General features: G+C 43.0%; 1 protein-coding gene and 1 non-coding gene across 4 annotated transcripts; both read left to right on the top strand.

Annotated features, from left to right (window-relative positions):
• The first annotated feature begins 1,784 nt into the window (after nucleotides 1–1,784).
• On the top strand, nucleotides 1,785–10,130 carry MAGED2 (MAGE family member D2). 3 transcript variants are annotated; one of them, XM_032757012.2, is made up of 13 exons: nucleotides 1,785–1,888; nucleotides 3,390–3,463; nucleotides 3,808–4,299; nucleotides 4,910–5,218; nucleotides 5,339–5,402; nucleotides 5,663–5,742; nucleotides 6,241–6,335; nucleotides 7,027–7,106; nucleotides 7,205–7,247; nucleotides 7,575–7,637; nucleotides 8,778–8,892; nucleotides 9,366–9,808; nucleotides 9,999–10,130. In XM_032757012.2, the coding sequence occupies exons 2-12, from the start codon at nucleotides 3,419–3,421 to the stop codon at nucleotides 9,798–9,800; spliced, it is 1,821 nt and encodes a 606-aa protein (XP_032612903.1). In that variant the 5' UTR covers nucleotides 1,785–1,888; nucleotides 3,390–3,418; the 3' UTR covers nucleotides 9,801–9,808; nucleotides 9,999–10,130. The 3 variants fall into 3 exon arrangements, with proteins under 3 accessions (XP_032612903.1, XP_032612904.1, XP_032612905.1); XM_032757013.2 differs by lacking the exon at nucleotides 1,785–1,888 and adding an exon at nucleotides 2,432–2,519; XM_032757014.2 differs by lacking the exon at nucleotides 1,785–1,888 and adding an exon at nucleotides 3,167–3,310.
• On the top strand, nucleotides 8,465–8,595 carry LOC116812368 (small nucleolar RNA SNORA11). The gene has a single exon (XR_004370669.1). It is a non-coding gene; the product is annotated as a small nucleolar RNA SNORA11 (small nucleolar RNA).
• Nucleotides 10,131–60,016: the final 49,886 nt, after the last annotated feature.

Raw genomic sequence — 60,016 nt, forward strand, 5'->3', positions numbered from 1 at the left:
CACCACTCTAGGCCAAAGCACAATCATTGCTTACCTAGATGACTACAAAAGTCATAAGTACTCTTCCTGTTTCCAAGACAACACCTAATCCATACTCCATATAGCAGCTAGGTGTTCTTTCTAAAACACAAACCTATGCTGTATCCTTGCCTAGAATCCTTTAATAACTCCTGGGTGCTCTCAGGATCAACACCAAAGTCTTCATCTTGGCATTCAAAACTTGCCAACTTGCCATGATTTGGAAGGGGTGGGGAATTTGAGATGCCAGAAGTAGAAGAAAAGGAGGGGCTATGTCTAGTGTGGATGAGGGAGAAAATCTAGGAGGCAAGAACATGGTGAACTGGTATCACACACTTGGAGAAAGCAATAATTCAGAGAAAGAGAAAAGACAGGAAAACAGAAGCCTGCCTTGAATATGCAAGAAATTTGTGTGTTTGTCTATCTTGAATTATCCATGGAACATAGGGATTCATGATATGTTATTTGCATAGTAAAAGGTGACCACATAAAGCAGAAGACTTGTGTCCATTTGAATTACATTTATATGTGGAAAGGCACTGAATATTATTTCTGCAGCTAACAGTTGTGCTGAATTTTATTATGGTTTCTAATAACTTTTTAGTTGATGCTCTTGGGTTTTCCAGGTCTGCATTTATATATTCAGTAATTAATGATGATTTGTCTATTTCCTATTATTTTACATCTTATTTCGTTCTCTTGAATAGATCCAATTGCTTATGTGAATTTATTATGTGATAGTGGTGCCATTTCAAAGCAGAGAGGGAAAAGATGGATTAGTTTGCACATGATGTAGAGGTAAGAGACCATGATTTTGAAGAGTAATCAAGCTGAATCCGTATAGAAAATAAATTTTGAAATGATCAAACATCTGAATGTAAATAATAAAGCCACAAAAGTGCTTGAAAAAAAAAATGGGGTTTGTTATAGGAGTGTGAAAAGCATCTTTAAGCAAGCAGCAGAAATCCAGTTGTGATGAAGGAAAAATGGATATATTTGACTACATAATAATTAAACATTTTTGTTTGGCAAAAATTATCATAAATAACATGAAAAATATTTGTAATATGTGACACGTACACGAGAGACATTGCTGGTGGGAATGTTATTCCATGTACTTTTTAGGAGTAAGTTGACAAATTTTGCTTCAAAATGGAAGACTTTTTTGTAGCATTTGAGCTAGCAAAAAATACCATAAATAACAAAAAAAAAAAGTGCCCCAAACAATCTAAATGTACATGTGTACTGGACTGGTTCAATAAATTATGGGACATCTATGCAAGAAAAGATCATGCAGCTGTTTAGAAAAATGTGCACTAACGGAAAGATGTTTTATATATAACTGGAAAAAAACAGGTCGCAGAACAGAAGGTATGTATAGTGTACCATTTGTCGGAGAGAGAACCTGAATAATTAGTATACGAATAGAAAAAAAATCTGGATAGCAAAATGTTAATAGTGGTTATTTCGGGGAGATGAGTGGCCTTTCATTGGTGTGTTATATATTACTGCATTGTTTGAATTTTTACAACAACAACAACAACAAAACAACAACAACATATTACCTTTGTAATAAGAAAAAATGAAGATATAAAAATAAATTCAATGAATGACTTGCTTTCAGGGGGCGGTTTGGGTTGGAAGAGCTTCAGACTGAGTCTGGTACAGTGGCATAAACACGGGCTTTGGCGTCAGACAGCCCTGAGCGGGGCCCCATTGCCCCACCCCCGAGGAAGGCGAGGGGGGGTGGCAGGGGGCTGCGGAAAGGGGCTGGGCTGGGTTGGGCTGTCTGCAGCTCTAGTCCAGGAGGCTGAGACTTCGAGAGGGACTTAGAGAAGGCAGACGCATCCCGAACTCGCTGGAGGACAAGGTGAGGGGCGTTGAGATTGGGGTTTTATGGAGGTCAGACGGTGGTTCCAGACCCCTCGAACCCATAGCCAGGCAGATGAGCAATTCTTACTGGACCACTGCAGCTGAAGCAGAGGTGACCTGGAGTGGGGTGCAGGCAATGAGGACGACTGAGAAAGTAGTAGGCTGTACAGACTGGGAGCAGAGACTAGCGGAGGGAGGAGGGGAGAAAAACGGGGAACCAGGAATGTTGGGAGGGGGACGAGGAATACAAGGAGGGAGGGGAACACTGAGGGGGAGTGAAGATCCAGAGAAGGGAATCGGGGATGCAGAGAGGGGTTAAGGAATACTGAGAGGCAGGGTGTGCAAACGTAACACGGAGGAGGATGTAAGGAATGGGAAGAAGGAATTCTGGAGTAAATAGGAAATGTGAGGTAGGAATAGGGAGTAGGGAGCCAGGCTAAGGGAATACGGAGGGGGGCATAAGGAATGAGGAGCAGGGAGCGGGGGAGGGGCAGACAGGCTGGGACGGAGGCCCCCTAGGGAGGCGGAAAGGGGCGGGACCACTTCCGGCCTAGAGAGAGGAGGGCAGTCTCTGAGTTTCGGAGGGGCTTGGAGTGAGTGGACGCACTCGGGAATTGTAGGAGGACGAGGTGAGCAGCCGGGCCGGCTTTTGGATGAGAGCCCCGCTAGGGGTCGGCCCCACCCTCTGGGATCTGGAGAAAACCTGCCATAAGGACCGGATCGTACCGGATCCATCCGGCTGGGAAGGGAGGGGACTGGACCCGGTTTGGCCGGGCCCAAGATGGAATCACTAGCTCAATATTTATTTGAGGAGGGGGTGTAATAGGGAAGGGGCGGAACGAAGATGCGCCTGTTTGGAGGGGGGCGTGTTAGGAAGAAGGGCGGGGCCAAGAGACACTGGACTCGGTAGGGCGTGAGTAGGGGAGGGGCCGGGCCCACCAGACACTGCGACAATTTTGGAGGAAGGCTTGTTGGGCGGGGGGCGGGACCGAATGGTACTGCGGACCTGGAGAGGGGCGTGTGTCGGGGCAGAGTGCCAGACTGAGACCACGACCATTGCGCATGCGCACTATGTTTTCGCTAGAAAGGGGCGTGTTGAGAAGGGCCAGCACTGAGAAGAGCCAGCTGCTGAATGCGCATGTGCACGGTGGACATCAAAGAAAGGGCTCGTGCTGGGAAAGCGGGCGGGGCTGAGATCGGCCCTGCACCGAGGCGCATGCGCTCTATCGACTTGCGGCTGGGTGGGGGGGTGCACTGGGAAAAGGGGCGGGGTCCTCAGAGCTGCCGCGCTGGCACATCTTCCTGGAGAAGGGGAGGGTGCGGCTGCAGAGAATTGAGACTTAGAAGCTTTGAATTCCTGTATCTGAGAACGGAGTCGTTGAGGGTGGTGGAGGGGGTTGGAATTGGGGACCTACGGAAGGTGAGGATCAGCCTCCAGGCACAACAGGGGAGAGGACGTTCAGTGGGCTTCAACTTGACCCAGGCCTTCTCCCCTTCAGGCTCAGCTCTTGCCAGGCCAAACTGAGACATGTCTGACACAAGCGAGAGTGGTGCGGGTCTAACTCGCTTCCAGGTAAGGCCTCTTTCTGTCCTTTCCTCAGCTGCTTTTCCTCTCCAGCCCTTGTTGCTGCCCCAAGTCCCTTGGCTCTTCCCCTCTCATCCTTGTCCTTCTCCACCTACTTTCCTGCCTGGGTGTCCCCCTGCCCAGTGGAGGGAGGGAGAGAAGGTGGGCGGGCCCCTCTTCTGCCATCAGTTCTTACTCAGAGGAAAGGGAGGCCTTGTTGGGCTGAAGTGGTCAGAGCACACTGCAGGTAGGAGTCAGTACAGGTCAGAGAAGTGTGGCCTTGGAATTTTGGAGCCATTTGCTTAGTTGGCGGTGGGGAGAAGGTCTGTGAACTTCCTTGCTTCCTCTTGCAGGCTGAAGCTTCAGAAAAGGACAGTAGCTCGATGATGCAGACTCTATTGACAGTGACCCAGAATGTGGAGGTCCCAGAGACACCGAAGGCCTCAAAGGCACTGGAGGTCTCAGAGGATGTGAAGGTCTCAAAAGCCTCTGGGGTCTCAAAGGCCACAGAGGTCTCAAAGACCCCAGAGGCTCAGGAGGCACCTGCCACCCAGGCCTCATCTACTACTCAGCTGACTGATACCCAGGTTCTGGCAGCTGAAAACAAGAGTCTAGCAGCTGACACCAAGAAACAGAATGCTGACCCGCAGGCTGTGACAATGCCTGCCACTGAGACCAAAAAGGTCAGCCGTGTGGCTGATACGAAGGTCAATACAAAGGCCCAGGAGACTGAGGCTGCACCCTCTCAGGCCCCAGCAGATGAACCTGAGCCTGAGAGTGCAGCTGCCCCGTCTCAGGAGAATCAGGATACTCGGCCCAAGGTCAAAGCCAAGAAAGCCCGAAAGGTAAGACCTCTGCAGTCACCACCCTTGGTTTTCTACTCCTGTCCTCTCAGTTGGTTCATTTGTTCTACAAACATTTAGAAAGATCCCTGTGCTCATCAGGGCTGTGGGGGGCACTGAGAGTAATGTGATGTAATTCCTGTCTTCAGAGAGTTTGCAGACTGATGGGGAGGTGCAATCTGAATATAATGCAGTTTATGTTTACATAGTAGCTGCCCTGAATTAGGCCTTGAGCTAAGCACATTTATGCAGGTTATCTCATTAAATCTTGAAAGTAATTCTCATAGCCCCAATTTTATGGAGAAGGAAGCTGAGTTCCAGAGAGGTGAAGCGGCTTGTCTAGGATGGTTCAAGCAGAGCCAGTAGTGGGCACAGAAAGAGCAGAAGACTCAGCCTCCACCCACCCTTGGTTTGCTCCTGGCCTGCTAGGCAGATGAAACACCTGCTTGGAAGTCAGTGAGAGACAAACCGAGGGTTCAGCATGGCCAACATCTATTGAGTCAGGCTGTTACTACAGGGGTGGGATTAGCGGGTGCTTCCTGGAAGAGATAGGGAGAGGAAAAGGACCACTTGCTTCATCTGGTGATGTTGAGCTTCCTCTCTGTTGATGCAGGTGAAGCATCTGGATGGGGAAGAGGATGGCAGCAGTGATCAGAGTCAAGCTTCTGGAACCACAGGTGGCCGAAGGGTCTCAAAGGCCCTAATGGCCTCAATGGCCCGCAGGGCTTCAAGGGGTCCCATAGCCTTTTGGGCCCGCAGGGCATCAAGGACTCGGTTGGCTGCTTGGGCCCGGAGAGCCTTGCTCTCCCTGAGATCACCTAAAGCCCGTAGGGGCAAGGCTCGCCGTAGAGCTGCCAAGCTCCAGTCATCCCAAGAGCCTGAAGCACCACCACCTCGGGATGTGGCCCTTTTGCAAGGGAGGGTAAGAACTCTGTCGTTTTTACTCTGCCTTTTCTACTGCCTTGGCTGCCCTTTTCTTTGCTATCGTCTCAAGTTTTCTGCAAACTTGTTTTGGTCTCTCCATCTTTTTCTACTCTGCCAGGCAAATGATTTGGTGAAGTACCTTTTGGCTAAAGACCAGACGAAGATTCCCATCAAGCGCTCAGGTAAAGTCCTACCAATCCTGCCTCTGCGCTGAGCTCTGCCCTCCATTGCCCTTACACCATTGTGCTGGGGATATCCCCTGCTCTTATGCTTATATCTCTGTCCTCCCAAAGTTCTAATTTGGCAGTGCTAGCATCTCTGTTGACAAGCACAGAACCGGGTTATGCCACCCTTGGTGTGGTTGGCAAAGAGTCTTTAGCTTGGGCATCAGGGCCACCTGGCATCTCTTCAGTCGGGTGCTCACAACGCTCTCCCCTTGCAGACATGCTGAAGGACATCATCAAAGAATACACTGATGTGTACCCTGAAATCATTGAACGAGCAGGCTATTCCTTGGAGAAGGTGAAGGGGCAGCCCTGGGGGATGGGCACAGTGGGGAAGCCTTGAATTGAACAAAAATGTACAAGTCCCTTCTCGGGGGAACCAAAGAGACCTGCTAATCCAGCTCCATCACTATGCTGATGGGCAGACAGTGGCCTAGGGAGGGGTGTAGATTAGCGATGGGTCACACAGCAAGTCAATGGTAAAAGTACAGCTAGGACCCAAGACACCCAACTTAGTCCTGGCTTCTGTCCACAGCTCCTGCCATGTATTTGAGATTTCACCTCTCCCTTTCATTCCCCATTCTCTGTCTCCCTAGAGTCCTACTCATCACAAAGGTGATGATGACAGTAGTACATTTGCAGCGTGTTTACCGGGTGCCAGGCACTTAGCTATGTACTTTGTGTGCATTATCTCACTGATTTCTCACACATGCAAAACTCCTAGGTACATAGGGAGCTGCAGCATGCCCCGGAAGCTGAATTTTGTCATCTCACAAGCTGTTCTCCCCATCCACAGGTATTTGGGATTCAATTGAAGGAAATTGATAAGAATGACCACTTGTACATTCTTCTCAGCACCTTAGAGCCCACTGATGCAGGCATACTGGGAACGTAAGCTGGGAAAGGGCTGAGGTGTGGGGGCTTCTGCTTTGGCCATGTGCTGCTACCCTTTCTTTGTCCTACTTCCCCCATCCTCTCTAAGAGTCAGGAAAGACAGGGTCTCAAAAGCCCCATCCAAGTTCCCATGCATAGTTGGAGCCCTGCTCACAGTAGTGGCACCTGATTCTGATTGACTGAAGGGTGTAGGAGCCTGGGGTGGGACATTCCTGCTGTCAGGTTTGCTGTCTCTGTAGAACCTTCCCAGGAAAGCAGGTCTTTCGTTGCTTGCCTCTTCCTACTGGGTGCCTGGCCTGGCTTTGGCACAGTGGTTCTCAAGGAGGGCTTCCTGGTGTGGGTGGATCAGGATGCATGAAGCACAGGAGTGTCAGTGGGGCTGAAGGTTCTGGGAGAGAAAGAAGGGACTCACATTGACTGAGTGCTTGTGTTGTACCAGGTTGACAGCCATTCTTCCATCTTCTTGGAGACCCAGGGAAGGGAAAATAAGATTTTTCTATTTTACTGAAGAGTAGACTGAGGCTTGCAAGTCTAAGTGCCTTGCCAAGGGTGGCATAGAGCTGGAAGCAGAGACTGGGCAGAATTCTGTATCTGAGGAATCTGAGAGAGGCTAGCCTAGTGAGTTGGCTGGTGTGTCTATTGCAGATGGCTGCTGAACGTAAACCTCTCTGTCCTGTTATTTTTCTAGGACTAAGGACTCACCCAAGCTGGGTCTGCTCATGGTGCTTCTTAGCATCATCTTCATGAATGGAAATCGGTCCAGTGAGGGTGAGTGGTTGGGCTTGCAGCTGAATGGGTGGCTGTGGTCTGGATTCCATGTGTTCAATTTCTGTCCCTGTCTCCTCTTGCCTCCCCTCCCCTTGCAGCTGTCATCTGGGAGGTGCTGCGCAAGTTGGGGCTGCGCCCTGGGTATGATTGGGCTCTCTCAGCGCTTGCTGTCCGTGTTGTCCTTTGGCAAGAGAGGACGGTCCTAGGATTGCATCAGTCTGGTGGTCTGGTGGAGCGGGTGGGGTGCTGGACTGGGTAGAGGGCCCAGGGTTCTGACCTGGGTGGATGATGGGCGAATGGTCCTGAACTCTCTGCTCCCTCTCTCAGTGTCTCTTGGGCTTCTATGGAGCTTCCCTCTTGTGCTGGAAACCTCTTTTCCATCTTGGAAATGCCTCTGCCCACATCTGGGAAGTGCCACAGCCTTGAGTGAATTTTTTTGTTTGTTTATTTTTCTTTTTCTTCTCTCAGGATACATCATTCACTCTTTGGGGACGTGAAGAAGCTCATCACTGATGAGTTTGTGAAGCAGAAGTAAGTATCTCTGTCTGGTGTTCATGTGTTCCATGCATTTGGCCTATTTCAGAACTGAGTGATAAAGCCATGGCGCATGCATGCATGCATGTGTCTATGTGCGTATATATTTGCATATTTGCATGTATGCAGGTGGGATTATTGCTTGGGCGGTGATGGGAAACAGGAGCAGCACATGTTTCCTGATCTGTTACATATACCTCAACATTTGTCTTGAGACCAGTTCTATAAGGGAGGGATTATCATTACCGTCATTGTACGTATGCAGAAACTGAGGTTTGGAGAGGTGAAGTCATTTGGTCAGGGTTACACAGGTAGCAAGTAGAAGAGTTATGTTTAGAACTTGGCTCCAAAGTCTTAGTTCTTTTTACTCTGCTAACTAGAGCTTCATAGAAATTAATTTCCGTAAAGAAATGACATAGAATGGTAGCTTCAGGCAACCGGGTACCATGCTGGGGAGTTGACTTGTACATCTCATTTCATTTTCATAACTACCCTGCAGCTGTCATCCCATCCCCGTTTTACAGTTGAGGGACCTGGGGCTCCAAGAGGGGAGATCTGAGCATGGCCCACAGCTGGTATGGGGCTGGAGCCCAGTCCTGTTGAATTTCTGGCCAAGGCTCATCTATCCTTGGTCCTTGGAGGACATGCGAACACTCACACAGCCACACGCATGTGCACACAGAAACACACACACACAAAGGGTCAGGAATTCAGCATGTGTGAAGCATGCTGCTATTGGCTGTTCTTCCTCTGTAGTCTTTCTGGTCATTTTCTGTGGTGGACCTTTCCGGGCTTGGCCAGGCTGAGGCCAAGACACTTGCAGTGGGGTGTGCTCAGAGCAGGGGGCCCAAAGAATGGCTCCTCTGTTTACAACACACCCAACAGGAATCTGGGGTCATTGTGATGAGGGCCTCAAACTTGTGGCTTCCCTATGAACAAATGTCCCCCTACACCTCTATGTGGCTTCTGGGCAAGACCAGTGGGACAGGGCTCAATATTGGAAGAAAGACTGTAGTAATTAGTGGATAATGTTGCCATGGATAATGGCATTACATTAGTGGATAATGTTGTCCAGTCTATGCATGGGTAGGCCATGAATGGTCTTAGAAATAAAGGCTTCGAACTTCTCTTTCCAAGGTACCTGGACTATGCCAGAGTCCCCAATAGCAATCCCCCTGAATATGAGTTCTTCTGGGGCCTGCGCTCTTACTATGAGACCAGCAAGATGAAAGTCCTCAAGTTTGCCTGCAAGGTAATTGGAGAGCTGCCTGAGCTTGGCAAGTCAAGCGCATGGGGTGCCCCTGGCTGGGGCAGGCTGTGTGCAGAGCAGCCTGCAGTTCAAATCTGAATGTTTTGGTGCTTCTGTTAATTGTCAAAACACTGTAACAGGCACTTTATCTGAATCATTTAAGCCTTACAACCTGATATGTCATTGCCCTGTTACAGATGAGAAAACTGAGGCCCAGAGAGGTTGGTAGGTGACATGTCCAAAGTCATGGAGCTAGTAAGTGTCAGAGCAGGGATGGAATATTAGGTGCATAATTACTGGTAATACTGTATTATTACTATTATCTTTTTACACTAAGCATGTAGCATAGTGCCTAGCATAAAGAGTGGATGCTTAATCCTCTTATGCTCCTTCTGATGGTTATTTACATAGTAATACTGTATTATTACTATGGCTTAATCCCTCTGTGCTCCTTCTGATGGTTATTTTTGTTTCAGGTACAAAAGAAGGATCCCAAGGAATGGGCAGCTCAGTACCGAGAGGCGATGGAAGCAGATTTGAAGGCTGCAGCTGAGGCTGCAGCTGAAGCCAAGGCGAGGGCTGAGATTAGAGCTCGAATGGGTATTGGGCTCGGCTCGGAGAATGCTGCCGGGCCCTGCAACTGGGACGAAGCTGATATCGGACCCTGGGCCAAAGCCCGGATCCAGGCGGGAGCAGAAGCTAAAGCCAAAGCTCAAGAGAGTGGCAGTGCCAGCACTGGTGCCAGTACCGGTACCAATAACAGTGCCAGTGCCACTGCCAGCACCAGTGGTGGCTTCAGTGCTGGTGCCAGCCTGACCGCCACTCTCACATTTGGGCTCTTTGCTGGCCTTGGTGGAGCTGGTGCCAGCACCAGTGGCAGCTCTGGTGCCTGTGGTTTCTCCTACAAGTGAGATTTCAGGTATCTGCCTTGGTTTCAGTGGGGACATCTGGGGCTTATGGGGCTGGGATGAGGAGCTGGATGATTCTAGGAAGGCCTAAGTTGGAGAATGATGTGGAGAGTGTGCCAAGACACTGCTTTTGGCATTTTATTCCTTTCTGTTTGCTGGATGTCAATTGACCCTTTTATTTTCTCTTACTTGTGTTTTCAGATATTGTTAATCCTGCCAGTCTTTCTCTTCAAGCCAGGGTGCATCCTCAGAAACCTACTCAACACAGCACTCTAGGCAGCCACTATCAATCAATTGAAGTTGACACTCTGCATTAAATCTGTTTGCCATTTCTGAGTTTATTGCTTTTTTTGGCGGGCTGTCACATTTTGGTATCACATTTAAAAATCAGTGAGTTGGGAAAGTTTCCACCTCAGTCTGTGTTTAGTTTGAGGTGATATTGTTGGTTTCCTAGGAACGAGATTAACACACCTTTCTGGGATAGATTGGGCCTCACGTCTAGCCTTCAGGGTGGTGGGATTTTAGTGGGGTGGAGTTAAAGAGATTGTAGTTACAGAGGACACACTTTGAAGGAGAGGCTTGAGGTCGGCAAGTCTGGAGCAGAAAGCGTAAGTAGAGGAGACTGGACATCAAATATAGAATCTCTTTTTGAGAAATTTGAATGAGGAGAGAGAGGTACAGAGCTAAATGGAGGTACAGGAACAAGGGACCATTTTCTTGGGGAAGGAGAGAGAGGCTTGAGTAGGGAGGAGTTAATGGAGAGGGAGAAGTTGAATGTTGACTTCTGCAGCCCAGTCCTGGAGGAGGTGAGAGGAGTTGAGTTGTGGGAAGGCCTGGGAGAAGGGACTACTCGGATGGGACTCAGAGAGGGGGACTGTGAGAGGATGTTGAGCAGTAGGGAGGCCCCAGTAGAGGATGGAGCCCATGATTTTTGGGGGAACATAGCAAGGTGCTCAGTAATCTTGGTATAGGAACCATGAAGATGAGTGTTGGTTTATTCCAAAGTTTGGGTTCTGCTGTTTGGATCTGGAATAAGAACACAGGACCAGGGCAGTGACTGGATGAGTCTGTACCTTCACCACTGTGTCCATGGTACCTGACATGTAGTAGTTGTACACAGAGTGGTGGAAGAAATGGAACATGGGACCCAGGCAGGCTTGGGGAAGAGGGATGAGGAGAGTGTGTGATAGATTGGGGGACAGTGCAGGAGTCTGTGGATATCTCTGTGAGTGATGTGCATCTGACAGTGCAGAAGTCTCAGTGAAGTCCTCATTAGGAGTGCCTGCTATATGTCTGGCAGCATTCCAGGTATCTGGAAAGGGGTATTGAGAGAATAAGAAGTGTGATCTGGGGGACTAGTCAGACAGTGGGATGATTGTATTTAGGAAGTCACAGCACAGAGAGCTCTGGGTGATGGTGAGGTTCAAGGAATGGGTAGTCGAAGGGTAGAGATGCTTCCTGTGGATGTGGAGTCAGTGGTCTGGGAGGCCAGGGTATTGGTTGGGTTATCCATGTGGACAGTGAAATTACCCAGATGGTGGCAGGAGGTGGGAGAGAGGGGAGCATTATGAGCCAGGTGCCAAAGTGCCCACATGTGGTGTCCTCTCAGCTACACTGCTCACTAAAGGACAGGGCCCTCAGGCTATTAGAGATCCACCTCCCTGTTTTTGGGGGGTACTGCCCTGGACTACCTTTCTCCCCACGAAGCCCTCACCATCTCCAATCCCAACATTACTGGGCTTCTAATCACTGGGACGATCTTGTGGACAATGAGCCCCCGGTAATGGCCACCTCTCCTCTCCTGTAGAATCTATAAGCAATAAAGGAAGGATGTTTATTGCTTAGGGAACAGAATTTTAAAAAGAGAAACACAGCTCCATGTGCAGCAAGACAGCTCCTTACCTGTGGCTGTGAATTGAGACCTGCTGAAGTGATCTTCACTAGAAGCAGAGGCTCTTCCATTGAAGACTAGGATATGGTCTCCTCAGGGCCTGGGTAGTACCCAGGACAGGTAGACAAAATCACAGGCAGCTTTGGCCTCCTGGGAAGGACTCTCAGTGGGTACTGTGTCTAGGGCCCCCTCAGATTCTCTAGTGATGTCCATCTGAAAATGGAAGGGGTGGGCGATGATGAGGTGGTGAGGAACTCAGGGACTGTGATGCTAATAAAAATGAGTTCCAAGTGTTTGATAGAGTTAAGTGTGAAACATAGTCATGAAGAACTCTTCTTTCCTCTTGCCTTCCCTCCACAGGACACTGGGCTTGCAGGGCACCCATCTCTTCTTCCCTTCCCACAAAGCCTAGAATTTGACAGGAGAAAGGGTTGGCTCTTCCTCACTCCTCACTCCCCGCTCCTCAAGTGTCAGACTGAAGGCAGGTGGGACAGGGAAGGAGAGAGCAGGTCTGGTCCCAGGCAAGCCGGGGAGTGTTCCGAGGAGGGGGAGGGAGTGGCAGGGGAAATGAGGACAGACCCTTGTTCATGTTTTTGCCATCTTTATCAGCCTGGAGGCTGTTACTGTGATGAATGAACTCCCACAACTTTCAGTTTTTTTCTTCAGCATATTATTAAGTAAATTCCAAATAATTCTAGATTGTATCATGTATCTTCCCCTTGGCTAGTGGTGGCCAGAGCCCCTTTAGCAGCTGCTCCACCTATTTTTTTTTTTATTACCACCCTCTAAGAAGCCTTTTTAGACATTTTTATCCTAATTGTCCTTCCCCATGTAGTTTTATTTACACAGATATACTGTAGATATCTATTTAATAACTATGTATATTTGTGCTTTATACATAAAAAATAAACCTTACTCTCTTTATTCAATACAGGGTTAATAATGAATAAAATATATAAGTAAAAAGTTAAATGTGAAGGTAAATCAATGTTGAACTGGTACATAACATCCATCCCTTCTACTATGATAATTTTGCTCATTGGCTCATTGAACAAGCACTGGGTGTCTGGAGAAGAGGTTGACAGACTTCACAGGCTGGGTAATTATGCACCTTTTGGTGAGCACTCACATGGGACACAAATATCCCCACACAACCCATCCTGAGAGATCTGTCCACTTGCTCCTCATATATATGCAGGCAAAGCAATTAGAACTGTGCCTTGCACATAATGAGTACTCTAAGTATTTTATTACATGGTCATTATTGCTATCAATTCTCCAATCTTGTTTCTTCCCAGTCTCTATCTGGGAGATGCAATCTGTATTGATCAGTGCCCCTGGCCAGGTCGCTTTCTGGACAGAGACCAACCACATGCACGGCTGTTGAGTTTTGACTCCGAAGAGGATTTCCTTTTTTTACTTCCTGTCAGGGTCACACCTGAGTGCTGCTGTTGCACCACAGCTCAGCCTCCAGCTAGTTCCTGCTTATCATGTGTGTCATTTGCAAACCATGCTCCTGGGCTTTTTTCCTTATTTGGGAAGCTGGTTGTTGGGAACTCCGCACAAGGCCCTTGGTGTGAGCTGAGGGAGGGCAAGCAATGCGGCAGGAGAAGGTGTTACGGGGAGGGTGAGCCTCCTGTAACTCACTTGTGCCTGCAGGACCTGCTCCGGTCTGATCTCCTGTGACCACTGCCCTTTGGTGACGAAGCATTGTCATTGCCTGCCTGACTTTATGGTTTGGTGGATAAGATGGCACAGGCCCAGGGTGAGCAGCTCAGGTGCATGGTCACTTGGGGTCCCATGGTTAAGTGCTCATACTCTACCAGGAGCCAGTAGTTCAACCTTGTTGAAACAATCGTCAGGTGCCAAGTGCTGCTTCTCAGAAGGTGAGCGGTTATTTGATGAAGAGAGCATGGCTTTTGCTCCAAAATGCTAGAAGCTCGTGCTTTGATTCTCCAGATGGGGCTTGTCACAGGCTCCACACAGCATCCCAATCTGTCAGACATTTATTTGTTCCTTCAACTGCCATGTATAGTGACTGCAGGGTTCCATGTAGTGAGCACCCTGTGCTGGGTGCTGGGGTGTTCCTGTTCTCAAGACGGCCAATCCAGTGAGGGAAACACTGGCAGCACCGAGGGGAACCATAAAGGGCTGTGGGAGCCGAGAGGAGCTGGTGATTCGCTCCTCTGTGTATAGGTGTGTTGTTAACCGCTGATGGAATGTGTTAGGAACAACTGCACAGGTGCATAGGTCCAGGCACACATTTCTATATGCGGCTATAGACGTTACATGCATACATTTCATTATGGACATGAGTCAGCAGTCAGCGTGCTCTGGTGGAAGGAGCGCTTGACTGGTAGGAAGGAGCCGTAGGGTAAACTCCCCCAGCTCCCTTACATGGTCCCTTGTGCCCTCGGACACGTCCCTGCCCCTCTCTGGCCTCATATCCAAAGAGCATTGGCTCATCCGGCCTGCTCTCTGGGGGCCGCACTTTAGATGGTGGGTGGGGAGCACCCAGACCGTGGCCTGGTACACGGTGAGTGCCGCGCAAGTGAGAGCTACCTTGACGGGGAGGTGCTTTGTAAACTGGGCCTGGTCCTCTGTGATGAATGTGAACGTGGTGCTGGTTGTGTGCATGCACACACAGGTTTGTGTGCAGGGAGGCATGCCCTGTGGAGACGGCCACATGTCCATCTGGGTTACAAGCTGTGTTGGCAAGGCCGGGCTGGCTCCACCCAAGACGGCCCTGGCTGCAGGGGCTGCCGTGGGCCAGGGTCACGCCTCCAGCGGTCTCTGACTCTGCTCTGAGAAGTGGGCCATGAGGGAGTCACAGGTCAGAGTCTACCTTGAGGGGAGGCTGTCAGTCTAGAGAGAACAGAAAGGGAGCCACGAGGACGCAGCCATCCATCAGGGCAGCGACTTGCCTGGGGCACCCCCACCTCTCCAATGGCAGAGCTGAGGGCAAGCGGGTAGGCCGGCTTTCAGTCCTGGCTCTGTCTCATCCTGGCCGCCTGCCCTGGGGCTGCTCTCTGCTTCTTCATCCATAAACCAGTGGCAGGAATGCCCACCCCATAGACTCGTGGTGAAGATGAAATGAGCCACACATGCGGAAGCAGATGGCACCGTGACTGTGCATAGGTGTCCAATAAATGACAATTATGACAACTGTCCTTCCTGCACTCATTTTCCCACTTGTCCCACCCCCAACCAGTCCTGCCAGCAGGAACAATACCTAATGCTAAGAAGCCCAGGTGCAGGGGTAAATGCTGTGGAAATGGATCCCTTTATTCAGCCAGCACCCAGAGTGTGCAGGTCACTGTGCTGGGCTGGGGAGAAGAGACTCGGGCCAGGAAAGCCACACATGGGCCAGAACTTGGAGAACTGAAGCCCAGGGCACAGCAACCTGCCTGGGAGGGAGGAGAGGATGAGGAGGCTTCCTGTATCACACCATGGAGCCAGTGTTGGGCCTTGGAAGGGAGTGGGGAGGGCAAGAAGGACACAGTCATGGGTGGGGACAGGGCTGCCAGTGTGACACCTATGTTGGGGTGAGGAGGGGAGAAGAGTGGTTCAAGGGTGAGTGTCTCAGGGCAGCTGTCTGTGTGACCAGTGATGATCACCTGCTGACAGAGGGGACAGAGGAGGGCCGTCTAGGTGGGGGAGGTGCACCAGCAAAGGCACAGAGTTGTGAGAAAGATGAGGGGACCAGTCAGGCAGAGTCAAGGGGGTCACTGTCATGAAGCAGCTGGCTTTGGGTAGGGCTTGGGTGCCGGGGCCAAGCTCTTAGACCTGCAGAGCAGGTGGCATTGGGAGTCATTTGGTGGCTGGGGCAAGACTGAGTGGCTGACGAGTGGAAGAGCAAAAGTGACAGAATCTGTCTCCCACCTCAGGACCCAGGCAGTGGCCACCCCTACACCCCCAGCCCACCTGGAACAGCTCAGCTCAGCCAACCCATCTGTGTGTGTGGCCCTCCCTACCTGCTGGCCACAAGCTGAGAGGCAAGAGTTGCCTCCAATGCGGCCTCTGAGGTTGAGTTTGCTCTCACCATGCAGGCATAGGTAGATAGAGTGGGGCGTGATGGGATATTCATGAGGTAGTAGACTGTGCGGCTGGATGTGCTCTTGCACTCAGTTACCATGTAGCGTGTGCCCACGATGAAGATCTTCAGGTGGGACAGGTGGCTGGGCCAGACCCAAGCAGGAGCAAGGGCTGCTCAGGGGCTAATTGTGGGGGACCGTCTTCGTTACTCCCCACTTGCCCCTCTAAATCCACTCCCAATCTATGCCTGTCCCGCTCTGTGCTTCGGGAGACTGACCGTTGCTGATTGTATCATCTGGGCTCCTTGTCCTGCAAGTGAGAGCCAATGGCACCCAATGCTCAGAGGTCACAGCAAGAGCTTTCGGGTATTTATCCCTATGCCTCCCTATCTGCTAGGTTGTGCTTTAGCTGTCGCGAGGCTCCCCTAACTCGGGACATCTGTTCCCATGGGCAGCTCTTCTTCCGTGGCTATAACTCTTGCCACTTTCTTTTAACTGCCCTTGCACCTTGACCCTTCAGGGCTTGAGGTGGTAATGGCTTTTGGTAGATATAGTTCCTCCATCTCTGCCCATCCCTTGTGGGTCCTTTAATGCCACCTACCTTTGTAAATTATGTCCTCATGAGTTTACCATCAGTTTGCCCATGGAGTTTGCCATGCGTTTTGGGACAGCATTCTGCCTGACACAGAGAGTGAATGTGAGTGTAAAAAGGAATGAATAAATGTGAGTGAAGGAAAGAGTGGGTGAAAGTAATGCCAGTAAGTGCATGAATGAATGAGAAAATAAGTGTGAATGAGGAATTTTTGTGTGAAACTTTCCTTGTTTATTTTGCTGAGGTTGTAGAAGCCACACTGGCCAAATCGCTCTTATCCCTGGATCCCCACTGAGAATGGCAGGACAGTGAGCGCACAGCAAGTGCAGGCTCTTTGGAGGACACCGCCTCACACCCTGGAGGGAAGAGGAGCGTCCTGCCCCACAGACTTGCTTCAAATTTCACCTAGAGGTTTTGGAAGGCCAGACTGGCTACATCAGAATCACAACATGGGCTCCTAGAAATGCAGATTCCTGGAGCTCAGCCTTCAGGGTCTGGTTCAGTAGCATGGGGGTGGGGCCCAGGAAGCTGTGTCGTCAACCAGTCTCAGGTGACATTGACGTCCAGCCAGGTTGGAGAATCATGGAGCTGGCCTGTTCACTTCATCTGAGAGATGAGAGGACAGGACAGGCGCAGAGAAATCCTTGGCTCATGTGGCAGCCCCTCCAAAGCTGTTTAGCATTGGAGGTCCCAACTCATTCGACTCTGTTGACCCAGAGAGGCACTGGGTGGACAGTGGATGTAACAGACACAGACAGACACACAGACTGGATTCAAATCCCAGTGCTGACACTCCCCTAATGTGGGACGATCAAAGCCAGTCACTCCATTGCTCGACTTCACTTTTCCCATCTGTAAAATGGACGAGATGCCATCTACAGCTCAGGACCATTGTGAGACTTTGAGAGAATTCCTCCCTCCCAACTATGTGGTGCAGAGAAGATTGCACGATCATTCTACTCGTTAGCATTAGGTGGCACTCACTGAGATGCAGGTATGGCTCCAAACGCTTTATATGAATGGCCTCGTTTTTGTTCCCACGAGCACTGCCTATGAAGTAGGAGCTGTGGTCATGCCTGTGCTGTAGATGAGGAGCCAGAGGCTTAGAGAGAATGAGTCGCTTGTCCAGGGACACACAGCAGCAGCTGGAACCTGGGCCCACAGGCCATCTGAGTCCCTGCAGCCTGCATGCACTCTTCAGCCCTAAGCTATAAATGGCAGGTCCCTCCCCCATTCTCCTTAAAGGTTAAAACAGAGGGTAGGACCAATCCTGTGGGGGAGAAAACAGAACAAAGAGCTCTGAGAGGAAGGAAGCCAAGGGAATGTATGTGAGCAGGCGCCTCAGAGAGTATGGGGCTCAGTGTGCCCCTGAGCTTCCTGACAGCTGTGGCAGGAAGGAGGGGGAGCAGAATTCCCAAGTGTCTATTTTCTGGAAAAAAGGAGGCACAGTGACATTTCTAAATGGACATTTGTCTTGGATTCCAGAGGAGTTGATCTTGTGGCCAGCTCAGCAAACATCCGGGACTAGAGATTCATCTGTGATTTCATGAGACTCTAAAAGGCTTGTTCACACACGTGATGCCCAGAGTCAGAAGGCAGACAGGGAAGAAGAAATATGAAATCCGATCCAGAGGACAACCTTGCTAGGCTGCTGTTTCCCACAGCAGTGAGGGGATGGGAGGAGACCTAGACCTTGTCTGTGTGTCTGTCCATCTCCTGGACACACACTCACTGCACTGCCCCTCTGGGAGGAGATGCAGGCTGCTGGTGTACCTCTGGACATGCCACGCCTCCAAAGACTGGGTCCCAGGTTGCATGGGCAATGAGGTAGGGTGAGGTTGCCAGTGAGGGTCACACTGCTAGGGCCTGGGAGCTGAGGGCCTAGCTGGGTCTGTCCAGCTGGGCTCAATGGAGGATGCAGAGAGGAGCTGGCTGTGGGACTGGGAGAGGAGCGTGGGGCAGGTGGAAGGTGGTGTAGGCAGGAGTCACCGGAGGTTTGGGGAGGGGTTAGACTTCTCACCCTCCCCAGATAGCACCCCTTGTGCTGCCCTTTCTGTGGTTCTTCTGTCTTGCAAGCCCTCTGTACCACCCTGTCCCAATAGTCCCCACTCATACAGGTGAGGCTGATTTGCCCCCATCCACCAGGATCGAGAGGGCAGCCTGAGACATCTGGTCCCATCCTGCATCTCCTGCCACAGGACTCTCAACCCCAGCACACAAACCACCCCTCGGCAGCCCCACACCACCCCACATACTGCCCGACATTGCAAGACCGGTCGGCTCAGGCATCATGGCTGACTTCCTGGTTCAGTACGATGTGGTCATGGAGGACATCATTGGAGATGTGCAGGTGAGGGGGCCTGGGGAACGGGAGAGAGGATGGGCTCTGGAGTCAGACAGGCCTGAGCAATGCTTGGGCCTCTCCGGCTGTTCACTCCAGTTTCCCTAGGGATAAGCGAGAGCTAGCGAATAAGGATAGGCTGACGTGAAAAGACACATGGCTTCAACCTTGGGAGGCACATCGAATCCCCCAAAGGGTTGGAGACCTGGAACTGTCTCCAGTGAATCAAGTGCCCAAAGGACCCATCCCTAACTGAATCAAGTCATAGCCTACCCGAAAACAGTCCTTCTGCAAAGTAAACCCTTGGCCACTAATTGGGCACCCATGCTCATGGGCTCTTATGCATTCTATAGCTCCTATACTCTCCTGTGTTGTCTTGGGCTTCCTTGCTCTCTCTCGGCTTTTAATAATCCTTATTGCTTCAGTGAAGCCATCTGCCTAAACAGGGAGCCCTTCAATTCTGAGTTTCCCCATTCATGAAGAAAGAGCAGAGGTCCCACACTCTCCCAGATGGGGAAGCACAGAGCACTGATCCTAGCCCTGGCTTGAGCACAAGGATGGCGGTGCAGCCTGAGACATCTGGTACCACCCTGCCTCTCCCACTGCAGAACTCTCAACCCAAGCACACAAACCACCCTCCAGCTGCCCCAAACCACACCACACCACACCACACCTTTCTCCAAAACACCTGAGCCTGCCTCTCCTCTGTGTGAGCATTTGCTCATGGTGGCCGCTGCCCTGAGAATGACTTCCTCCTCCTTGCTCCACTGCTTAGCATCCTCGTGTTCCTGAAACACTGCCGAAACACCTCCTCCTTGATGACTCCAGTCCACCAACAATTCGTTTGTCTGCCCTGGACTAAAAGTGTCCCATGGTTAAACCTCTTCTCATGCATCACTCATTCATTCACATGTTGAATGAATATGTGGACTAGGCCAGTCGTGTACTCATTGACTCTGACAACTCAGAAGTGAGTCGGACACAGCCACTCATCTCCCTCTGCCATCACCCCATCCTGAAGTACCCAGATACACAGAGCCTTGACAGTCATCAAATGTTCTAGGTGTTGTGTATAAGTGTGTCATGGGCTCTGTGGTGGTGCCAGTGGAGGAGGGTTTCAGGGCCGTCATCCTAAAGGAGTTGGAATTTAAGTAAGCATGGGTAAAATGAATCGGATATATCTGCAAGTCGGTCGAGAAGGTGAAGGGAAAGGCATGCAGTGAGAAGGAACAGCATTGCAGAGGCACAGAGGTCTGGCTCAGTCTGTTGTGTAGGGGGAGTAAAAGTTATTCTCCTGCCAGAATAGGAGCCAAGGGTACCTTGCCAGCAGGTGGCAGCAGGGACTTTAACCTGGTGTTATGTCTTGTGGGTGTGTTTAGTTCATGGAGGTATTCCTCTGCTGGTTCATTCTTTACCATCACCACAGCTGCCTGCAGTTGAAATACAGATGGTTGGAGGCATGGGTTTAGGCATTGACTAGTACAACCAGGAACTCCCATGCACCGTGAGCCCTGACCCTTCCTGACACCCTGCCAGGAACACTCAGGTCATCTCCCACTTCCTATTCGAGTGTGCTCCTCTTTGAAAGCCCAGCACATCACCAGATCATCCACCCCACTGGGGCTCACTGAGCACCTCATCTGTGTCATACCTGGTGTTGGCTGACGTTGGGAACCCCAAAGAGTATCACACACACAGCCTACCTATTGTCTATGGGCGAGACACAGAAACCCAATATTGGCACTAGGGTAGAATTGCCCTTTCCATGACACACAAGGTAGGATGGAGGCCATAATGAAGAGGAAAGGCAGTTCCAGAAGGCTCCCAGCAGGAGACCAAGGCTGACCTGTGTGTTAAGGAATTAATAAAAATGGGCCATAGGCGAGGGCCTGTGGGAGGGAAAGGCATTCCAGCAATGTGGTGGCTGCCTGAGAAAAGAAACAGGCTAAAACTCACCACGTATGTGTAGGGAATTGCAAACAGCTTGGCGTTCTGGAGCAGAGATTTGAGATGAAAAACCCAAAGAGCCACATAGAAAGCTGGAGAGCCCTGCAGGGCAACACAAGGAATATGGGATTTGTCCTGTAGTTGAACAGGGAGCCATGAGATAAAATGACATGTGGGGTAATGTTTACAGGGTCTCAGCTGCTGCCTCTGAGCAGCACGGATGGGAGAGGCTGCAGTAGAAGAGGGAAACTGAGAAAAATGAGGCCCGAGCTTGGGCTTGGTCAGTTAGGGATGAAGAGGAGGGTGGCCCGGAGAAGCATCCAGCAGAGAAAAGCAATAAGAATTGGAAGTTGATTGGCTGCAGGGAATGGGGGCCACCTGAGGATTGAAGGCAACACTCAGATTTGTCTCCAGAGTGACCATGTGGATGATGGTGCCCCTGACTGCGAAGCCATAAAGGGCCAAGTAGGGGCAGGACAACGAATTCATTGTTTGGGCAGGATGCATTGGAGGCTTCTTGAAACATTCCAGGGCACATGTCCAACAGTGAGTCTGCACCCACTGGTGAGGGGGCAATTGTGGGAGCCCTAGACGGGAGAAGAGATTCAGAGTGACTGGTAGGGGTTCTGTGGTGGAAGCCAAGTGACAGAGGGAGGTCACCCAAGGGAGCATGTGTGGAGCCAGAAGGGAAGATCCTTCAAGGCAGCAGCTAAGGTGGAGTGGCCCAATCCAGCAGCTATGGATCCCTTCAGCCACCCCATCAACTGCTCACAGCCTGCCCAGAGCCCCAGTCCCCAGCAGTTCACTCCACTGAGCTGCACCAGCATAATTATTTTCTTTGACCTGAGAAATATTGAGAAACACTGCGAAGGGAGTGGGCAGACAGAGGTGGTAGGAGAATAAGGAGAGTTCACTGTAGCAAATCACAGAGAAAACGACTTTTGAAGACTGCGGAAGTCATCCGTGTTCAACTGTGACGTACATGGGTGGGGAAGGCAGTCCCAAAAGATTCAAAATACAGACATTGGATTTTTTTGTTTTAGTAAAGTTCCTATGTTTAATTTTTGAGGGTACACAGTAGGTGTATATATTTATGGGATAAGTGAGATGTTGTGGTACAGGCATGCAATCTGTAATAATCGCATCACAGGGTACCCATTCCCTCAAGCATTTATCCCTGTGTTACAGACAATCCATTTATACTCTTTTACTTATTTTTAAGTGTACAATTAAATTATTATTGACTATAGTTACCCTGTCGTGCTATCAAATACTAAGTCTTATTCATTATTTCTCACTTTTCTTTGTACGGTTTAACCATCCCTGACTCCCACCTATCTCTCCACTGCCTGCTGCCCCTCCTCCCTCAGCCTCTGGTAACCACTCTTCTACTCTCTATCTCCATGAGTTCAACTGCTTTCGTTTTTTAGATCCCACTGAGTGACAACATGTGAGATTTGTCTTTCTGTGCCTGACTTATTTCATGTAACATAATGATCTCCAGTTCCATTCATGTTGTTGCAAATGGCAGGATCTCATTGTTTTTTATGGCTGAATAGTACTCCATTGTGTATATGTACCACGTTTTCCTTATCCATTCATCTGTTGATGGACATTTAGGTTGTTTCCAATTCTTGGCCGTTGTGAACAGTGCTGCAACAAAAAGGAGGGTGCTGATATCTCTTGGATACACTGATTTTCTTTCTTTTGGGTATATACCTAGAAGTGAGATGGTTGGATTGTATGATGAAGCTCTAATTTTTAGTTTATTGAGGAGCCTCCAAACTGTTCTCCATATGGTTCTACTAATTTACATTCTCACCAACAGTGTATGGGGGTCCCTTTTCTCCAGATCCTCACCAGCATTTCTTATTGCCTGTCTCTGGGTTAGAAGCCATTTTAGTTGGGTTGAGATGATATCTCATTGTAATTTGATTTTCACATTTCTGAGGATAGTGATGTTGAGCACCTTTTCATATATCTGTTTGCCATTTGTATGTCTTTTGAGAAATATCTATTCAAATCTTTTGCCCTTTTTCAATGGGATTCTTAGATTTTTTTCCTATGGTGTTGTTTGAACTCCGTGTATATTCTGGTTATTATACCCTTGTGAGATGGGTAGTTTGCAAACATTTTGTTCCATTCTGTGGGTTGTCTCTTCACTTTGTTTATCATTTCTCTTGCAGTGTAGAAGCTTTTTAACTTGATGTGATCCCATTTGTCCACTTTTACTATGGTTGCTTGTGCTTATTGGGCATTATTCAAGAAATTTTTGCTCAGACCAATGCTCTGGAGATTTTCCCAAGGTTTTCTTTTAGTATTAATAGTATCATAGTTTGAGGTCTGAGATTTAAGTCTTTAATTCATTTTGATTTGATTTTTGTATATGGTGAGAGAGAGAGGTCTAGTTTCATTATTCTGCATATGGATATCCAGTTTTCCCAGCACCATTTATTGAAGAGACTATTCTTTCCCCAGTGTTTGTTGTTGGCACGTGTGTTAAAAATCAGTTCACCATAGGTCAATATATTTGTTTCTGGGTTTTTTATTCTTTTCCATTGGTCTATGTGTCTGTTTCTATCCCATTACCAAACTGTTGCTATAGCTCTGCAGTATAATTTGAAGTCAGGTAATGTGATTCCTTCAGTTTTGTTCTTTTGGCTTAGGATAGCTTTGGTTATTCTGGGTCTTTTGTGGTTCTATATAAATTGTAGGATTTTTTTTTTTTCAATCGGTGAAAAATGTCATTGCAATTTTGATACGGATTGCATTGAATCTGTAGATTGCTTTGGGTAGTATGAATGTTTTAACAATATTGATTCTTCCAATCCATGAACATGGAATATCTTTCCATTTTTTAGGTATAAAAATGTCCTCTTCAATTTCTTTTAACAGTGTTTTGCACTTTTCATTATAAAGATGTTTCACTTCTTTGGTTAATTCCTAGCATTTAATTTTATTCATGGCTACTGTAAATGGGGTTTCTTTTTAAATGTCTTTTTCAGATTGTTCACTGTTGGCATATAGAAATGCTACTGATTTTGTTTTGCTGATTTTGTATCCTGCAACTTTCCTGCATTTGTTATCAGTTCTAATATTTTTGTGGGGCCTTTAGGGTTTTCCTAGTATAAGATCATATCATCTGCAAACAAGGATAATTTGACTTATTCCTTTCCAATTCGGATGCCCTTTATTTCTTTCTCTTGTCTGATTGCTCTAGGTAGGCCTTCCAGTACTTTGTTGAATAACAGTGGTGAAAGCGAGCATCCGTGTCATGCTCCAGACCTTAGCAGAAAGGCTTATCAGTTTTTCCCTTCAATATGATACTAGGTGTGGGTCTGTCATATATGGCTTTTGTCATGTTGAGGTATGTTCCTTCTATCCCCAGTGTTTTGAGGGTTTTGTCATGAAGAAATGTTGAGTTTTATTAAATGCTTTTTCAGCATCAATTGAAATGATCATATGGTTTTTGTCCTTCATTCAGTTGGTGTACTGTATCACACTGATTGCTTTGCATATGTTGAACCATCCTTGCATGTAAGGGATAAATCCCACTTGTCATGATGATCTTTTGAGTGTGTTATTGAGTTCAGTTTGTTAGTATTTTGTTGAGAATGTGTGCATCCATATTCATCAGTCATTGGCCTATGGTTGTCATTTTTTGATGTGTCTTTGTATGGTTTTGGTATCAGGGCAATACTGGCCATGTAGAATGTATTTTGAAGTATTCTGTCCCCTTCCATTTTTTGGAAGAGTTTGAGTAGGACTGGTATTAGTTCTTTTTTAACTGTTTTGTAGAATTCAGAGATGAAGCCATCAGGTCCTGAGCCTTTCTTTACTGAGAGGCTTTTTGTCATGGCTTTGATCTTGTTACTTTTTATTGGTCTGTTCAGGTTTTGAATTTCTTTTCTTTACTTCTTCTTCTTTTTTTTTTTTAGACAGTCTTGCTCTGTTGTTCAGGCTGGAGTACAGTGGCATGGTCTCGGCTCCCTGGAACCTCTGCCTCCTGGGCTTAAGCAGTTCTCCCACCTCAGCTTCCCGTGTAGCTGGAATTACAGGTGTCCGCCACCACACCAGTCCAATTTTTATTTTTTTAGTAGAGAGGGGGTTTCACCATGTTGGCCAGGCTGCTCTCCAACTCCTGATCTCAGGTAATCCACCTGCCTAGGCCTCCCGAAGTGCTGGGATTACAGGCGTGAGCCGCTAGGCTTGGCCTTGGTTTTGAACTTCTTCATGCTTCAGTCTTGGTAGCTTGTATGTGTCTAGGAATTTGTCCATTTCTTCTAGGTTTTCTTTTTGTTAATTTAACTTTTAAGCTCAAGAGTACAGATTCAGATTTGCTACATAGGTACATTTGTGTCATGGGGGTTTGTTGTACAGATTATTTTGTCACCCTGGTATTAAGCCTATTACCCATTAGCTATTTTTCATGATTCTCTTTCTCCTCTGCTCTCCACCTCTGACCAGCCACAGTGTGTGTCATTTCCCTCTATGCTTCCATATGTTCTCATCATTTAGCTCCCACTCATAAGTGAGGACAGGTAGTATTTGGTTTTCTGTTTCTGTGTTAGTTTGTTAATGATAATAGCCTCCAGCTTCTCTGTTCCTGTAAAAAACATAATCTCATTGTTTTTAATGGTTGCATACTATTCCATGGTGTATATGCACCATGTTTTCTTTATTCAGTCTATCATTGATGGGCATTTAGTTTGATTCCATGTCTGTGCTATTGTAAATAGTGCTGCAATGGACATATGTATCCATGTGTCTTTCTAATAGAAAACTTTGTATTCCTTTGGGTATATACCAAGTAATGGGATTGCTGGGTCAAATGGTATTTGTGTTTTAGGGCTTTTGAGGAATCGTCACACTGTCTTCCATGGTAGTTGAACTAATTTACACTCTCACCAGTAGTGTATAAAAGCATTCCCTTTTTTTCCACAATCTTGCTGGCATCTGTTGTTTTTGCACTTTTTAATAGTAGCCATTCTAACTGGTGTGAGATGGTATCTCGTTGTGGTTTTGATTTGTGTTTCTCTAATGATCAGTGATGTTGAGCTTTTTTTCATATGATTGTTAGCCACATGTATGTCTTCTTTTGAGAAGTGTCTGTTCATGCCCTTTGCTTACTTTTTGATGTGGCTGTTTGTTTTTTTCTTGTAAATTTGTTTAAGTTTCTTATAGATGCTAGGTCTTTGTCAGATGCATAGTTTGCAAACATTTTCTTATGTCTGTTCACTCATTAATAGTTTCCTTTGCTATGTAGAAGCTCATTAGTTTAATTGGATTGCATTTGTCCAGTTTTGCTATTGTTGCAACTGCTTTTGGTGTCTTCATCATGAAGTATTTGTCCGTTCCTATGTCCAGAATTGTATTGCCTAGGTTGTCTTCCAGGGTTTTTATAGTTTTGGGCTTTACATTTAAGTTTTTAAACCATCTTGAGTTAATTTTTGTATATGGTGTGAGGAAGGGGTCTAGTTTCAGTTTTCTGCAAATGGCTTGCCAGTTATCCCAGCACCATTTATTGAATAGGGAATCCTTTCCCCACTGCTTGTTTTTGTCAGGTTTGTCGAAGATCAGGTAGTTTTGTGTGACCTTATTTATGGGTTCTCTATTGTCGTCTAGATTTTCTAATTTATTGGCATATAGTTGCTCACAGTAGCCACTAATGATCCTTTGAATTTCTGCAGTATCATTTTGCAATGTCTCCTTTTTTATTCTAATTTTATTTATTTAGTTCTTCTCTCTTTTTTTCTTACTCTGGGTAAAGGGTTGTCAATTTTGTTGAACTTTTTTTTTTTTCCAAAAAAACCCTTTTTTCCTTGATCTTTTTTTTTTTTCCTTCTCATTTGCTTCCTTTTTTAAATTATTACCATACTTTAGGTTTTAGGGTACATGTGCACAATGTGCAGGTTTGTTACATATGTATCCATGTGCCATGGTGTTTTGCTGCACCCATTAACTCGTCATTTAGCATTAGGTATATCTCCTAATGCCGTCCCTCGCCCCTACCCCCACCCCACAACAGTCCCCTGAGTGTGATGTTCCCCTTCCTGTGTCCACGAGTTCTCATTGTTCAATTCCCACCTATGAGTGAGAACATGTGGTGTTTGGTTTTTTGTCCTTGTGATAGTTTACTGAGAATGATGTTTTCCAGTTTCATCCATATCCCTACAAAGGACATGAACTCATCATTTTTTATGGCTGCATAGTATTCCATGGTGTATATGTGCCACATTTTCTTAATCCAGTCTATCGTTGTTGGACATTTGGGTTGGTTCCAACTCTTTGCTATTGTGAATAGTGCCACAATAAACATACATGTGCATGTGTCTTTATAGCAGCATGATTTATAGTCCTTTGGGTATATACCCAGTAATGGGATGGCTGGGTCAAATGGTATTTCTAGTTCTAGATTCCTGAGGAATCGCCACACTGACTTCCACAATGGTTGAACTAGTTTACAGTCCCACCAACAGTGTAAAAGTATTCCTATTTCTCCACATCCTCTCCAGCACCTGTTGTTTCCTGACTTTTTAATGATGGCCATTCTAACTGGTGTGAGATGGTATCTCACTGTGGTTTTGATTTGCATTTCTCTGATGGCCAGTGATGATGAGCATTTTTTCATGTGTTTTTTGGCTGCATAGACGTCTTCTTTTGAGAAATGTCTATTCATATCCTTTGCCCACTTTTTGATGGGGTTGTTTGTTTTTTTTCTTGTAAATTTGTTTGAGTTCATTGTAGATTGTGGATATTAGCCCTTTGTCAGATGAGTAGGTTGCAAAAATTTTCTCCCATTCTGTAGGTTGCCTGTTCACTCTGATGGTAGTTTCTTTTGCTGTGTAGAAGCTCACATTCCCTTTGAAAACTGGCACAAGACAGGGATGCCCTCTCTCACCACTCCTATTCAACATAGTGCTGGAAGTTCTGGCCAGGGCAATCAGGCAGGAGAAGGAAATAAAGGGCATTCAATTAGGAAAAGAGGAAGTCAAATTGTCCCTGTTTGCAGATGACATGATTGTATATCTAGAAAACCCCATCGTCTCAGCCCCAAAACTCCTTAAGCTGATAAGCAACTTCAGCAAAGTCTCAGGATACAAAATCAACGTACAAAAATCACAAGCATTCTTGTACACAAATCACAGACAAACAGAGAGCCAAATCATGAGTGAACTCCCATTCACAATTGCTTCAAAGAGAATAAAATACCTAGGAATCCAACTTACAAGGGATGTGAAGGACCTCTTCAAGGAGAACTACAAACCACTGCTCAATGAAATAAAAGAGGATACAAACAAATGGAAGAACATTCCATGCTCATGGGTAGGATGAATCAATATCGTGAAAATGGCCATACTGCCCAAGGTAATTTATAGATTCAATGCCATCCCCATCAAGCTACCAATGACTTTCTTCACAGAATTGGAAAAAACTACTTTAAAGTTCATATGGAAACAAAAAAGAGCCCGCATTGCCAAGTCAATCCTAAGCCAAAAGAACAAAGCTGGAGGCATCACGCTACCTGACTTTAAACTATACTACAAGGCTACAGTAACCAAAACAGCATGGTACTGGTACCACAACAGAGACATAGATCAATGGAACAGAACAGAGCCCTCAGAAATGATGCCACATATCTACAACTATCTGATCTTTGACAAACCTGACAAAAACAAGCAATGGGGAAAGGATTCCCTATTTAGTAAATGGTGCTGGGAAAACTGGCTAGCCATATGTAGAAAGCTGATACTGGATCCCTTCCTTACACCTTATACAAAAATTAATTCAAGATGGATTAAAGACTTAAATGTTAGACCTAAAACCATTAAAATCCTACAAGAAAACCTAGGCAATACCATTCAGGCCATAGGCGTGGGCAAGGACTTCATGTCTAAAACACCAAAAGCAAAGGCAACAAAAGCCAAAATTGACAAATGGGATCTAATTAAACTAAAGAGCTTCCTTGATCTTTTGTATTGTTTTCTTCATTTTAATTTCTTTATTTGTGCTCTAACCTTTATTATTTTTTTCTTCTACTAATTTAGGATTTTGTTTGCTCTTGCTTTTCTAGTTCCTTAAGGTACATCATGATGTTGTTTATGTTTGTCTTCTTATTTGATGTAAGCACTTATATCTGTAAAGTTCCCTGTGAGTCCTACTCTTACTCTATCCCATAGGTTTTGGTATATTGTGTTTCCATTATCATCTGTTTTGAGAAAATTTTCAGTTTCTTTCAGAATTTCTTCATTGACCCACTGTTCATTTAGGAGTATATTGTTTAATTTCTATGGATTTCTGTGGTTTCCAAAATTCCTCTTGTTATTGATTTCTAGTATTATTCCACTGTGGTCAGAGAAGATGCTTGATGGTATTTCAATTGTTTTGAATGTTTTCAGACTTGTTTTGTGACCTAACATATGGTCTATCTTTGAGATTGAACCATGTGCTGAAGAAAATAGTGTGTACTCTGTAGCCATTGGATGAATTGTTCTGTAAGTATCTATTAGGTCTATTTGTTCTATAGTGCAGATGAAGTCCAATGTTTCCTTGTTGATTTTTTTGTCTGGAAGATATCAAGTGCAGAATGTGTGGTATTGAAGTCTCTAGTGATTATTATGTTGGAGTCTACCTCTCTCTTTAGCTTTAATAATATTTGCTTTATATATCTTGGTACTCCAGTGATGGGTACACATATTTTCACAATTGTTATATCCTCTTGCCAAATTGATGCCTTTATCATTATATTTTTGCCTTCTTTGTTTCTTCTTACAGATTTTGTCTCAGTATAGCCCTCCTTCTCTTTTTTGGTTTCCACTGGCATGGAATATCTTCTTCCATCCCTTTATTTGCAGTCTACATGTGTCTTTATAGGTGAAATGTGTTAATTGTAGGCAACAGATTGATGGGTCTTTTTTTTTTTTTAATCCATTCCACCACTGTTTGTCTTTTGATTGGAGAATTTGGTCCATTTATATTCAGTGTTATTATTGATAAGTAAGGACTTACTTCTGCCATTTTGTTATTGGTTTTCCTATTTTTTGTGGGCTGCTCTTCCTTCTTTTTTCCCTTCCTGTCTTCCTTTTAGCAAAGGTTTTCTTTGGTGATATGATTTAGTTTCTTACTTTTTTATTTTCTGTGTATCCTTTGTATGATTTTGTTTTGAGGTTACCACGAGGCTTGTAAATACTATCTCATAACTCACTATTTTAAGCTGATAACAACTTAACACTAACAAACAAAAAGAAAACTAATAAAAACTCAATGCCTTAACTTCATCCTCCTGCTTTTTATTTCTGTGTTGTTTCTATGTATATCTTATTATACAGACTACGTCTTGAAAAGTTGTAGTTAGTAGTTTTGATTGAGTCATCATTTAGTCTGTCTACTTAGAGTTAAGAGTGGTTTAGGCCCCACTGTTATGGTGTTATAATATTTTGTGTTTTTCTGTGTATTTACTATTACCAGTAAGTTTTGTACCTTCAGGTGATTATTTATTGCTCAATAATGTCCTTTTCTTTCTGATTCAAGTACTCCCTTTAGCATTTCTTGTAGGACATATCTGGCATTTATGAAATTCCTCAGTTCTTGTTTGTCTGGGTAACTATTTCTCCTTCATGTTTGAAGGATATTTTCTCTGTATATACTATTCTAGGGTAAAAGCATTTTTTTTCCTTCAGCATTTTAAATACGTCATGCCACCCTCTCTTGGCCTTTAAGGTTTCCACTGAAAAGTCTGCTGACAGAAGTATTGGAGACTCCTTGTCTGTTATTTGTTTCTCTTCTTTTGCTGCTTTTAGGATTTTTTCTTTATCCTTGACCTTCGGGAGTTTGATTATTAAGTAGCTCAAGGCCGTCTTTTTAGGTAAAATCTTCTTGGTGTTCTATCACCTTCTTGTATCTGAATATTGATATATTTCTCTCTGTTTGGGAAGTTCTCTTTTATTATCCCTTTGATTAAAACTTTCTATCCCTACCTCTTTCTCTATCTCCTTTTTAGGGCCACTAACTCTTAGATTTGTCTGTCTGTGGCTATTTTCTAGATCCTGTAGGCATGCTTCATTGCTTCTTATTATTTTTTCTTTTGTCTCCTCTGACCATATATTTTCAAACAGCCTGCCTTGAAACTCACTATTCTTTCTTCTGCTTGATCAGTTCTGCTCTTAGAAGACTCTGGCGCATTCTTCAGTATGTCAATTTTTTTCACCTCCGGAATTTCTTCTTGATTCTTTTAAATTATTTCAATATCTTTGTTACAATTCTGAATTCTTTCTCTGTGTTTTCTTGAATTTCTTTGAGTTTCCTCAACACAGCTATTTTGAATTCTCCGTCTGAAAGGTCACATATCTCTGTTTCTCCAGAATTGGCCCCTGGTGGCTTATTTAGTTTATTTGGTGACATGATGTTTCCCTGCATTTTCTTGATACTTTTAGCTGTTTTTCTGTGGGTGGGCATTGAAGAGTTAGGTATTTATTATAGTCTTTGCAGGCTGGGCTTACATGTACCCATCATTCTTGGGAAGGCTTTCCAAATATTTGAATGTATGTACGTGTTGTGATCTAAGCTGTATCTGCTTTAGGGGGCACTCCAAGCCTAGTAATGCTGTGGTTCTTGCAGACTCATAGAAGTATTGTCTTGATGGTCTTGGACAATATCTGGGGGAATTCTCTCCATTACCAGGCAGAGACTCTTGTTCTCTTCCTTTACTTTCTCCCAAACAAAAAGTCTCTCTCTCTCTGTTGGGAGCCACCTGAAGCTGGGGGTGGATTGACACAAGCGCCCCTGTGGCCACCGCCACTATGACTGCACTGGGTCAGACTTGATGCCAGCGCAGTACTGGTTCTTGCCCAAGGCCTGCTGTAACCACGTTCTGGCTTCCACCTATGTTCGCTCAAGACCCTGTGGCTCTACAATTAGAAAGTGTCAAAACCAGCAAGGCCTGTGTCCTTTGCTTTTGGGTAGTGAGTTCCTCCAGGCCCTAGGTGGGTCTAGAGGTATTATTCAGGAGCCAGAGACTAGAGTCAAATACCTTAGAATTCTACCTGGTGTTCTATTGTCCTGTGGCTTAGCTGACAGTCAATTCACAAGAGAAAGTCCTTACCACTCTTTCCTCCGCTTTTCAAAGGCAGAAGAGCCTCACCCCATGGCCACTGCCACCACAGGTTTACAGGGAGTACTGACAGACTACCACTGTTGTTCCCTTAAGGCCCAAAGGCTCTTCAGTCACCTTGTGGTGAATGCTGCCTATTCTGGGCCTCAACTTTCAGGGCAGTAGGCTCCCCTCTAGCCTACAGCAGGCCTGGAAGTTGGATTGTAGGTCATCCAAGAGCCAATGCCTAGAACCTAGGACCCCAAGAGCCTTCTTGGTGCTCTACACCCTTGTGGCCAAGCTGGTACCTAAAGTACAAGTCAGTGTCCCATTTACCTTTCCCTCTGCTTTTGTAAAGCATAAGGACTCTCTCCCAATAGCCACTACAGCTTGGAGTGTGCATTACCTGAAGCCAGCATGTCTCAGAGTCTCACTCAAGGCCCTCAATGTAGTACCTGGGTATCATTGCTGGTTATTCAGGGCCCAAGGGCTCTTTGTTTAGCATGTGAAGATTGCTGCCAGTAATGGGTCCTTCTCTTCAAGTAGGTTTCTTTCTGGCCCAGGGTGTGCCTAGAAATGTGGTTTTGGTGTTAGGCCCTGGAAAGTGCATTTCACCACCCTGATTGGTGCTCTATCCTGCTTCAGCTGAGCTGGTATACAAGATGCAAGACAAAGTACTTTCCACTCTTCCCTCTCATCTCCTCAGGTAGAATGAAGGGGTCTCTTTTGGAACCACAAGCTTTGGAGCCTAGGGTTAGAGGACTGGTGATGCCAGCATTCCCTTAGCCACCCTATCTGGTGTCTCAGGTTGTGTGCCCCCCTCAGTCCACTCTCTCTGGGCCCAGTTCAGCACTAAGACTCTCCTAGGAGTTGCAGCCCTTGTGGCCTAGACTGCCTTTCAAGTTTACTTACAGCCCTGGAGCACTTTAGCTCATGGTAGCAAGGCTTGTGCGAACTCATGTTTCAACTGCTGACATGGGTGATTCACCTGTAGCTAGGGCTGTTTTAAATCCTCTCTTCATGTGCAAGCATCAGCTGAGTTTGGTTCAGTTTTTTTCTTACTGCTGTAAGAGGACAGCACTGAGGTCAATGCCTCACAATTGTTGCACTCTCCCTCCCCCAACACACAGAAATGCTCTTCCACACCATGCCACCGCTGCTGGGGGCAGAGGTGGAGGGTGGGGTAGGGGTGGCATCAGCAATTCAAGACTTCTTTCTACCACTTCAGTGCCTCTTTCACTGATATGAAGTTAAAATCAGCTACTGAATGCTCACCTGATTTTTGGCTCATTTGAAGGTGCTTTTTTGTGTAGATGGTTATTAAATTGGTGTCCTTCCTTGGTGGTGGTGGGGCAATCAGTGGGGACTTCTAGTCTACCATCTTGCTTCACCTCTCTCCCAGCCATTGAGTTTGGAGGCAACTAGTCACAGTTGCCTTTAGTGAGGGAAGTGTTCATGTGGGGTGGGCACAGGAGCCAGACTGTGGTGGTCCCCAGGAGTGATCTGCACTTGAGCCCATTGAGGGTGCCCACTTTCTCAGCCTGTGATGCTCCAGGGAAAACAGAAGCTGGAGAGAAGTTTGGGAGTGGACTGGGGACAAGAGCTAGTCTTAGTGCATGGAAAAGACAATAAAATTCTATATTCCAAGGAAGACCCAGTGGGGTACATGTTAAAGGGGATTGGAGAGAGGGGACCTGAGGAGTACTGGAGGGGCTGGGCACTTGGAGTGCATGAGGTCCAAGGCAGGACCTCTTCGTCCTTAGGCTGAGGGAGAAGGTGTATAAGGATGTGGAGCCTGTGTATGGGTGGGGTGGGCAAAGTGTCCCTGGCTCCGTGCTCTTAATTCTCTTCCTGAGTCAGGTTGGTAGGATGGAATGACTGCTAAAGTGACTGGGAGAGGTTGGTGAGCAAGGTCCTGCCCTTGAGTTATGTGATAGGAAGTGGGGGCCCTGGTGGTCATGGGATCGGGGAAAGGTAGGCATGATTTTCCTAGGAGTGCTCACCGGCTCGGGTATGGGAGGTGTGCAGAGGCCACTGGGCTCTGCTGTTGGCTTAGGCAGTTGTAGTGTGGGTGACACAGGCCTTTTTGAACTGTACCAGAGTGCCAGGATTAGCAGAGACAGAGGCTGCAATTGCACATGAGAATTAATTCAAAGCCTGGGGTGGAGGGGGAAGAGCAGATGTCTTCCCATCTCTTCTTTCGTCTTGAGAGGGAAGAGGTAGTGTACAGCCTAATGGTCAGAGAGTGCCTGAAGGGCAGAGAGGAGCAAAAGCCTGTGGCCCTGGGCAGAGCCTGCTTCAGCTTCAGGGTAGCACAGACCCTCAGCCAGCGCAGACATCCCTGAGCTGAGCTGAGATTGGTCCTGAGGGGCCCTCCCAGACCCCATCCCCTCCCCTTCCCTCCCCTTCCCTCAGCTGTCCCAGCCCAGAGGCTCTGCAGAGGGAGGAATGGAGTGGGGGAGGGGAGTCAGCAGCCAATCACATCCAGGACAGCCCAAGGCATCTGTACCTGGTGTAACCAATCCCCTCTGAATAAACAGCTCACTGCCTAGGTTCCTTCCTCCTCTCCCTGCTCTGCCCAGCAACAGCAGAAAGGAGGTTTTAGGAGGAGAGGGAGGCCCTGCAACTCCCAGCCCCTGGCAACAAAGAGCTGGGCCCCAGGCTCATTCTATACAGGGAGGTTAAAACAATACTTGGAGTTCCTGCAGCCCAGGCAAAATATCCCTAGGGACCCTCAAGGCTGTACAAGCCCAACTCTCTCACAGACAGGAACTCATATATTACAGAGATCCTGATCCTTGGAGTCCTGGGCTACAAGCCAGTCTCATTCCCTCCGTAGCTCTGGTGGAGTCCCTGGGATGAAGGTCTGAATGGCAGAGACACGGTTCTGAAGGAGATGGACAGTGAGAAGTCACACACATGCCTGTTTAGAAAGTGAGTAGTCCTGGGAAGCAAAGCACAGAGTGTTATGCAGTAAAATAAGAGGGGACCTGATTTAGATTAGCTTTCACAGTCCTTCTTGGTTTTACTTTTTTTTTTTTTGTCCAGATTTACGATGACTATTTCATTCACTACTTTGCCCCCAGAGGCCTTCCACCTATGGAGAAGAATGTGGTTTTTGTTATTGACATAAGTGGCTTCATGTTTGGTACCACGATGAAACAGGTAACAAGGATCCTGGAGACCTTTCTTAGTGCTAGCATCAGAAGGCCAAGAAATCAGACAGTGTGGTAACAATGGGATCCTAGGAGGAGAGATTCCACCACCCCACGACCCTTGAGTCTTAGAGGCTTGGGCCTACCCTAGGGTCCTGGTATCTTACCTAACAGGAGCCTGTGGACCTGGAGCCACAGAGTCATAAGAACATTGACACATTGTTCTATGGGGACTGAAACCATTGAGACCCTCAACCCCAAAAGCCCAGAGTCATATAGGACTCTTAAGCTAGAGCATCCTGGGATCCTAGAATCCAGAAGTAAGAAAACCTTAGGTCACAGAGGCTCTGATTCTTTCTGAGGTCACAGGGTTTTGGGTTTGATATTTTTTTAAAATTTTACTTTAAAGGCCTAATAGTGTAGAGTACTGGCATTACAGAATTAGAAACCATACAGTCGGGAGCCATATCGATTTTAATCTTGCTGCACTTCCACCACTGTGCCCATGGGTCAGAGTTCTGAGGCCGTAGACCAACAGGCTTTGACTTTAGCCCCTGAATCCATAAAGTTCTGCAAGCAGCATTTCATACCATAATACCCTGGAGCTTTTGGTTCAGGTGTCCTGTGATTTTATAGCTTTTGTTCCTTTATCTTTCAACCACAGAACCCTTGGGACTTAAGGCTGAGTTTGTTTTACCAGAGTTGAGCAACCTGAGGAAAAAAGGGTAGTTCTCCAAGCCAGCTTCCAAGCCCCAGTGTACGGGGAGAGATCTCCTCAAATCCAGCCCTTTCTAGCCTTCTTGTCTCACTGAAGAGGAGTAAAATCTCAGAAGCGCTTGTGAAGTTTCTATCCCAGGGACACCAGTTCACTAAAAGACTGAGACCAACCCATAAGAGTATAGAATGCTTCCTCTCACTCCACCCATTATCACCACATCAACTGGGCTCCTCTGCAATAATAGAATATTACAGCTGATAGAACTACAAGTCCTACACCATGTTTAAGAAACTGTTCCTAGGGAAAACCAAAGATAACAGAAACAACAAAAACACGGACACTAGAAATAATTTCAGTCTCCGTCACCTATAAATGTTCCAAACAGTAAACATTACCTAACTCTTAGTAAGAGTTAGGTAATGAGTTAGGTAATGCCAACACTAAAAGCCTTTACCAACACTAAAAGCCTTTTAGTTTAGTTCCTTTTACCTGATACATCATGCGTGGCTTTCAACCTAAAATGAGAAGGCATGTTAAAAGGAGAAAAACACTGTCTGAATAGACAAAAGAAACATCACAACCAGACTTTGATATGTCACAGATGTTGGAATTATCAAGCTGAGAATTTAAAAAAACTCATGATTTATATGCTATGGGCATTAATCGGTATGGTGCACAACATGCAAGAACAACTCATGGTAATGTAAGCAGTGGTATGAAAATGCTAGGAAAATAAAAAAGAAATGCTAGATATCAGAAACACTGTAACAGGAATGAAAAATGTCTTTGGTTCATCAGTAGACTAGATAAGGCTGGGGAAAGCGTCAGTAAACTTGAGGGTATGTCCATGGAAATTCTCTAAGCTGAAAACCAAAAAGAAAAAAAAAATTCAAAGATACCCCAGAATATCCAAGAATTTTGGGTCAATTATAAAAGTGTAACATATGCATATTACTATGAGAATAATAATTATTTTTATGAGACTAATAGAAGGAGAAAGAAGACAGAAAGGAACAGAAGAAATATTTGAAGTAATAATAGATACAAATTTTCCAAAATAAATTATGGACACCAAACCTCAGGTCCAAGGACCTCAGAGAACAATAAGCAGGATAAATACTAAGAAATTCAAACCCAGGCATATCATATTCTCATGATGGAAAAATGAAAGACAAAGAGAAAATCTTTTAAAAATCCAGAGGAAAAAAGTACCTTATTTATAGAGGACCGAGGATATGAATTGCATGAGACTTCTTTTCTGAAATCATGAGAGCAAGAAGAGAGTAAAGTGAAATATTACAAGTGTCGTAGGACTGAAAGTAGAAAGATGGCTGATGTGCTTGTATTAATGCTAGAACAAATATACTTTGAATCAAGAGATATTACCTTATATAAAGATGAATATTTTTAATGATAAAGGGATCAATTCAGTTGTAAGACGTTTATAAATTTGTATTCAACCCTATCAATAGTTGAAATATGTAAAACAAAATTTGACAGAAATAAAAGGATAAATGAATAAAATTGCAGTCATAAGTAATGATTTAAACATAATTCAGTAACTGATAAAACAGTTTAGTTAACAAATTTGTAAGGATATAGGTAATTTGAACAAGAATGTTTAACAGTTTGACATAAATGATATTTGTGGACCACTGCACGCAATAACAGAGTTTCTTTTCTTTTTTCATCTTTTGAGAAACAAAATCGTACATATTTAAAGGGATACAACACGATGTTCTGAAATGTGTATATGTGTGGAATGGCTAAATCAACTGTTTAACATATGCATTACCTCACATCATTTCTTTGTGGTGAGAACACCGAAAATGTGCTCTTAGCAATTTTCACATATACAGTACATTGTCATTAAGCATTTATCACTGTATTGTACAATAGATATTTGGAACTCATTCTTCCTGCCTAACTGAAATTTTGTATTCTTTGAATAACATCTTCTAATACCCCACCTCTCCAGACCTTGGTAACCACCATTTTACTTTCTACTTCTATGAGTTCCACTATTTTTTTGTGAGTGAAAGAAAGTTTAAGAAAGTAGAAGGATATAAGAATGGCTACTCCATAAACAGAGAAGCCCCGAGGGCTGCTGGTTGCCCATTTTTATGGTTATTTATCGATAATATGCTAAACAAGGGGTGGATTATTCATGCCTCCCCTTTTTAGACCATATAGGGTAACTTCCTGACATTGCCATGGCATTTGTCAACTGTCATGGCTCTGGTGGGAGTGTAGCAGAGAGGATGACCAGAGTATACTCTTGTGGTCATCTTGGTTTTGGTGGGTTTTGGCCACCTTCTTTACTGCAACCTATTTTATCAGCAAGGTCTTCATGACCTGTATCTTGTGCTGACTCCTATCTCATCCTGTGACTTAGAATGCCTTAACCATCTGGGAATGCAGCCCATTAGGTCTCAGCCTCATTTTACCCAGTTCCTATTCAAGATGGAGTTGCTCTGGTTCACACTCCTCTGACATTTCCCCCCTCTCTTTTATAAAAGAACCCATAATCCTAAGGGTTGCAGAGGGAAAAAGATCCATCTTCTATAACTTCTTCAGGCTGAATAAGGGTGATGACATTCCTGCCTATTAGGGTCTCTTGTGTTCAGGGTAGAGAGGAGCTCAGTCAGAACGCATCAGTATGGTGAGGGCCATTCATGATTCTTGGTGATATCTGGAAGATCAATAAGCGTTCAGTTTAAGAAAACATTCAGGCATTTGCTAGCAAGATGGCTGAATAGGAAAAGCTCCGGTCTGCAGCTCCCAGCGAGATTGGCACAGAAGGTGGGTGATTTCTGCATTTCCAATTGAGCATTTGCTGGTGACACCCAGGCAAACAGGATTGGGAGTGGACCCCCAGCAAAGTCCAGCAGACTGGCAGCAGAGGAGCCTGACTGTCAAAAGGAAAATTAATAAACAGAAAGGAATAGCATGTCCACTCAAAGACCCCATCTGAAGGCCACCAACATCAAAGAAGAAAGGTAGATAAATCCAAAAAGATGGGGAGGAACCAGTGCAAAAAGGATGAAAATTCCAAAAACCAGAACAGCTCTTCTCCTCCAAAGGATCACAACTTGTCACTAGCAAGGGAACAAAACTGGACAGAGAACGAGTTTGACAAATTGACAGAAGTAGACTTCAGAAGGTGGGTAATAACAAACTCCTCCGAGCTAAAGGAGCATGTTCTAACCCAATGCAAGGAAGCTAACAACCTTGAAAAAAGGTTAGACGAATTGCTAACTAGAATAACCAGTGTGGAGAACAACATAAATGACCTGACGGAGCTGAAAAACACAGCAGGAGAACTTCGTGAAGCATACACAAGTTTCAATAGCTGAAATGATAAAGCGGAAGAAAGGATAACAGTGATTGAAGATAAACTTAATGAAATAAAGACAGAAGACAAGATTAGAGAGAAAAAAATTAAAAGGAACGAACAAAACCTCCAAGAAATATAAGACTATGTGAAATGAACAAACGGTGTTCAATTGGTGTACCTGAAAGTGATGAGGAGAATGGAACCAAGTTGGAAAACACTCTTCAGGAGATTATCCAGGAGAACTTCCCCAACCTAGCAAGGCAGGCCAACATTCAAATTCAGGAAATACAGAGAACACCGCAAAGATACTCCTCGAGAAGAGCAACCCCAAGACATATAATTATCAGATTCACCAAGGTTGAAATGAATGGAAAAATGTTGAAGGCAGCCAGAGAGAAAGGTCGGGTTACCCACAAAGGGAAGCCCATCAGACTAACAGCGGATCTCTTTACAGAAACCCTACAAGCCAGAAGAGAGTGGGGGCCAATATTCAACATTCTTAAAGAAAAGAATTTCCAACTCAGAATTTCATATCCAGCCAAACTAAGCTTCATAAGCGAAGGAGAAATAACATCCTTTACAAACAAGGAAATGCTGAGAGATTTTTGTCATCACCAGGCCTGCCTTACAAGAGCTCTTGAAGGAAGCACTAAACATGGAAAGGAACAACCAGTACCAGCCACTGCAAAACCATACCAAATTGTAAAGACCATCGACATTATGAAGAAACTGCATCAACTAATGGGCAAAACAACCAGCTAGTGTCATAATGACAAACTTGATGCAAGTAACGGGGAAAAGATTCCCTGCTTAATAAATGGTGTTGGGAAAACTGGCTAGCCATATGCAGAAAATGGAAACTGGACCCCTTCCTTACACCTTATACAAAAATCTACTCAAGATGGATCAAAGACTTAAGCGTAAGACCTAGGACCATAAAAATCCTAGAAGAAAACCTGGGCAATACCATTCAGGACATAGGCATGGGCAAAGACTTCATGTCTAAAATACCAAAAGCAATGGCAACAAAAGCCAAAATTGACAAATGGGATCTAAATAAACTGAAGAGCTTCTGCACAGCAAAAGAAACTATCATCAAAGTGAACAGAAAACCTAGAGAATGGGAGAAAATTTTTCCAATCTGGCCATCTGACAATGGGTTAATATCCAGAATCTACAAAGAACTTAAACAAATTTACAAGAAAAAAACAACCCCATCAAAAAGTGGGCAAAGGATATGAACAGACACTTCTCAAAGGAAGACATTTATGCAGCCAACAGACATATGAGAAAAAGCTCATCATCACTGGTCATTAGATAAATGCAAACCAAAACCACAATGAGGTACCATCTCATGCCAGTTAGGATGGCGATCATTAAAAAGTCAGGAAACAACAGATGCTGGAGAGGATGTGGAGAAATAGGGACACTTTTACACTATCGGCGGGAGTGTAAACTAGTTCAACCATTGTGGAAGACAGTGTGGTGATTCCTCAAGGATCTGGAACTAGAAATACCATTTGACCCCAAAATCCCATTATTGGGTATTTACCAAAAGGGTTATAAATCATTCTACTATAAAGACACATACACACGTATGTTTATTGTGGTACTATTCACAATAGCAAAGACTTGGAACCAAGTCAAATGTCCAATAGTAGACTAGATAAAGACAATGTGGCACATATACACCATGGAATACTGTGCAGCCATAAAAGGATGAGTTTATGTCCTTTGCTGGGACATGGATGAAGCTGGAAACCATCATTCTCAGCAAACTATGACAAGAACAGAAAACCAAACACTGCATGTTCTCACTCATAAGTGGGAGTTGAACAATGAGAACACATGGACATAAGGAGGGGAACATCATACACCGGGGTCTGTCAGGGGGTGGGGGACTAGGGGAGAGATAACATTAGGAGAAATACTTAATGTAAGTGATGGGTTGATGGGTGCAGCAAACCACCATGGCACGTGTATACCTATACCTATGTAACAAAACTGCACGTTCTGCACATGTACCCCAGAACTTAAAGCGTGTATACATATATATATATATATGTAATTCAGTAAGCTTATTCTGCATTCGTACATGAAGAGTACAACAGCAATATGTTCCACAAGAGTAAAGCAAAATAAGTAAAATTATCCCAATTAGAAGACTTTTCATGAACTGGGCAACTGTTGGAACCAAGCTGATATGGGGTTTCTAGATGATTCCAATACATGCCCAGGATTAAAATACTGATCCAGATTTTTACATTACCCATCCCTCTTGTTTCTTCTGAGCAGCAGTCAGAGATCACTTGTTGGTTCACAGGAATAAGCAAGGTTAGCCCTAAATTCCAGAAACAAACTTAAAAACAACTGATGAGACTAGAATTTAATAACAAGTGTACCACAGTCATTGAAACATATTTCTCACCAGTTTCCCATTTTTACTAGAGACAAATTATGATAAGACCAATTTGGTTTATTATACTAGGCCTGATTATTTGTATAAAGTGCAGCAAGAATAATTTTTTTCACATAAGCTCTTTGTAAACTGGCCTTGAAGGAACTTTGTTCCATAGAAGGAATCTTAGATAAGACTTTTTAAAAGCTGAGCCCAGCCATGGGTTTGTACCCTCAAATACCTATGAGTTGAGTAAGTTCCTCTCCTCTTGTGGTCCCAAGACAACTTGGGGCTCCTGGACCTGTTAGAAAGATACATTCTTTACTTAGGTCAGACACCCTGTACAGAGACTGTGTAGGCAAGGTATGAGGCCAGTTCCCCAAAAGGCTTTTAATGGCTTTACAAGTCAAGTTTGATTCCTAAAAGGAAAGCATGTCATTCCAATCAAAGCCTTGGTGAAATAACCAATTTCTGCAATTATGTCCTGTTGGAAAAGAAAATAGAATCTTATTGCACTTATGCAAATAATGATATTGCCATAAATTAAGAATACTCTCACAACTAGTTTTCAAATTCTGGAGAAATCAGGTAGAAACAAATATGCTCTAAATTTTGTTCACAGAAGCTGTAAATAGCTCACAATAAAATTTCCTGGACTCTGAAAAACAAAAAAAGGATTAACAATGTTTTAAGCAAAGTTAAAAATATTACTTCAGACTTTTTTGGCTTAGTTTATGCAGTTAACTCCTGTTCTGCTTGATATTTGTGAACACTTCAGCTCTCCACGAGAGTTCTTAAAGTTCTTTCCTCACTCTAATGTCACAATTTTCAAAGTTACCAGAAATCTGCATGTAAGAACACCTGTTAGAGTCCTATAGCTGATTAGAAACCATCTTTTGAAGAAAATTAAAACAGACAATACTTGCCTGTGGATGATAAAAAGTCTTAGGACAGCCACAGTCAAAAACACAATTGACAAATTTGGTTACCTCTGTAGCATACAATGATTTTATGTAACAATTATTAATAACATACACTAAGTTATATCAGAATTATAGGAATTTTCCATGATTTTGGAATACATACCAATAACATATTTATACAAATACAGCCTAAAGAAAACTAAGCACCATTTCATGTTTGACAATGCTTCCTGTGTGATTTTTGTATCAAAAAAGCCAAATATCACTGTTGCATTAGTACATTATTGATGTCAAACCCAATTCTTAATAAAACCTTATAGAAAAATGTATTTAATCTTAATCAGTTCAACCATAAAGTAAGATTTTCATAAATCTTTTATAACCCTTTACAAATTTTTGTTAAAGAGCAGATTATAACAGATTTTTGCTTTAAGAAAAACCTGTTGTGCTTTTATTCCAATGTTCGATTTACAAAAAAACTGAATAATACCCCTTTAACTATATGCAATATGTTCATACACAGAATTTCTTTTACAATTAATTTTTACAAACCTTCCACAAAGCTTAAACCTCCAGCTTTATTCTATCTAATTTAAAACAATCCTTTAACTCTTTAATCTAGGCAAGAAAAATCCACATACCCATGCCTTCTTATAATCTTTTACCAAAAACCCATTTCACTTTTCTTGCACACCTTGCACCTTGCATGTAAAACTATTTCTTCAGTATTCTCAATTACATGATACAATGTTAACTTTTAGTAACTTTTACTTTTGGTGAAAACCTTGATAAGTAGCAATTTTAATCATGTACCAGATGTGGAGCCTATCCTAGGACACACCAGGCAGAAGCGCAGATAAGGGCTTTTTCTAGCATAGCTAGGGGACATGGCTAACTCCACACGTCCCAGGCCTTACCTAGTTGTAAAGCAGCGAAGTTGTACAGTTAGAGCCATAGTGGCATTTTATGATGCATTTAGGAGGCCTAATCACCTTTAAATTGTGCAACTTTTTTTGCATGAATTCCCTTTCGTGTTTTTTTCGCTACTTACACAGACATGCGTCGACTTTCTGACTTGCCTTAAACATCCCTCTTTTTAGAACATATGGGCACAGGAAGGGGAACGTCACACACTGGGGACTGTCAGGGGGTAGGGAGCAAGGGGAGGGATAGCATTAGGAGAAACACATAATGTTGATGACGGGTTGGTGGTTGCAGCAAACCACCATGGCACATGTATACCTATGTAACAAACCTGCACATTCTGCACATATATCTCAGAACTTAAGTATAATGATAAAATAATCCCTCTTTTTAAACAACCAGTCATTTTACTTTAGGATAAGAATTTATCATACAACATATTTTCTTATATAAAATATCTTTTCTTTATAATTTTCTTTGCATAGCTGGGGCATGGCTAATTCCACAAGTTCCCAGGCTTTATCTAGAATCTAATGTCTCCAAAGTAGGTAAATTGAACAATTTTCAAAAGTCAAAGAAGCAGTTTATGCAAACCTAATATCTGACCTTCATAATTGAGAACACATGTCTACATTTTTGAAGATATTTTATTTTACCAGTAATTTTTACAACTGTCTGTATTTCCCAAAGATTACTTCAGTCACATGAACTAAAAGGCATTATGCTTTTTACTTTTTTGAGAAAATATTTGATTTGAGCTCTCATTATTTTTAAACCAATTAATTAAAACTCTTTTATATTACACACACATAATACATATAAATACATAGACAGAAAAGAAAGGATCATCCCCTAGGCTGGGAATTAACCCCTGAACCCAGGCCGCCATTGTGATTGTGGAGACCAAGAGAAAGTACTGCCACGTGGTTACAAGGTCAAGCTCCCAAGGACATGACTGATCAAAGGGAAACCTCATCCAGTTTACACACACACACACACACACACACACACACACACACACACACACACAGAGAGAGAAAGATAAAGAGAGAGAGAGAGAGAAAAGAGAGAAAGAGGCCGGAAGTCTGAGTGGTAATAAATTCTTACCCTTTTGCTAGCATGCCAGGCTTCTGGGTTTTCTTTCCCTGAGTGGCCCTAGTGACCCAGATGGCTGCACCACAGCCCTGGGGGCCAAGCTGCAACACAAACAAAAATTATATCTTTCCATTCTGGCCAGAGTAAAATACGTGTGACAAAACATATACATTAGCCACTCTGCTTAGCACCCAATATCAAACTGGCAAGGCTCAAACTTGCTCCCATAATCGTTAATCCATCCTCCAACCAGGAGTTTCAACATGTGGTCTCCGGGCAAGATGGTCTCCCTGAGTAAAAGAAAAGATAAAAAAGGGAAAGGAGAGAGAGAGAAAAGCATTGCCTGTGGCAGGGTGGGGAAGGCAAAATGATCAGGGAGGGCAGAGAAAGACTCACCCATTGTAGTGACACTTAAAAGATCAAGTGGCTACTATCGTGAAGGGATTTTTTCCAGCAGTCCCATCAACTCTCAGGTTTCCCCTTTTAGGGAGGAAAAAGCTTTTCATGTCCCACAATCCTGTACATGCCTAACCCTGTCACCCACAGCCATCAGCAAAGAGTTCAAGGCAGATTAATCCAAAGAGAATAGCAGTTAACGTCCCATAGTGCCAAATCCATTCTTAGCCAAAAGGGACTTTACCGACAGGGATTTTACTGGGAGGGGCCTCTAACCCCCTAAATCTTAGAAGGGACTCTAACCTTCCTAAGTTGGGTCTCCAACCCAAGGTCAGTCAAGCGTCCCCGCGTTTTACTGAGAGGAGCCTCTAACCCTCTCTGTTTTAGGAGAGACTCTAACTCCCCTAAGTTGGGCCTCTAACCCAATCCTTCTTTACCTGGGTATACGCAGTCCACTTACTCAAAGTTAGCCAATTTGTGTACACAGATGATTTTCCTTTGGGTCGGGGGTCTCTTCAGTATCGTCCCTTCAGGATTTGCCAGAAAGATGTTACCGGACCCCGCCACTTACCCAAAGTTAGCCTTTGGGTCAGGGGTTTCCACACTATAGTCCATTCCATGGTTGCCAGAAAGATGTTACAAGAAAGAGGTCCTGATCTAGACCCCAAGAGAGGGCTCTTGGATCTCACACAAGAAAGAATTCAGGGCAAGTCCATAGAGTAAAGTGAAAACAAGTTTATTAAGAAGGTAGAAGAATAAAAGAGTGGCTACTCCATAGACAGAGCAACCAAGTTCCACTATTTTTTTTGATTCCAAATATAATTAAGATCATGTGGTATTTGTCTTTCTGTGCCTGCCATATTTTACTTAACAATGTCCTCCAGGTTTATCCATGTTAATGCAAATAGAAGAATTTTCTTTTTTAAAGACTGAATAATATTTCATTGTGTATATATGCTATATTTCCTTTATTCACTCATCTGTTGATGGACAATTTGATTGATTCATATGTTGACTATCGTAAATAATACTACTGTGAACATGGGAATACAGATATTTCTTCTACATAACAATTTCACTTCCTTTGGCTATATACCAAGTAGCGAGGTTGCTGGATTATATGACAGTTCTATTTTTAATTTTTTGAGGACCCTCAATGCTGTTTTCCATAATGGCTGTACTTATTTACATTTCCAGCAACAGTGTACAAGTGTTCTTCTTTCTCTACATCTTTGACAACACTTGTTACCTTTCGTCTCTTTGGTAAAAGTCATGCTACCAGGAGTGAGATAATATCTTATTGTACTCTTAACTTGCATTTCCATGATGATTAGTGATGTCGAGCATTTTGTCATATACTCACTGGATGTTTTTAGCCTTCTTTTGAGAAATATTTATTCAAGTATATTGACAATTTTTAAATTAGGTTACTTGTTCGCTTTCTATTGAATTTGAGTTCCTTATGTATTTCAGATATTATCCCCTTATCAGATGCATGATTTTCAAATGTTTTCTCCCATTCTGTAGATTGTCTCTTCATCTCTTTTTTTAAATTATTATACTTTAAGTTTTAGGGTACATGTGCACAATGTGCAGGTTAGTTACATATGTATACATGTGCCATGTTGGTGTGCTGTATCCATTAACTCGTCATTTAGCATGAGGTATATCTCCTAATGCTATCCCTCCCCCCTCCACCCACCCCACAACAGTCCCCTGTGTGTGATGTTTCCCTTCCTGTGTCCATGTGTTCTTATTGTTCAACTCCCACCTATCAGTGAGAACATGCGGTGTTTGGTTTTTTGCCCTTGTGATAGTTTGCTGAGAATGATGGTTTCCAGCTTCATCCATGTCCCTACAAAGGACATGAACTCATCATTTTTTATGGCTGCATAGTATTCCATGGTGTATAATGTGCCACATGCCACATTTTCTTAATCCAGTCTATCATTGTTGGACATTTGGGGTTGGTTCCCAGTCTTTGCTATTGTGAATAGTGCCACAATAAACATACGTGTGCATGTGTCTTTATAGCAGCATGATTTATAATCCTTTGGGTATATACCCAGTAATAGGATGACTAGGTCAAATGGTATTTCTAGTTCGAGATCCCTGAGGTAATCGCCACCCTGACTTCCACAATGGTTGAACTAGTTTCCAGTCCCACCAACAGTGTAAAAGTGTTCCAATTTCTCCACATCTTCTCCAGCACCTGTTGTTTCCTGACTTTTTAATGATCGCCATTCCAATTGGTGTGAGATGGTATCTCATTTTGGTTTTGATTTGCATTTCTCTGATGGCCAGTGGTGATGAGCATTTTTTCATCTCTTTTGGCTGCATAAATGTCTTCTTTTGAGAAGTGTCTGTTCATATCCTTTGCCCACTTTTTGATGGGGTTGTTTATTTTTTTCTTGTAAATTTTTTTGAGTTCATTGTAGATTCTGAATATTAGCCCTTGGTCAGATGAGTAGGTTGCAAAAATTTTCTCCCATTCTGTAGGTTGCCTGTTCACTCTGATGGTAGTTTCTTTTGCTGTGCAGAAGCTCCTTAGTTTAATGAGATCCCATTCATCAATTTTGGCTTTTGTTGCCATTGCTTTTGGTGTTTTAGACATGAAGTCCTTGCCCATGCCTATGTCCTGAAAGGTATTGCCTAGGTTTTCTTCTAGGGTTTTTATGGTTTTAGGTCTAGCATTTAAGTCTCTTGTCCATCTTGAATTTTTGTATAAGGTGTAAGGAAGGGATCCAGTTTCAGCTTTCTACATATGGCTAGCGAGTTTTCCCAGTACCTTTTATTTAATAGGGAATCCTTTCCCCGTTTCTTGTTTTTGTCAGGTTTGTCAAAGATCAGATAGTTGTAGATATGTGGCATTATTTCTGAGGGCTCTGTTCTGTTCCATTGGTCTATATCTCTGTTTTGGTACCAGTACCATGCTGTTTTGGTTACTGTAGCCTTGTAGTAGGGTTTGAAGTCAGGTAGCATGATGCCTCCAGCTTTGTTCTTTTGGCTTAGGATTGACTTGGTAATGTGGGCTCTTTTTTGGTTCCATATGAACTTTAAAGTAGCTTTTTCCAATTCTGTGAAGAAAGTCATTGGTAGCTTGATGGGGATGGCATTGAATCTATAAATTACCTTGGGCAGTATGGCCATTTTCACGATATTGATTCTTGCTACCCATGAGCATGGAATGTTCTTCCATTTGTTTGTATCCTCTTTTATTTCATTGAGCAGTGGTTTGTAGTTCCCCTTGAAGAGGTCCTTCACATCCCTTGTAAGTTGGATTCCTAGGTATTTTATTCTCTTTGAAGCAATTATGAATGGGAGTTCACTCATGATTTGGCTCTCTGTTTGTCTGTGATTGGTGTACAAGAATGCTTGTGATTTTTGCACATTGATTTTGTATCCTGAGACTTTGCTGAAGTTGCTTATCAGCTTAAGGAGTTTTTGGGCTGAGACGATGGGGTTTTCTAGATATACAATCATGTCGTCTGCAAACAGGGACAATTTGACTTCCTCTTTTCCTAATTGAATACCCTTTATTTCCTTCTCCTGCCTGATTGCCCTGGCCAGAACTTCCAACACTGTGTTGAATAGGAGCGGTGAGAGAGGGCATCCCTGTCTTGTGCCAGTTTTCAAAGGGAATGCTTCCAGTTTTTGCCCATTCAGTATGATATTGGCTGCGGGTTTGTCATAGATAGCTCTTATTATTTTGAGATATGTCCCATCAATATCTAATTTATTGAGAGTTTTTAGCATGAATGGTTGTTGAATTTTGACAAAGGCCCTTTCTACATCTATTGAGATAATCATGTGGTTTTTGTCATTGGTTCTGTTTATATGCTGGATTATGTTTATTGATTTGCATATGTTGAACCAGGCTTGCATCCCAGGGATGAAGCCCACTTGATCGTGGTGGATAAGCTTTTCGATGTGCTGCTGGATTCGGTTTGCCAGTATTTTACTGAGGATTTTTGCATCGATGTTCATCAGGGATATTGGTCTAAAATTCTCTTTTTTCATTGTGTCTCTGCCAGGTTTTGGTAGTGGGATGATGCTGGCCTCATAAAATGAGTTAGTGAGGATTCCATCTTTTTCTATTGATTGGAATAATTTCAGAAGGAATGGTACCAGCTCCTCTTTGTACCTCTGGTAGAATTTGACTGTGAATTTGTCTGGTCCTGGACTTTTTTGGTTGGTAGGCTATTAATTGCTGCCTCAATTTCAGAACTTTTTATTGGTCTACTTAGGGATTTGATTTCTTCCTCGTTTAATCTTGGGAGGGGGTATGTGTCGAGGAATTCATCCATTTCTTCTAGATTTTCTAGTTTATTTGCGTAGAGGTTTTCATAGTATTCTCTGCTGGTAGTTTATATTTCTGTGGGATCGGTGGTGATATTCCCTTTATCATTTCTTATTGCATCTATTTGATCCTTCTCTCTTTTCTTCTTTATTAGTCGAACCCATGGCAAAGAAGTTAAAAACCTTGAAAAAAAATTAGACGAATGGCTAACTAGAATAACCAATGCAGAGAAGTCCTTAAAGGACCTGATAGAGCTGAAAACCATGGCATGAGAACTACGTGATGAATGCACAAGCCTTAGTAGCCGATTCCATCAACTGGAAGAAAGTGTATCAGTGATGAAAGATCAAATGAATGAAATGAGGTGAGAAGAGAAGTTTAGAGAAAAAGGAATAAAAAGAAACAAACAAAGCCTCCAAGAGACATGGGACTACGTGAAAAGACCAAATCTACGTCTGATTGGTGTGCCTGAAAGTGACAGGGAGGATGGAACCAAGTTGGAAAACACTCTGCAGGATATTATCCAGGAGAACTTCCCCAATCTAGCAAGGAAGGCCAACATTCAAATTTAGGAAATACAGAGAATGCCACAAAGATACTCCTCGAGAAGAGCAACTCCAAGACACATAATTGTCAGATTCACCAAAGTTGAAATAAAGGAAAAAATGTTAAGGGCAGCCAGAGAGAAAGGTCGGATTACCCACAAAAGGAAGCCCATCAGACTAACAGCTGATCTCTCGGCAGAAACTCTACAAGCCAGAAGAGAGTGGGGGCCGATATTCAACATTCTTAAAGAAAAGAATTTTCAACCCAGAATTTCATATCCAGCCAAACTAAGCTTCATAAGTGAAGGAGAAATAAAATCCTTTACAGACAAACAAGTGCTGAGAGATTTTGTCACCACCAGGCCTGCCCTAAAAGAGTTCCTGAAGGAAGCACTAAACATGGCAAGGAACAACCGGTACCAGCCACTGCAAAAACATGCCAAATTGTAAAGACCATCCAGGCTAGGAAGAAACTGCATCAACTAACGAGCAAAATAACCAGCTAACATCATAATGACAGGATCAAATTCACACATAACAATATTAACCTGAAATGTAAATGGGCCAAATGCTCCAATTAAAAGACACAGACTGGCAAATTGGATAGAGTCAAGACCCGTCAGTGTACTGTATTCAGGAAACCCATCTCACCTGCAGAGACACACATTGGCTCAAAATTAAGGGATGGAGGAAGATCTACCAAGCAAATGGAAAACAAAAAAAGGCAGGGGTTGCAATCCTAGTCTTGGATAAAACAGACTTTAAACCAACAAAGATCAAAAGAGACAATGAAGGCCATTACATAATGGTAAAGGGATCAATTCAACAAGAAGTGCTAACTATCCTAAATATATATGCACCCAATACAGGAGCACCCAGATTCATAAAGCAAGTCCTTAGAGACCTACAAAGAGACTTAGACTCCCACACAATAATAATGCGAGACTTTAACACCCCACTGTCAACATTAGACAGATGAATGAGACAGAAAGTTAACAAGGATATCCAGGAATTGAACTCAGCCCTGCACCAAGTGGACTTAATAGACATCTACAGAACTCTCCACCCTAAATCAACAGAATATACATTCTTCTCAGCACCACATAGCACTTATTCCAAAATTGACCACATAGTTCAAAGTAAAGCACTGCTCAGCGAATGTGAAAGAACAGAAATTATAACAAACTCTCTCTCAGACCACAGTGCAATCAAACTAGAACTCAGGATTAAGAAACTCACTCAAAACCGCTCAACTACATGGAAACTGAACAACCTGCTCCTGAATGATTACTGGGTACATAATGAAATGAAGGCAAAAATAAAGATGTCCTTTGAAACCAATGAGAACAAAGACATAACATACCAGAATCTCTGGGACACATTTAAAGCATTGTATAGAGGGAAATTTATAGCACTAAATGCCCAGAAGAGAAAGCAGGAAAGATCCAAAATTGACACCCTAACATCACAATTAAAAGAACTAGAGAAGCAAGAGCAAACACATTCAAAACCTAGCAGAAGACAAGAAATAACTAAGATCAGAGCAGAAGTGAAGGAGATAGAGACACAAAAAACCCTTCAAAAAATCAGTCAATCCAGGAGCTGGTTTTTTGAAAAGATCAACAAAATTGATAGACCACTAGCAAGTCTCTTCATCTTTTGATTTTTTCCTTGGTTGTGCAGAAGCTTTCTAATTTGACATAATCCCATTTGTCTATTTTCACTTTTGTTGTCTGTGCTTTGTGGTCATATCTAAAACATCATTGCCCAGACCAATGTCCTGAAGCTTTTTCTTTGTATTTTCTAGTAGTTTTATAGTTTCAGGTCTAACATTTAAGTCATTAATCAATTTTGAATTCATTTTGTATACAGTGGGAGACAAGGGTCTAATTTTATTCTTCTGCAAGTGGATATCCAGTTTTCGCAACACTACTTATTGAAGAGAATTCTGGTGATTAAAAAGCCCAAGAGCATGGTTTTGGCATCTGCTCAACTTCTGGTGAGGGTCCTATACTGCATCACAACATGGTGGAGTAGCAGAAGGGGAAGTGGGCATGTGCAAAATAAAACCAAACATGAGAGGCAACCTCATTTTATAACAATCCTCTCTCATGGTGACCAATCTAGTCCCTCAAGAGTGAAAACTCACTCACTCCCTAGAGACTGTATTAATCCCTACGTGAGGGCAGATCCCTCACAACTCAAATGCCTCTTAAAGCTCCCACTATCTCTCAACACCATTATATTGGGGACCTAGCCTTTACATGAATTTTGGTGGGGACACATCATAGTCAAACCATAGCACCATAAAAGCATGGTTTATTTTTGGGCTATCTATTCTTTCCCTCGGTCTACGTTTCTGTTTCTATGCCAGTAACATGTTGTTTTGATTACTATATCTTTGTAGTAGATTTTGAGATCAGGTAGTATGATGCCTCTAACTTTGTTCATTTTGTTCAATAATTCTTTGGATATTTTTGGTCTTTTGTTGTTCCATATGAATTTTAGTGTTGTTTTTCCTATTTGTATTAAAACTGTCATTGGAACTTTGATAGGGATTGCATTGAATCTGTAGGTCAGTTTGGATAATGTAGACATTTAAACAATATTAATTCTTACAATCAGTGAACACAGGCTACTGTTTTATTTATTTGTTTTTCTTCATTTTTTTAAATCAATGCTGTAAAGTTTTCAAGTGTACAGATATTTCACTTTCTTGATTAAGTTTATAACTAAGTGTTTTAGGTATAAATTATTTTTTGATGCTATCATACATGGGATTTATAAAAATTTGTTTTTCAGAGAGTTTGTTGTTAGTATATAGAAGTGCTACTGGTTTTTGTATGTTGATTTTGTATCCTGCAACTTTACTGAATTTACTTATTTGTTCTAAGATATTTTTTGTGAATACTTTAGAGTATTCTATATATAAGATCATGTTGTCTGCCACCAGGGAAAATTTAACTTCTTCCTTTCCAACTTGGATACCTTTATTTCTTACTCTAGTCTAATTGCTGTGACTAGGACTTCTGGTACTATGTTGAATAGAAGTGGTGAGAGTGGGCATCGTTATTTTGTTCCTGATTTTAGAGGCAAAGCTCTCCACTTTTCACTATTGAATATGATCTTAGCTGTGGACTTGTCATATGTGACCTTTATTGTGTTGAGGTGCATTCTTTCCATACCTAATTTATTGAGAGTTTTAATTATGAAAGGATGTTGAATTTTCTCAAATGCTTTTTCTGCATCTATTGAGATGATCATATGGTTTTTGTCTTTCATTCTATTAATGTGGTATACCACATTTAGTGATTTGCATATGCTGAACCATCTTTGCCTTCTTAGGATAAATCCCACTTGATCGTAGTGAATGATTTTGTTAATGTGTTGTTGAATTTTGTTTCTAGTATTTTCTTAAGAATTTTTCCATCTATGTTCATCAGGGATATTAGTCTGTAATTTTTTTGTGGTGCCCTTGCTTGGTTTTGGTATCAGAGTAATGCTGACCTTGTAAAATGATTTTGGAAGAATGCCCTCCTCTTCAATTTTTTGGATGTGGGAAGAATTATTCTTTACATGTTTGTTAGAATTCAGCTGTGGAGCCATCAGGTCGTGGGCTTTTCTTTGATTGGAGATTTTTTATTACTGATTCAATTGCCTTATTATTGGTGTATTCAGATATTTTATTTCTTCTTGATTCCATCTTGATAGATTGTATTCGTTTAGGAATTTATCAGTTTCTTTTAAGTTTTCTAGTGTACTGTCATATAATTATTTATAATAGTCTCTTATAATCCTTTGTATTTCTGTTGTTTCAGTTGTAATATTGTCTCTTTCATTTCTGATTTTATTTATTTAGCTTTTCTTTCTGTTTTCCTTAGTCTCACCAAAGGTTTGTCAATTTTGTTTATCTGTTTCAAAAAACCAGCTTTTAGTTTTGTTGATTTTTTCTGTTGTTTTCTTAGCCTCTACTCCATTTATTTCTGCCCTGATCTTTATTATTTCCTTTCTTCTACTAATTTTGGCTTAGTTTGCTCTTCTTTTTCTAGTTCCTTGAGATGTAATTTTAGGTTGTTTATTTGGGTTCTTTCTTCTTTATTTATGTAGACATTTATTGCTATAAACTTCCTTCTTAGAATTACTTTTGCTGCATTCCATTTGTTTTGGTATGTTGTATGTACATTTTCACTTGTCAAGATATTTTAAAATTTCACTTTAATTTCCCTTTGACATATTGGTTGTTCTAGAGTATGTTGTTTAATTTCCATATACCTGTGCATTTTCTACAATTATTATCATTATTATTGATTTATAGTTTCTAGATTCATATTGATTTCTGCTGTGGAAGGAAAAGTTACTGGATATGGTTTCAATATTCTTAAATTTGTTAAGACTTTTTTGGCCTAACTTGTGATTTATCCAGAAATGTTCTGTTTGTCCTTGAGAGGAATGTGTGTCTATTATTGTTAGATGGAATGTTCTGTATATGTCTGTTAGGTCCATTTTGTCTAATGTTTAGATCAAGTCCAATGTTTCCTTATTGGTTTTCTGTCTTGATAATATATCCATTGTTTAAAGTGAGGAATTGAAGTCCTCTAGTATTTTCTTCTCATCTTCTTTGTGATATTACCCCTACTATTATAGTGTTGCAGTCTATCTTTCCCTTTAGATCTATTAATATTTGCTTTATATATTTATGTGCTCTGATGTTGGGTGTATATGTATTTAAAATTTTTATAACTTCTTGATGAATTGACCCCTCTTTATCATTATGTAATGACCTTATTTGTCCCTTTTTACAGTTTTTTACTTAAAGTTTATTTTATCTGATGTAAGTGTAGCTACCCCTGTTGTCTTTTGGTCTCCATTTGCACAGAATAACTTTTTCCATCCCTTCACTTTCAGTCTTGTCTATTTTTGAAGCTGAAGTGAGTCTGTTGGAGGCACACATAGTGGGATGTTGTATTTCTTAAAAATTTTCAGCCTCTGTATATCTTTTGATTGGAGCACTTAACCCATTTATATACATGATAATAATTGACAGGTAAGGACTTACTATTGCCATTTTGTTGTTTTCTCATTGTTTTGTATTTCCTTTGTTCCTTTCATCCTCTCTTGTGTTTTTCTTTTGTGATTAGTTGATTTTCTCTTCTAGTTTGCTTTGATTCTTTACTTTTATCTTTTGTGTATCTACTATAGGTTTTTGCTTTGTGATTACCATGAAGTTTGCATAAAACATAATTATAACAGGCTATTTTAAGCTGATAAAAACTTCTTTTCAATTGCATGTGAAAACTCTACACTTTTACTCCATACCCTCACAACTTATATTTTTGATGTCATGATTTACACACTTTTACACTGTGTGTCCCTTAACATATTATTGTGCTATTATTATTTTTAACACTTTTGTCTTTTAAGCTTTATGCTAGAGTAAAAGTAATTTACTCACCACCATTATAATATTAGAGTGGTCTAAATTTTACTGTACTTACTTTTACTAGTGAGTTTTATATTTTCATATGTTTCCATGTTGCTAATTAGCATCCATTCTTTTTAGCTTGAAGAACTCCCTTTAGCATTTCTAGTAAGTAAGACAAGCTTGGTGGTGATGAACTCCCTCAGCTTTTGTTTGTTTGGGAAAATATACCTTATGTTTTGAAGAACAACTTTACTGAGTACAGTATTTATTTTATTATTATGGTTATTTTATTTTTTGAGACAGTCTCACTCTGTCACCCAGGCTGGAGTGCAGTGGTGCTATTTCGGCTCACTGCAACCTCCACTTCCCAGGTTCAAGCAATTCTCCTGTTTCAGCCCCCCGAGTAGCTGGGACTACAGGCGTGTACCACCATTCCCGGCTAATTTTTGTATGTTTAGTAGAGACAAGGTTTCACCATGTTGGCCAGGCTGGTGTTGAACTCCTGACCTCAAGTAATCTTAATCTGCCTCAGCCTCCCAATGTGCTAGGATTACAGGCATAAGCCACCACATCTAGCCTGAGTACAGTATTTTTTATTGGCAGGTTTTTTTACTTTTGATTATTTTTATTTTTTTATTTTTATTTTTGTGGAGATAGGGTCATAAGGAGCTATGTTGACAAGGCTGGTGTCAGACTTCTGGCCTTAAGTGATCCTCTCTCCTTCGCCTCCCAAAGTGCTGGCATTACAGGTATGAACCACTGTGCCTGGCCAATTGGCAGGTTTTTTTTTTTTCTTACTTCAGCACTTTGAATATATCATTCCACTCTCTCCCGGCCTGTCAGCTTTCTTCAGAAAATACACTGATAGTACAACTGAAATTCTCTTATATGTGATATCCTTTTCTTTAGCTGATTTCAGGATGCTCTGTCTTTGATTTTTGACTGTTCAAGTATATGTCTTTGTGCAGTCTTATTTGGATTGAATCTGATTGCAGACTTTTGAGCTTTCTGTACCTGAATATTTGTATTTTTCCCCCAATTGGGAATTTTTCCCACTATTGTTTCTTAAAATAAACTTTCTATCCCTCCCTCTTTCTCTTCTCCTTCTTTTTAATGTCCATAATTTTAAAATTAGTTCTATTGATGCTGCCCCATAAATCTCATAGTCTTTCTTTATTTGTTTTTTTTTTATTTTTCTCTATGACTGGGTAATTTCAAATAACCTGTCTTTGAGTTCACAGATTCTTTTTTCTGCTTGATCGGTTTTGCTGTTGATATTCTCTATTGTCGTTTTTAATTCATTCGTTGTATTCTTCAACTGTAGAATTTCTGTTTTTTTTAAAATCTGGGATGATTAACTGATTAAATCTTTCTGTTAAATTTCTAGTTTTTAAATTTACTGTTTTCCTGATTTCATTGAATATTTTTCCCCTATATTTTCCTTAAGTTGCTATGCTTCCTTAAAACAATTATTTTCAATTTTTTTTCAGGCAGCATATAGATCTCCATTTCTTTATGGGCAGTCACTGGGAATTATTGTGTTCTTTTGGTGGTTATATGTCTCCTTGATTTTTTGTTTCTTGTCACCTTACACTGGTTTTTGTGCATTTGGTGGAGCAGTCACCTCTTCTAGACATTATGGGCTAGTTTCACTGTAGAAAGACCTTCTCCTATGGTGGGGTGTATGAAGCCACTTGTTGGGTGAGGTACAGTAGTTCTGGTATTAGTGAAGATGTACCCCCATGCAGTCTTTGTGCAACTCTGTAAGCTGAGGTTAGTGTTGACAAAGCTCATATGGCAATGGCTCCAGTGTCTGAGGCATGGCAGGTGCAGTGCAGGGTCTTCATTGATCAACCTCTGGATGTTTACATTGGCAGTGAGGACTGTTGAGAACTTCAGTGACAATAAGTTCTAGGGTCTTCTTGATCTCTTGCTCCTACTGTGAGGTTGTGGCTGAATGAGTTACTCACTGACAGTGGATCCAGCCTGTGGGCTTGCTCCTAGTAGTGGAAGCACTGGTATCTGATGAGTAGTGCTTGTAGAGTGGCCGTGGAGCCTAGGTCTGAAGCACAGGCACATATGGAAGGGACTATGGCTCTGGGGTCATGGTGGTAATGTCAGTGGTGCCTAGGGTGCAGATACCCCTGGTGAGTTGGTAATGTTATGCTATATGTAGGTTCTTATAAAGCACTCAGGGAGCTGGGAACTAGAGCATGGGCATGCATAGAACTACAGTGACTTCAGGGTCAGGGTGAGGTCTAGGTCTCTATGGTGGCTGAGGTGGCACCTGGAGTGAGGGACAGGGAGTCCTTAGCTCTAGGACCTAGGGTGTGAGCTAGTTTGCTATACCCATGGCTCTGATTTGTGACTTGGGGTTGCGTGCAACATAGCCTTGGAGCCTGGGTCCAGTGTGCAGGCTCTTAATGGCAACTGAACTGGTATCTATAGTGCAGTCACATGCAGAGAAACTTTGGATCTGGGGCCTGGGGTGTGAAGTAGCTTTTTATGGCAATGACTTCAATGTCCAAGGTATGGCAGGTACAGTGCAGCCACAGAGCTGGTGTCTGGAGTGTGGGTACTTGCAGAGTGGCTATGGCTCAGGGATTAGGGTCCTGCATGGGGTTGGGAGAGGTGGCAGCTCCATCCCTTGAGTGGAACACTGTCAACTGCTTCTTGAGGAGCAGGAGTGTGCAGCTATTTCTTCCTTTCTGGGTTTCCCAATGGAATGGCTATTGAAGGCCTAATTGACCAAAGATGCTGGTGTTCTCTGTGGAGCAGGCCACTGGGGAACCATAATGGTTCCTGCTGTGTAGCTGATCCCAATAGCCTCTGTCTTTTATCTTTGTTCCTAGCAAACTCCTTTCATTTTGGGTATGCTGATCTCACCTGCTATCGTGTGTGTGTGTGTGTGTGTGTGTGTGTGTGTATTCTCTGTTTTATTTTGCTCCACTGTGTTCCTGAAGATACTTAAATGGGCCCTTGAATCCTCTCAGGTGTATTTCTGTTTATGGGTAGCTGTGTATATTTGATGTTTTTTTTGTGTGTGATGGAATGAAAACTGATATCTCCTACTTCACCTTCTTGGTGACATCCTTTTTTAAAAATTTTATTTATTTATTTATTTTACACCATCATTCTGCATTTCCCTTATTTTCCTTTTTTTACACCAGACATCCTAAATAGTAATTTTTTAAGATTTCAATTGTTTTTAATATATTTCCATTTTTCCTTGTTAGCAAATCAAAATACAACTGGTTTTTGTAGATTGAGTTTGTATCTAGTGACTATGCCAAACTCATTTATTTGTTTTAGGAGTTTTAGGGGTTTTTCTTTAGTAGTGTCTTTTGGATTTTATATGTAGACAATTACATCATTGGCAAATAGTGGCAATTTTATTTTTCCTTTTCATCTGCATGCTTTTCATTTCCTTTTCTTTCCTTATTGCGCTAGCAAGTACAATGTGAAATAGGAGTGATGAGAATGGGCAACCTTGCTTTTTTATTTCCTTAGAATACACTTTTGAGGTTTTTTGGGAGCCAAGATGGCCGAATAGGAGCAGCTCCGGTCTACAGAGAATACTACAAACACCTCTATGCAAATAAACTAGAAAATCTAGAAGAAATGGATAAATTCCTCAACAAATACACCCTCCCAAGAATAAACCAGGAAGAAGTTGAATCTCTGAATAGACCAACAACAGGCTCTGAAATTGTGGCAATAATCAATAGCTTACTAACCAAAAAGAGTCCAGGATCTGATGGATTCACAGCTGAATTCTACCAGAGGTACAAGGAGGAACTGGTACCATTCTTTCTGAAACTATTCCAATCGATAGAAAAAGAGGGAATCCTCCCTAACACATTTTATGAAGCCAGCATCGTCCTGATACCAAAGCCTGGCAGAGACATAACCAAAAAAGAGAATTTCAGACCAATATCCTTGATGAACATTGATGCAAAAATCCTCAATAAAATACTGGCAAACCGAATCCAGCAGCACATCAAAAAGCTTATCCACCATGATCAAGTGGGCTTCATCCCTGGGATGCAAGGCTGGTTCAACACACGCAAATCAATAAATGTAATCCAGCATATAAACAGAACCAACGACAAAAACCACATGATTATCTCAATAGATGCAGAAAAGGCCTTTGACAAAATTCAACAACTCTTCATGATAAAAACTCTCAATAAATTAGGTATTAATGGGACGTATCTCAAAATAATAAGAGCTATCTATGACAAACCCACAGCCAATATCATACTGAATGGGCAAAAACTGGAAGCATTCCCTCTGAAAACTGGCACAAGACAGGGATGCCCTCTCTCACCGCTCCTTTTCAACATAGTGCTGGAAGTTCTGGCCAGAGCAATCAGGCAGGAGAAGGAAATAAAGGGTATTCAATTAGGAAAAGAGGAAGTCAAATTGTCCCTGTTTGCAGATGACATGATTGTATATCTAGAAAACCCCATTGTCTCAACCCAAAATCTCCTTAAGCTGATAAGCAACTTCAGCAAAGTCTCAGGATACAAAATCAATGTACAAAAATCACAAGCATTCTTGTACACCAATCACAGACAAACAGAGAGCCAAATCATGAGTGAACTCCCATTCACAATTGCTTCAAAGAGAATAAAATACCTAGGAATCCAACTTACAAGGGATGTGAAGGACCTCTTCAAGGAGAACTACAAACCACTGCTCAATGAAATCAAAGAGGATACAAACAAATGGAAGAACATTCCATGCTCATGGGTTGGAAGAATCAATATCGTGAAAATGGCCATACTGCCCAAAGTAATTTATAGATTCAATGCCATCCCCATCAAGCTACCAATGACTTTCTTCACAGAATTGGAAAAAACTACTTTAAAGTTCATATGGAACCAAAAAAGAGCCCGCATTGCCAAGTCAATCCTAAGCCAAAAGAACAAAGCTGGAGGCATCACGCTACCTGACTTCAAACTATACTACAAGGCTACAGTAACCAAAACAGCATGGTACTGGTACCACAACAGAGCTATAGATCAATGGAACAGAACAGAGCCCTCAGAAATGATGCCGTATATCTACAACTATTTGATCTTTGACAAACCTGACAAAAACAAGAAA

The sequence above is a fragment of the Hylobates moloch genome, unplaced genomic scaffold (assembly GCF_009828535.3).
Source record: "Hylobates moloch isolate HMO894 unplaced genomic scaffold, HMol_V3 SCAFFOLD_7, whole genome shotgun sequence".
NCBI lineage: Eukaryota > Metazoa > Chordata > Mammalia > Primates > Hylobatidae > Hylobates > Hylobates moloch.

Excerpts from the sequence above, each read along its gene's own strand:
- MAGED2 (XM_032757012.2), top strand. The coding sequence starts at position 3,419 with ATGTCTGACACAAGCGAGAGTGGTGCGGGTCTAACTCGCTTCCAG. Across the intron at positions 3,464-3,807 it reads CGGGTCTAACTCGCTTCCAG|GCTGAAGCTTCAGAAAAGGA; the intron begins GTAAGGCCTCTT and ends TTCCTCTTGCAG. Across the intron at positions 7,107-7,204 it reads TGGAAATCGGTCCAGTGAGG|CTGTCATCTGGGAGGTGCTG; the intron begins GTGAGTGGTTGG and ends CTCCCCTTGCAG.